Genomic DNA, 72,089 nt, shown 5'->3' on the forward strand with positions numbered 1-72,089 from the left:
CAGAGTCTGTGGGTGGCAGAGTGGGGAAGCTTCGGAGCCATGGAGGACAGCAGAGCAACAGGGGTGCAGAGGGCAAACCGGAGAGATTCCTGCACAGAGGACCAGTGCTGACCCACACTCACCGGCCCGAGAGGTTTGTCTGCACACTTGCTGGGGCAGGAGGGGCTGGAAGCTGAGGCTCGGGCTTTGGTCAGAGCACAGGGAGAGGACTGGTGTTGGCGGCATGAAAACAGCCTGCAGGGTGTTATTGCACCACGGCTAGCTGGGAGGGAGTTTGGGGAAAAGTCTGAACCTGCTGAAGAGGCAAGAGACGTTTTCTTCCCTCTATGTTTCCTGGTGCGCAAGGAGAGGGGATTAAAAATGCTACTTAAAGAGCTCCAGAGACAGACGCAAGCCGCGGCTAATAGCGCAGACCCCAGAGATGGGCATGAGACTCTAAGGCTGCTGCTGCCACCACCAAGAAGCCTGTGTGCAAGCACAGGTCACTATCCACCTCCCCTCCCAGGAAACTGTGCAAGCCTCCACTGCCAGGATCCAGGGTCAATTTCCCGGGAGAATTCATGGGGAGCCTCAGGCTGGTGCAACATCCTGCCGGCCTCTGCCACCACAGACCACCCCGCAACCACACCCTTCCCTCCCCCCAGCCTGAGTGAACCAGATCCCCTGAGTTAGCTGCTCCTTTAACCCCGTCCTGTCTGAGCAAAGAACAGACGCCCTCCAGCGACCTACATGAAGAGGCAGGGCCAAATCCAAAGCTGAGCCCCAGGAGATGTGCGAACAAAGAAGAGAAAAGGAAATCTCTCCCAGCAGCCTCAGGAGTAGATGATTAAATCTCCACAATCAACTTGATGTATCCTGCATCTATGGAATACATGAATAGACAACGAATCATCCCAAACTGAGGAGGTGGACTTTGAGAACAAGATTTATTATTTTTTCCCCTTTTCCTCTTTTTGTGAGTGTGTATGTGTATTTTTCTGAGTGAGATTTTGTCTGTATAGCTTTGCTTTCACCATTTGTCCTAGGGTTCTATCCGTCCATTTTGTTTGTTTGTTTGTTTTGTTTTGTTTTTGTTTTGTGTGTTTTACTTAATTTTTTTCTTAATAATTATTTTTATTGTAATTCTTTTATTTTATCTTATGTTATTTTGTTCTATCCTCTTTCTTTCTTTCTTTCTTTCTACATTTTCTCCCTTTTATTCTGAGCCGTGTGGATGAAAGGATCTTGGTGCTGCAGGCAGGAGTCAGTGCTGTGCCTCTGAGGTGGGAGAGCCAACTTCAGTACACTGGTCCACAAGAGACCTTCCAGCTCCACATAATATCAAATGGCGAAAATCACCCAGAGATCACCATCTCAACATCAGAACCCAGCTTCACCCCAAGAGCAGCAAGCTACAGTGCTGGACACCCTATGCCAAACAACTACCAAGACCAGAACACAAACCCACCCATTAGCAGAGAGGCTGCCTGAAATAATAATAAGTCCACAGAGGACCCAAAACACACCACCAGATGTGAATCTGCCCACCAGAAACACAAGATTCAGCCTTATCCACCAGAACACAGGCACTAGTCCCCTCCACCAGGAGGCATCAACAACCCAATGAACCAGCTTTAGCCACTGGGGATACACACCAAAAACAACAGGAACTACGAACCTGCAGCCTGCAAAATGGAGACCCCAAACAAAGTAAGATAAGCAAAATGAGAAGACAGAAAAACACACAGCAGGTGAAGGAGCAAGATAAAAACCCACCAGACCTAACAAATGAAGAGGAAATAGGCAGTCTACCTGAAAAAGAATTCAGAATAATGATAGTAAAGGTGATCCAAATCTTGGAAGTAGAATAGAGAAAATGCAAGAAACATTGAACAAGGAACTAGAAGAACTAAAGATGAAACAACCAATGATGAACAACAAAATAAAGGAAATGAAAAATACTCTAGATGGGATCAGTAGCAGAATAACTGAGGCAGAAGAACGGATAAGTGACCTGGAAGATAAAAGAGTGGAAATAACTATTGCAGAGCAGAATAAAGAAAAAAGAATGAAAAGGACTAAGGACAGTCTCAGAGACATCTGGGACAACGTTAAATGAATCAACATTCGAATTATAGGGGTGCCGGAAGAAGAAGAGAAAAAGAAAGGGACTGAGAAAACATTTGAAGAGATTATAGTCGAAAACTTCCCTAATATGGGAAAGGAAATAGTTAAGCAAGTCCAGGAAGCCCAGAGAGTCCCATGGAGGATAAATCTAAGGAGAAACACACCAGGACACATAGGAATCAAACTGTCAAAAATTAAATACAGGGCCTCCCTGGTGGCGAAGTGGTTGAGAGTCTGCATGCCGATGCAGGGGATATGGGTTTGTGCCCCGGTCCGGGAGGATCCCATATGCCGCAGAGCAGCTGGGCCTGTGAGCCATGGCCACTGAGCCTGTGCGTCCGGAGCCTGTGCTCCACAACAGGGGAGGCCACAACAGTGAGAGGCCCGTGTACCACAAAAAATATATATATATTAAATACAAAGTAAACATATTAAAAGCAGCAAGGGAAAAATAACACAAAAGGGAATCCTCATACGGTTAATAGCTGATCTTTCAGCAGAAACACTTCAAGCCAGAAGGGGCTGGCAGGACATATTTAAAGAGATGAAAGAAAAAAACCTACAACCAAGATTACTCTACCCAGAAAAGATGTTATTCAGATTTGATGGAGAAATTAAAACCATTACAGACAAGCAAAAGCTGAGAGAGGTTAACACCACCAAACTAGCTTTACAACAAATGCTAAAGGAACATCTCTATGCAAGAGATACAAGAGAAAGAAAAGACCTAAAATAACAAACACAAAACAATTAAGAAAATGGGAATAGGAATATATATATATCGATAATTACCTTAAATGTAAATGGATTAAATGCTCCCACCAAAAGACACAGACTGGCTGAATGGATACAAAAACAAGACACATATATATGCTGTCTACAAGAAACCTACTTCAGTCCTATGGAAACATACAGACTGAAAGTAAGGGGATGGGAAAAGATATTCCATGCAAATGGAAGCTAAAAGAAAGCTGGAGTAGCAATTCTCATATCAGACAAAAGAGAATTTAAAAGAAAGACTAATAGAGGAGACAAAGAAGGACACTAATTAATGATCAAAGGATCGATAAAAGAAGATATAACAATTGTAAACATTTATGCAACCAACATAAGAGCAGCTCAATATATAAGGCAAATACTAACAGCCATAAAATGGGAAATTGACAGTAACACAATCATAGTAGGAGACTTTAACACCCCACTTTCACCAATGGACAGATAATCCAAAATGAAAATAAAGAAGGAAACACAAGCTTTAAATGATGCATTAAAACAGATGGAATTAATTGATATTTATAGGGTATTCCATCCAAAAACAACAAAATACACATTTTTCTCAAGTGCTCATGGAACCTTCTCCATGATAGATTATATCTTGAGTCACATATCAAGCCTTGGTAAATTTAAGAAAATTGAAACTGTATCAAGTATCTTTTCCAATAAGAATCCTATGAGATGAGATATCAATTAGGAGAAAAGATCTGTAAACAATACAAACTCATGGAGTCTGAACAATACACTATTAATAATGAAGTGATCACTGAAGAAATCAAAGAGGAAATTAAAAAGTACCTAGAAATAAATAACACTGGAGACACGATGACCCAAAACCTATGGGATGCAGCAAAAGAAGTTCTAAGAGGGAAGATTATAGCAATACAATCCTATCTTAAGAAACAGGAAATGTCTCGAATAAACAACCTAACATTGCATCTAAAGCAATTAGAGAAAGAAGAACAACAACAACAAAAAAAAACCAAAGTTAGCAGAAGGAAAGAAATCGTAAAAATTAGATGAGAAAAAAATGAAAAAGAAATGAAGGAAACAATAGCAAAGATGGCAAAAACTAAAAGCTGGTCCTTTGACAAGGTAAACAAAATTGATACACCATTAGCCAGACACATCAAAAAAGTATAAAGACTCTAATCAATAGGATTAGAAATGAAAATGAGAAGTAACAACTGACACTTCAGAAATACAAAAGATCATGAGAGATTATTACAAGCAACTCTATGCCAATAAAATGGATAATCTGGAAGAAATGGACAAATTCTTAGAAATACACAACCTGCCAAGAATGAATCAGGAAGAAATAGAAAATATGAACAGACCAATCACAAGCACTGAAATTGAAACTGTGATTAAAAATCTTCCAACAAACAAAAGCCCAGGACTAGATGGCATCACAAGCGAATTGTACCAGATATTTAGAGAAGACCTAACACCAATCCTTCTCAAATTCTTCCAAATATGGCAGAGGGAGGAACACTCCCAAACTCATTTTACGAGGCCATGATCACCCTGATCCCAAAACCAGACAAGGATGTCCCAAAGAAAGAAATCTACAGGCCAGTATCACTGATGAACATAGATGCAAAAATCCTCAACCAAATACTAGGAAACAGAAACCAACAGCACATTAAAAGGATCATACACCATGGTCAATTGGGATTTATTCCAGGAATGCAAGGATTCTTCAATATATGTAAATCAATCAATGTGATACACCATATTAACAAACTGAAGGAAAAAACCATATGATCACCTCAATAGATGCAGAGAAAGCTTTCGACAAAATTCAACACCCATTTATGATAAAAACCTTTCAGAAAGTAGGAATAGAAGGAACTTTCCTCAACATAATAAAGGCCATCTGTTACAAACCGACAGCCAACATTGTCCTCAATGGTGAAAAAGTGAAAGCATTTCCACTAAGATCAGGAACAAGACAAGGTTGTCCACTCTCACCAATATTATTCAACATAATTTTGGAAGTTTTAGCCACAGCAGTCAGAGAAGAAAAGGAAATAAAAGGAATCCAAGTCGGAAAAGAAGAAGTAAAGCTGTCACTCTTTGCAGATAACATGATAATATACATAGAGTATCCTAAAGATGCTACCAGAAATCTACTAGAGCTAATCAATGAATTTGGTAAAGTAGCACGATACAAAATTGATGCACAGAAATCTCTGGCATTCCTATACACTAATGATGAAAATTCTGAAAGTGAAATTAAGAAAATACTCCCATTTACCACTGCAACAAAATGAATAAAATATCTAGGAATAAACCTACCTAAGGAGACAGAAGACCCGTATGCAGAAAATTATAAGACACTGATGAAAGAAATTTAAGATGATACAAATAGCTTGAGAGATATACAATGTCCTTTGATTGGAAGAATCAACATTGTGAAAATGACTCTACTACCCAAAGCAATCTACAGGTTCAATGCAATCACTATCAAACTACCACTGGCATTTTTCACAGAACTAGAACAAAAAAATTCAAAATTTGTATGGAAGCACAAAAGACCCCGAATAGCCAAAGCAATCTTGAGAAAGAAAATCAGAGCTGGAGGAATCATGTTCCCTGACTTCAGACTATAATACAAAGCTATAGTAATCAGGACAGTATGGTACTGGCACAAAAACAGAAATATAGATCAATGGAACAGGGTAGAAAGCCCAGAGATAAACCAAAGCACACATGGTCTCCTTATCTTTGATTAAAGAGGCAGGAACATACAGTGGAGAAAGGACAGTCTCTTCAATAAGTGGTGCTGGGAAAACTGGACAGGTATATATAAAAGTATGAGAATAGATCACTTCCTAACACTGTTCACAAAAATAAGATCAAAATGGACTAAATGCATAAATGTAAGGCCAGAAACTCTCAAACTCTTAGAGGAAAACATAGGCAGAACACTCTATGACATAAGTCACAGCAAAATCCTTTTTGACCCACCTCCTAGAGAAATCAAAATAAAAACAAATATAAACAAACGGGACCTAATGAAACTTCCAAGCTTTTGCACAGCAAAGGAAACCATAAACTAGACCAAAAGACAACCTTCAGAATTGGAGACTATATTTGCAAATGAAGCAACTGACAAAGGATAAATCTCCAAAATTTGCAAGTTGCTCTTGAAGCTCAATGACAAAAAAGGAAACAAACCAACCCAAAAATGGGCAAAATACATAAATAGACATTTCTCTAAAGAAGATATACAGAGTGCCAACAAACACATGAAAGAATGCTCAACATCATTAATAATTAAAGAAGTACAAATCAAAACTACAATGAGATATCATCTCACACCGGTCAAAATGGCCATCATCAAAAAATCTAGAAACAATAAATGCTGGAGAGGGTGTGGAGAAAAGGGAACACTCTTGCACTGCTGGTTGGAATGTGAATTGGTACAGCCACTATAGAGAACCATATGGAGGTTCCTTAAAAAAACTACAAATAGAACTACCATATGACTCAGCAATTCCACTACTGGGCATATACCCTGAGAAAGCCATAATTCTAAGATTCATGTACCAAAATGTTCATTGCAGCTCTATTTACAATAGCCAAGAGATGGAAACAACCTAAGTGTCCATCATAGGATGAATGGACAAAGAACATGTGGCACATATATACAATGAAATATTACTCAGCCATAAAAAGAAACGAAATTGAGTTATTTGTAGTGAGGTGGATGGACCTAGAGTCTGTCATACAGAGTGAAGTAAGTCAGAAAATGAAAGCCAAATACCGTATGCTAACACATATATATGGAATCTAAGAAAAAAATTGTCATGAAGAACCTGGTGTTAAGACGGGAATAAAGTCACAGACCTCCTAGAATATGGACTTGAGGATATGGGGAGGTGGAAGGGTAAGCTGTGACAAAGTGAGAGAGTGGCATGGACATATATACACTAGCAAACTTAAAAAAGATAGCTCGTGGGAAGCAGCCACATAGCACAGGTAGATCAGCTCGGTTCTTTGTGATCACCTGGGTGGGTGAGATAAAAAGGGTGGGAGGGAGGGAGACACAAGAGGGAGGAGGTATGGGAACATATGTATATGTATAACTTATTCACTTTGTTATAAAGCAGAAACTAACACACCTTTGTAAAGCAATTATACTACAATAAAGATGTAAAAAAAGAAAAAATGTAAATGATAAAGAAATGAAGGAAACAGTAGCAAAGATCAATAAAAATAAAAGCTGGTTATCTGAGAAGACAAACGAAATTTGTAAACATTTCGCCAGACTCATCAAGAAAAGACGTGAGAAGACTCAAATCAATAGAATTAGAAATGAAAAGAGAAGTAACAACTGACACTGCAGAAATACAAAGGATCATGAGAGATTACTACCAGTAAATATACACCAATAAAATGGAGCACCAGGAAGAAATGGACATATTCTTACAAAAGCACAACCTTCCTAGATTGAACCAGGAAGAAATAGAAAATATAAACATACCACTCACAAGCACTGAAATTGAGACTCTGATTAAAAATCTTCCAACATGTGGGGGATGCAGGAAGTTGGCAGAAGAGTACGACGCAGAGATCAACTTCCTCCCCACAGATACACCAGAAATACATCTACACGTGGAACAACTCCTACAGAACACCTACTGAACGCTGGCAGACGACCTCAGACTTCCCAAAATTTTGTTGGCAATCTGTATATCTTTTTTGGAGAAATGTCTATTTAGGTCTTCTGCCCATTTTTGGATTCGGTTTTCTGTTTTTTGATAATGAGCTGCATGAGCTCCTTGTGAATTCTGGAGATTAATCCTTTGTCAGTTGCTTCATTTGAAAATATTCTCTCCCATTCTGAGGGTTGTCTTTTCGTGTTGTTTATGGTCTCATTTGCTGTGCAAAACTTTTAAGTTTCATTATGTCCCACTTGTTTATTTTTCTCTTTGTTTCCATTGCTCTAGGAGTTGGGTTCAAAAGAATCTTGCTGGGCTTCCCTTGTGGCTCAGTGTTTGATAGTCCGCCTGCTGATGGAGGGGACAAGGGTTTGTGCCCCGGTCTGGGAAGATCCCACATGCTGCAGAACGGCTGGGCCCGTGAGCTATGGCCAATGAGCCTGTGCGTCCGGAGACTGTGCTCCACAACGGGAGAGGCCACAATGGCGAGAAGACTGCATACCACACACACACACAAAAAAATGGATCTTGCTGTGATTCATGTCAGAGTGTTCTGCCTATGTTATCCTCTAAGAGTTTGATAGTGTCTGGCCTTACATTTAGGTCTTTAATCCATTTTGCATTTACTTTTGCATATGGTGTGAGGGAGTGTTCTAATTTCATTGTTTTACATGTAGCTGTCCAGTTTTCCCAGCACCAGTTATTCAAGAGGCTGTCGCTTCTCCATTGTATATTCTTGCCTCTTTTATCAAAGATAAGGTGACCATATGTGCTTGGGTTTACCTCTGGGCTTTCTACACTGTTCCATTGATCTATATTTCTGTTTTTCTGTTATTACCATACTGTCTTGATTACTGTAGCTTTTAGTATAATTTGAAGTCAAGGAGCCTGATTCTTCCAGCACCCTTTTCCTTTCTCAAGATTGCTTTGGCTATTCGGTGTCTTTTCTGTTTCCATACAAACTGTGAAAGTTTTTGTTCTAGTTCTATGAAAACTGCCATTGGCAGTTTGATAGGGATTGCATTGAATCTGTATATTGCTTTGGGTAGTATAGTCATTTTCACAATGTTGATTCTTCCAATCCAAGAACATGCTATATCTCTCCATATATTTGTATCATATTTAATTTCTATTGTCACTGTCTTAGCATTTTCTGCATAAAGGTCTTTTGTCTCCTTAGGTAGGTTCATTCCTACGCATTATTCTTCTTGTTGCAATGAGAAATGGGAGTGTTTTCCTAATTTCACTTTCAGATTTATCATCATTAGTGTATAGGAATGCAAGAGATTTCTGTGCATTATTTTGTATCTGGCTACTTTACCAAATTCATTCATTAGCTCTAGTAGTTTTCTGGTACCATCTTTAGGATTCCCTGTATAGAGTATCATGTCATCTGCAAAGAGTGACAGCTTTAATTATTTTCCAATTTGGATTCCTTTTTTTTCATTTTCTTCTCTGACTGTTGTCACTAAAACTTCCAAAACTATGTTGAATAAGAGTGGTGAGAGTGGGCAATCTTGTCTTGTTCCTGATCTTAGTGGAAATGGTTTCAGTTTCTCACCATTGAGGATGATGTTGGCTGTGGGTTTGTCATATATGGCCTTTATTATGTTGAGGTAAGTTCCCTCTATGCTTTCTTTCTGGAGGGTTTTTATCATAAATGGGTGTTGAATTTTGTCAAAAGCTTTCTCTGCATCTATTGACCTGATCAAAGGCTTTTCTCCTTCAATTTTTTAATATGGTGTATCACATTGGTTGATTTGCATATATTGAAGAATCCTTGCATTCCTGGGATAAACCCCCCTTGGTCATGGTGTATGATCTTTTTAATGCACTGTTGGATTCCGTTTGCTAGTATTTTGTTGAGGATTTTTGCATCTATGTTCATCTCATATTGCCCTGTAGTTTTCTTTCTTTGTGACATCTTTGTCTGGTAGTGGTTTCAGGCTGATGGTGGCCTCGTAGAATAAGTGTGGGAGTGTTCCTTCTGTGCTACATCTTGGAAGAGTTTGAGAAGGATAGGTGTTACCTGTTCGCTAAATGTTTGATAGAATTAACCTGTGAAGCTATCTGGTCCTGGGCTTTTGTTGGAAGATTTTATATCACAGTTTCAATTTCAGTGCTTGTGATTGGTCTATTCATATTTTCTATTTCTTCCTGGTTCAGTCTTGAAAGGTTGTGCGTTTCTAAGAATTTGTCCATTTCTTCCAAAATTTGTTCATTTTATTGTCATATAGTTGCTTGTAATAATCTCTCATGATCCTTTGTGTTTCCACAGTGACGATTGTTACTTCTCCTTTTTCATTCCTAATTCTATTGATTTGAGTCTTCATCCTTTTTTTCTTGATGAGTCTGGCTAATGGTTTATCAATTTTGTTTATCTTCTTTTAGTTTTATTGATCTTTGCTATTGTTTCCTTCATTTCTTTTTCATTTATTTCCTTTTTTAAAAAAAACTAATTAATGAATGAATTAGTTAATTCATTCATTTATTTTTGGCTGTGTTGGGTCTTCGTTTCTGTACAAGGGCTTTCTCTCATTGCAGCAAGCAGGGACCATACTTCATAATGGTGCATGGGCCTTTCTCTCTCACAGCCTCTCTTGTTGCAGGGCAAAGGCTCCATAAGTGCAGGCTCAGTAGGTGTGGCTCACAGGCCTAGTTGCTATGTGGCAAGTGGGATCTTCCCTGACCCGGGCTTGAACCCGTGTCCTGTGCATTGGCAGGCAGATTCTCAACCACTGTGCCACCAGGAAAGCCCTTTCATTTATTTCTCACCTGATCTTCATGATATCTTTCCTTCTGCTAACTTTGGGGGTTTTTTGTTCTTCTTTCTCTAATTGTTTTAGGTGTAAGTTTAGGTTGTTTATTTGAGATGTTTCTTATTTCTTAAGATAGGGTGTTATTTCTATAAACTTCCCTCTTCGAACTGCGTTTGCTGCATCCCATAGATTATGGGTCATCGTGTTTTCATTGTCATTTGTTTCTAGGTATTTTATGAATTTCTCTTTGATTCCTTCAGTGATCTCTTGGTTATTAAGTAGTGTATTGTTTAGCATGCATGTGTTTGTATTTTTTACAGATTGTTTCCTGTAATTGATAGCTAGTCTCATAGCATTATGGTCAGAAGAGATACTTGATATGATTTGAAGTTTCTTAAATTTACCAAGGCTTCATTTGTGACCCAAGATATGATCTATCCTGGAGAATGTTCCATGGGCACTTGAGAAGAATATGTATTCTGTTGTTTTTGGATAGAATGTCCTATAAATATCAATTAAGTCCATCTTGTTTAATGTATCATTTAAAGCTTGTGTTCCCTTATTTATTTTCATTTTCGGTGATCTGTCCATTGGTAAAAGTGGGGTGTTAATGTCCCCTACTATGATTGTGTTACTGTTGATTTCTCCTTTTATGGCTGTTAGTATTTGCCTTATGTATTGAGGTGCTCCTATGTTGGGTGCATAAATATTGACAATTGTTATATCTTCTTCTTGGATTGATCCCTTGATCATTATGTAGTGTCCTCCTTTGTCTCTTGTAATAGTCTTTCTTTCAAGTTCTATTTTGTCTGATATGAGAATTGTTAAACCTGCTTTCTTTTGATTTCCATTTGCCTGGAATAATATTTTCCATCACATTACTTTCAGTTTGTTTGTGTCCCTAGGTCTGAAATGGGTCTCTTGTAGACAGCATATACATGTCTCTTGTTTTTCTTTCCATTCAGCCAGTCTCTGTCTTTTGGTTGGAACATTTAATCCATTTACATTTAAGGTAATTATCAATATGTATGTTCCTTTTACCATTTTCTTAATTGTTTTGGGTTTGTTATTGTAGGTCTTTTCTTTCTCTTCTTTTTCCTGCCTAGAGAAGTTCCTTTGGCATCTGTTGTAAAGCTGGTTTTGTGGTGTTGAATTCTCTTAGTTTGCTTGACTGTAAAGTTTTAATTTCTCTGTCAAATCTGAATGAGATCCTTGCTGGGCAGAGTAATCTTGGTTGTAGGTTTTTCACTTTCATCAGTTTAAATATGTCCTGCCACTCCCTTCTGACTTGCGGAAATTCTGCTAAAAGATAAGCTGTTAACTTTAGGGTGATTCCCTTGTATGTTATTTGTTGTTTTTTCCTTGTTGCTTTTAATATTTTTTCTTTGGATTTAATTTTTGACAGTTGGATTAATATGTGTCTTGGCGTGTTTCTCCTTGGATTTATCCTGTATGGGACACTCTGTGCTTCATGGGCTTGATTAACTATTTCCTTTCCCATATTAGGGAAGTTTTCAAGTATAATCTCTTCAAATATTTTTCAGTCCCTTTCCTTTTCTCTTCTTCTTCTGGGATCCCTATAATTCAAATGTTGGTGTGTTTAAAATTGTCCCAGTGGTCTCTGAGGCTGTCCTCAGTTCTTTTCATTCTTTATTCTTTATTCTGCTCTGCAGTAATTATTTCCACTATTCTATCTCCCAGGTCACTTAGCCGTCCTTCTGCCTCAGTTATTCTGCTATTGATCCCTTCTAGATAATTTTTAATTTCATTTATTGTGTTGTTCATCATTGTTTGTTTGCTGCTTAGTTCTTTTACGTCCTTGTTAAATGTGTATTTTCTCCGTTCTTTTCCAAGATTTTGGATCAACTTTACTATCATTATTCTGAATTATTTTTCAGGTAGACTGCCTATTTCCTCCTCATTTGTTAGGTCTGGTGGGTTTTTGCCTTGCTCTTTCATCTGCTGTTTGTTTCTCTGTGTGCTCATTTTGCTTAACTTATTGTGTTTGGAGTCTCCTTTTTTCAGGCTGCAGGTACGTAGTTCCCATTATTTTTGGCTTCTGCCCTCCATGTCTAAGTCCATTTGGTGGGTTGTGGAGGGGACTAGTGCCTGTGTTCTGGTGAATGAGGCTGGATCTTGTCTTTCTGGTTGGCATTTTCATGTCTGGTCGTGTGTTTTGGGGTGTCTGTGACTTTATTATGATTTTAGGCAGCCTCTCTGCTAATGGGTGCGTTTGTGTTCCTGTCTTGCTAGTTGTATGGCATAGCGTGTCCAGCACTGTAGCTTGCTGGTCATTGAGTGGAGCTGGGCCTTGTTGCTGAGATTGAGATCTCTGGGAGATGTTCACCATTAGATATTACGTGGAGCTGGGAGGTCTCTACTGGGCCACTGTCCTGAATTTGGCTCTCCCACCTCAGAGGCACAGCCCTGATGCCCCGGTGGAGCACCAAGAACCTGTCATCCACACAGCTAATAATAAAAGGATGAAAAAAAGAAAGAATGGAACAGGTAAAATAAAATAAAATAAAATAGTATGAAATAAAATAAAATAGTGATGCTTCAGGACCCCGGAGGAAGATGGCGGAAGAGTAAGACGCGGAGATCACCTTCCTCCCCACAGATACATCAGAAATTCATCTACACGTGGAACAACTCCTACAGAACACCTACTGAACGCTGACAGAAGACCTCAGACCCCCCAAAAGGCAAGAAGCTCCCCACATACCTGGGTAGGGCAAAAGAAAAAAAGAATAAACAGAGACAATAGGATAGGGACGGGACCTGCACCAGTGGGAGGGAGCCGTGAAGGGGGGAAGGTTTCTACACACTACAAGCCCCTTCGCGGGCGGAGACTGCAGGTGGCGGAGGGGGAAAGCTTCGGAGTAGCGGAGGAGAGCACAGCAACAGGGGTGCGGAGGGCAAAGCGGAGAGATTCTGGCACAGAGGACCGGTGCCCTCAGGCACACACCAGCCCGAGAGGCTTGTCTGCTCGGCCACCGCCGTGGCGGGCGGGGCTGGGAGCTGAGGCTCGGGTATCGGCTTTCAGTCGGAGTGCAGGGAGAGGACTGGGGCTGGCGGCAGGAAGAGAGCCTGAAGGGGTTAGTGCACCACGGCTAGCCCGGAGGGAGTCCGGGGAAAGGGTCTGGAGCTGCTGAAGAGGCAAGAGACTTTTTTCCCTTTTGTTTCCTGGTGCGCGAGGAGAGGGCATTAAGAGGGCTGCTTGGGGAAGCGCCGGAGACAGGCACGAGCCGCGCGTAAGGCACGGACCTCGGAGACGGGCGTGGGCTGCCGCCGCCGCCGCCACCGCCGCCCGCCGCGGCCCGCCGCCGCCGCCGCCGCCGCGGCCCGCCGCCGCTGTCGCCGCCGCCGCGGGGCCTGTGTGCGAGCGCGGGTCACTGTCCGCCCCGCCTTCCGGGGGGCCTGTGCACCCCGCCACTGCCGGGGTCCCCGAGACCCGGGGACGGCTTTCCCGGGAAAGCGCACGGAGCGCCACGGGCTGCTGCAACGTCACGCCGGCCTCTGCCGCCGCAGGCCCGCCCCACACTGCGCGCCCCTCCCTCCCCTCTGCCTGAGTGAGCCAGAGCCCCCGAATCAGCGGCTCCTTTAAACCCGTCCTGTCTGAGCGAAGAACGGACGCCCTCCGGCGACCTACGCGCAGAGGCGGGGCCAGGTCCAAGGCTGAGACCCGGGAGCTGAGAGAGCAGAGGCAGGGAAATCTCTCTGTGCAGCCTCGGAGGCAGCGGATTAAAGCTCCACGGTCCATTTGATGTGCCCTGCGTCTGTGGAGTGCATGAATGGACAGCGAATCATCCCAAATTGAGGAAGTGGACTTTGAGGACAAGATTTAAGACTTTCCCCCCTTTTCCTCTTTTTACAACGAATTATTCCAAATTAAGGAGGTGGACTTAGAGAGCAAGATTTCAGACTTCTCGCCCTTTTCCTCTTTTTACAACGAATTATCCCAAATTGAGGAGGTGGACTTGGAGAGCAAGATTTTTGATTTTTCCCCCTGCTCTCTTTTTGTGAATGTGTATGTGTAATCTTCTGTGTAAGATTCTCTCTGTATAGCTTTGATTCCACCATATGTCTCAGGGTTCTATCGGTCCGGTTTTTTTTTTTTTTCAATAATTACTTTCTAATTTTAATAACGCTACTATATTTCATACTTTATTCTATTTTACTTTACCTGCTCTTTCTTTTTTTCCTACTCTCCCTTCCTCCCTCCCTCCCTCCGCTCCTCCTTTCCTTCTTTCTTTTTCTTTCCTCCCTCCCACCCTTCTTCTTTCCACTTTCTTTTTCTTTCCTTCCTCCCTCCCTCCTGTCTTTCTTCCTTTCCTTCCTCCCTCCCTCCCTCCTTTCTTTCCTTCTTTCTTTCCATCCTTCCTCCCTCCCTCCCTCCTTTCTTTCTTCCTTCCTTCCTTCCTTCCTTTCTTCCCTTCTTCCTTTCTTTCCCTCTCTCTTTCTTTCTTCTACTAATTCTTTCTTTCTACTTTTTCTCCCTGTTACTCTGAGCCGGGTGGATGAAAGGCTCTTGGTGCTGCAGCCAGGAGCCAGTGCTGTGCCTCTGAAGTGGGAGAGCCAACTTCAGGACACGGGTCCACAAGAGACCTCCCAGCTCCACATAATATCAAGCAGCGAAAATCTCCCAGAGATCTCCATCCCAACACCAGCACCCAGCTTCAGTCAACGACCAGCAAGCTACAGTGCAGGTCACCCTATGCCAAGCAACTAGCAAGGCAGGAACACAACCCCACCCATTAGCAGAGAGGCTACCTAAAAACGTAATAAGGCCATAGGCACCCGAAAACACACCACCAGACGTGGACCTGTCCACCAGAAAGACAAGATCGAGCCTCAACCACCAGAGCACAGGAATTAGTCCCCCCCACCAGGAAGCCTACACAACCTACTGAAACAACCTTAGCCACTGGGGTCAGACACCAAAAACAACGGGAACTACGAATCTGCAGCCGGCAAAAAGGAGACCCCAAACACAGTAACATAAGCAAAATGAGAAGGCAGAAAAACACACAGCAGGTGAAGGAGCAAGATAAACACCTACCAGACCTAACAAATGAAGAGGTAATAGGCAGTCTACCTGAAAAAGAATTCAGAATAATGATAGTAAAGCTGATCCAAGATTCTATTTCCATGATCCATAATCTTGGAAATAGAATAGACAACATGCAAGAAACAGTTAACAAGGACCTAGAAGAACTAAAGATGAATCAAGCATCGATTAAAAACACAATAAATGAAATGAAAAATACTCTAGATGGGATCAATAGCAGAATAACTGAGGCAGAAGAACGGATAAGTGAGGTGGAAGATAAAATAGTGGAAATAACTGCTGCAGAGCAAAATAAAGAAAAAAGAATGAAAAGAACAGAGGACAGTCTCAGAGACCTCTGGGACAACATTAAACGCACCAACATTCGAATTATAGGGGTTCCAGAAGAAGAAGAGAAAAAGAAAGGGACTGAGAAAATATTTGAAGAGATTATAGTTGAAAACTTCCCCAATATGGGAAAGGAAATAGTTAATCAAGTCCAGGAGGCACAGAGAGTCCCATACAGAATAAATCCAAGGAGAAATACACCAAGACACATATTAATCAAACTGTCAAAAATTAAACACAAAGAAATCATATTAAAAGCAGCAAGGCAAAAACAACAAATAACACACAAGGGAATCCCCATCAGGTTAACAGCTGATCTCTCAGCAGAAACCCTACAAGCCAGAAGGGAGTGGCAGGATATAATTAAAGTGATGAAGGAGAGAAACCTGCAACCTAGATTACTCTACCCAGCAAGGATCTCATTCAGATTTGATGGAGAAATTAAAACGTTTACAGACAAGCAAAAGCTGAGAGAGTTCAGCACCACCAAACCAGCTTTACAACAAATGCTAAAGGAACTTCTCTAGGCAAGAAACACAACAGAAGGAATATACCTACAATAACGAACCCAAAGCAATTAAGGAAATGGGAATAGGAACATACATATCAATAATTACCTTAAATGTAAATGGACTAAATGCTCCCACCAAAAGACACAGAGTGGCTGAATGGATACAAAAACAAGACCCATATATATGCTGTCTACAAGAGACCCACTTCAGACCTAGAGACACATACAGATTGAAAGTAAAGGGATGGAAAAAGATATTCCATGCAAATGGAAATCAAAAGAAAGCTGGAGTAGCAATTCTTATATCAGACAAAATAGACTTTAAAATAAAGACTATTAGAAGAGACAAGGAAGGACACTACATAACGATAAAGGGATCGATCCAAGAAGAAGATATAACAATTGTAAATATTTATGCACCCAACATAGGAGCACCTCAATACATAAGGCAAATACTAACAGCCATAAAAGGGGAAATCGACAGTAACACAATCATAGTAGGGGACTTTAACACCCCACTTTCACCAATGGACAGATCATCCAAAATGAAAATAAATAAGGAAACACAAGCTTTAAATGATACATTAAACGAGATGGACTTAGTTGATATTTATAGGACATTCCATCCAAAAACAACAGAATACACATTTTTCTCAAGTGCTCATGGAACATTCTCCAGGATAGATCATATCTTGGGTCACAAATCAAGCCTCGGTAATTTTAAGAAAATTGAAATTGTATCAAGTATCTTCTCCGACCACAATGCTATGAGACTAGACATCAATTACAGGAAAAGATGTGTAAAAAATACAAACACATGGAGGCTAAACAATACACTACTCAATAACGAAGTGATCACTGAATAAATCAAAGAGGAAATTAAAAAATACCTAGAAACAAATGACAATGGAGACACGACGACCCAAAACCTATGGGACGCAGCAAAAGCAGTTCTAAGGGGGAAGTTTATAGCAATACAATCCCACCTTAAGAAACAGGAAGCATTTCGAGTAAACAACCTGACCCTGCACCTAAAGCAATTAGAGAAAGAAGAACAAAAATACCCCAAAGCTAGCAGAAGGAAAGAAATCATAAAGATCAGATCAGAAATAAATGAAAAAGAAATGAAGGAAACGATAGCAAAGATCAACCAAACTAAAAGCTGGTTCTTTGAGAAGATAAACAAAATTGACAAACCATTAGCCAGACTCATCAAGAAAAAAAGGGAGAAGACTCAAATCAATAGAATTAGAAATGAAAAAGGAGAAGTAACAACTGACACTGCAGAAATACAAAAGATTATGAGAGATTACTATAAGCAACTCTATTCCAATAAAATGGACAACCTGGAAGAAATGGACACATTCTTAGAAATGCACAACCTGCCAAGACTGACTCAGGAAGAAATAGAAAATATGAATAGACCAATCACAAGCACTGAAATTGAAACTGTGATTAAAAATCTTCCATCAAACAAAAGCCCAGGACCAGATGGCTTCACAGGTGAATTCTATCAAACATTTAGAGAAGAGCTAACACCTATCCTTCTCAAACTCTTCCAAAATATAGCAGAGGGAGGAACACTCCCAAACTCATTCTACGAGGCCGACATCACCTTGATACCAAAACCAGGCAAGGATGTCACAAAGAAAGAAAACTACAGGCCAATATCACTGATGAACATAGATGCAAAAATCCTCAACAAAATACTAGCAAACAGAATCCAACAGCACATTAAAAGGATCATACACCATGATCAAGTGGGGTTTATCCCAGGAATGCAAGGATTCTTCAATATACGCAAATCAATCAATGTAATACACCATATTAACAAGTTGAAGGAGAAAAACCATATGATCATCTCAATAGATGCAGAGAAAGCTTTCGACAAAATTCAACACCCATTTATGATAAAAACCCTGCAGAAAGTAGGTATAGAGGGATCTTTCCTCAACATAATAAAGGCCATATATGACAAACCCACAGCCAACATTGTCCTCAATGGTGAAAAACTGAAACCATTTCCACTAAGATCAGGAACAAGACAAGGCTGCCCACTCTCACCACTCTTATTCAACATAGTTTTGGAAGTTTTAGCCACAGCAATCAGAGAAGAAAAGGAAATAAAAGGAATCCAAATTGGAAAAGAAGAAGTAAAGCTGTCACTGTTTGCAGATGACATGATACTATACATAGAGAATCCTAAAGATGCTACCGAAAAACTACTAGAGCTAATCAATGAATTTGGTAAAGTAGCAGGATATAAAATTAATGTACAGAAATCTCTGGCATTCCTGTACACTAATGATGAAAAATCTGAAAATGAAATCAAGAAAACACTCCCATTTACCATCGCAACAAAAAGAATAAAATATCTAGGAATAAACCTACCTAAGGAGACAAAAGACCTGTATGCAGAAAACTATAAGACACTGATGAAAGAAATTAAAGATGATACAAATAGATGGAGAGATATACCATGCTCCTGGATTGGAAGAATCAATATTGTGAAAATGACTCTACTACCGAAAGCAATCTACAGATTCAATGCAATCCCTATCAAACTACCACTGGCATTTTTCACAGAACTAGAACAAAAAATTTCAAAATTTGTTTGGAAAAACAAAAGGCCCCGAATAGCTAAAGCAATCTTGAGAACGAAAAACGGAGCTGGAGGAATCAGGCTCCCTGACTTCAGACTATACTACAAAGCTACAGTAATTAAGACAGTCTGGTACTGGCATAAAAACAGAAAGATAGATCAGTGGATCAGGATAGAAAGCCCAGAGATAAACCCACGCACATATGGCCAACTTATCTTTGATAAAGGAGGCAGGAATGTACAGTGGAGAAAGGACAGCCTCTTCAATAAGTGGTGCTGGGAAAACTGGACAGGGACATGTAAAAGTTTGAGATTAGATCATTCCCTAGCACCATACACAAAAATAAGCTCAAAATGGATTAAAGACTTAAATGTAAGGCCAGAAACTATCAAACTCTTAGAGGAAAACATAGGTAGAACACTCTATGACATAAATCACAGCAAGATCCTTTTGGACCCACCTCCTAGAGAAATGGAAATAAAAACAAAGATAAACAAATGGGACCTAATGAAACTTCAAAGCTTTTGCACAGCAAAGGAAACCATAAAGAAGACCAAAAGACAACCCTCAGAATGGGAGAAAATATTTGCAAATGAAGCAACTGACAAAGGATTAATCTCCAAAATTTATAAACAGCTCATGCAGCTCAATAGCAAAAAAACAGACAACCCAATCCAAAAATGGGCAGAAGACTTAAATAGGCATTTCTCCAAAGAAGATATACAGACTGCCAACAAACACATGAAAGAATGCTCAACATCATTAATCATTAGAGAAATGCAAATCAAAACTACAATGAGATATCATCTCACACCAGTCAGAATGGCCATCATCAAGGAATCTAGAAACAATAAATGCTGGAGAGGGTGTGGAGAAAAGGGAACACTCTTGCACTGCTGGTGGGAATGTGAATTGGTACAGCCACTATGGAGAACGGTATGGAGGTTCCTTAAAAAACTACAAATAGAACTACCATATGACCCAGCAATCCCACTACTGGGCATATACCCTGAGAAAACCATAATTCCAAAAGAGACATGTACCAAAATGTTCATTGCAGCTCTATTCACAATAGCCCGGAGCTGGAAACAACCTAAGTGTCCATCATCGGATGAATGGATAAAGAAGATGTGGCACATATATACAATGGAATATTACTCAGCCATAAAAAGAAACGAAACTGAGCTATTTGTAATGAGGTGGATAGACCTAGAGTCTGTCATACAGAGTGAAGTTAGTCAGAAAGAGAAAGACAAATACCGTATGCTAACACATATATACGGAATTTAAAAAAAAAATGTCATGAAGAACCTAGGGGCAAAACGAGAATAAAGACACAGACCTACTTGAGAATGGACTTGAGGATATGGGGAGGGGGAAGGGTAAGCTGTGACAAAGCGAAAGAGAGGCATGGACATATATACACTACCAAACGTAAGGTAGATAGATAGTGGGAAGCAGCCGCAGAGCACAGGGAGATCAGCTCGGTGCTTTGTGACCGCCTGGAGGGGTGGGATGGGGAGGGTGGGAGGGAGGGAGATGCATGAGGGAAGGGATGTGGGAACAGATGTATATGTATGACTGATTCACTTTGTTATAAAGCAGAAACTAATTAAAAAAAAATCTAGAAACAATAAATGCTGGAGAGGGTGTGGAAAAAAAAATAAAATAGTTATTAAAATAAAAAATAATTATTAAAATAAATTTTTAAAATAGTAAAAAAAGAAAGAAAGAATAAAGAGAGCAACCAAACCAAAAAAAAAACAAATCCACCAATAATAACAAGGACTAAAAACTATACTAGAAAAAAGAAAAGAAAAGAAAAACAGAAAGACAGAACCCTAGGACAAATTGTAAAAGCAAAGCTATTGAGACAAAATCACACACAGAAGTATACACATACTGACTCACAAAAAGAGAAAAATGGGGGAAAATATATACGTCTTAGCTCCCAAAGTCCACCTCCTCAATTTGGGATGATTCTTTGCCTATTCAGTTATTCCACAGATACAGGGTACATCAAGTTGTCTGTGGAGATTTAATCCGCTGCTCGTGAGGCTGCTGGGAAAGATTTCCTTTTCTCTTCTTTGTTCACACAGCTCCCAGTGTTCAGCTTAGGATTTGGACCCACCTCTGCGTGTAGGTTGCCTGAGGGCGTCTGTTCTTCGCTCAGACTGAATGGGCTTAAGGAAGCAGCAGATTCGGGTCCTCTGGCTCATTCAGGCCTGGGAGAGGGAGGGGGATGGAGTGTGGGGCGAGCCTGCAGCTGCAGAGACCAGCATGACCTTGCACCAGCCTGAGGTGCACCGTGTGTTCTCCCGGGAAGTTGTCCCTGGATCACGGCACCCTGGCAGTGGTGGGAGGGGAGGTGTGGATAGTGACCTGTGCTTGCACACAGGCTTCTTGGTGGCTGCAGCAGCAGGCTTAGCGTCTCATGCCCATCTCTGTGGTCCACGCTGATAGCCGCCACTTGTGCCCATCTCTGGAGCTCCTTTCAGTGGCACTCTTAATCCCCTCTCCTTGCGCACCAGGAAACAAAGAGGCAAGAAAAATTATCTTGCCTCTTTGGAAGCTCCAGACATTTTCCTGGACTCCCTCCTCACTAGCTGTGGTGCACTAGCGCCCTTCAGGCTGTGTTTACACAGCCAACTCCAGTCTTCTCTCTGGGATCCGACCAAAGCCAGAACCTCAGCTCCCAGCCCCCAGCCATCTCAGCAGGTGAGCTGCCAAGACTCCCAGGCTGGTGAGTGCTAGTCAGCACCGATTCTCTGTGCAGAAATCTCTCTGCTTTGCCCTCTGCACCCCTGTACCTGCACTCTCCTCCGTGGATTTGAAGCTTCCCTCCCGGCACCTGCAGTCTCCGCCCATGAAGGGGCTTCCTAGTTTGTGGAAACCTTTCCTCCTTCACAGCTCCCTCCCACTGGTGCATGTTTCTACCCTAGTTTTTGCCTCTGTTTTTTCTTTTGCCCTCCCCAGGCGCATGGGGATTTTCTTGCCTTTTGGAGGTCTGAGGTCTTCTGCCAGCATTCAGTAAGTGTTTTGTAGGTGTTGTTCCACATGTAGATGTATTTCTGATGTATTTGTGGGGAGGAAGCTGATCTCCACATCTTACTCTTCCACCATCTTGAAGCTCCCCCTCTAGGTATTTTTTGACTTCCTCTTTGATATCTTCAGTGATCCATTGGTTGTTTAGTAACATATTGTTAGTTTCCACGTGTTTATGATTTTTACAGGATTTTTTCCCCTCTAATTGATTTCTGTTGTCATAGTCTTGTGGTGGCAAAACATGCTTGATATGATTTCAATTTTCTTAAATTTACTGAGGCTTGGATTTGTTGCCCAAGATGTGATCTATCCTGGAAAATGTTCCATGTGCATTTGAGAAGATAGTGTATTCTACTACTTTTGGATGGAATGTCTTATAGATATCCAAGTCTATCTGGTGTATTGTGTCATTTAAGGCTTGTGTTTCCTAATTAATTTTCTGTCTGGATGATTTCCATTGGTGTAAGTATGGTGATAAAGTCCCCCTCTATTATTGTATTACTGTCAATTTATCCTTCTATGGCCATTATCATTTGCCTTATATATTGTGGTTCCCCTATGTTGCATGCATAAATATTTACAGTTGTTTTATATCCTTCTTGGATTGATCCCTTGATCATTATGTAGTGTCCTTCCTTGCATCTTGTAACTGTATTTTATGTTTTTATTTTATTTTATTCTATTTTATTTTATTTACTGAAGGGTCAATAATTATTTTTTTTCCTCCAGGCCGATTTTTATCTGAAGAGCTGTAACAGAGGTAGTTTCTGAATAAATAGGAGCTTTTCTTTAGTAGCTGGCAAATTGAACAAAAAGTCAAGGCAGATTTCATTCCTCAGGACTTGTGTTGGGCAATCCAGAAATTCAACTGTGTTTAGAAAATATACTATGTTTTTTACCCGCCTTCTTTCTGGTAAGACTAGGAAACGGGGTCTTAGAGAGGGTGAACGGCCAGCCTGAGGTCATATATCCCATGAGAGGTGGGGCTGGGATTCAGACCCACACTAGCTTCATTTCAATATGCTGCTTTTGTTGAATCCAAAATCTGGTGATTATTTATCTTTTCTAGATAAGTACTATGAAAGTATTTATCAGAAGAATTCATGAATAATTGTTTTAAATGTTGAAAGACCAGGTCTGCTGAGTTGTTGTTATTAAATAGCTATAAACATGTTTCTGATCCAAATAATTATGAAAATAGCATTTATCTCTTTTTTGCTACCCATCTACAATTGAGAAGTTTCAGTCATTTAGTGACACAGCACTTTTAATTTTTTTAATTAATTTTTATTGGAGTAGAGTTGGTTTACAATGTTATGTTACCTTCTACTCCACAGCAAAATGAATCAGTCATACATATACATATATCTCTGCATTTTTGGAGTTCCCTCACATTTAGAGCACCACAGTGCATTAAATTGAGTTCCCTGTGCTATATAGTATGTTCCCCTAAGTTGTCCATCTTATATAGAGTATCAATAGTGTTTATGTGTCAATAGCAATCTCCCATTTTCTACCACCCCACCCCTCTCCCCACTGGTATCCACACATTTGTTATCTACATCCGCGTCTCCATTTTTGCTTTACAAGTAAGGTTATCTACACCATTTTTCTAGATTCCACCTATATGTGTTAATATATGATATTTCTTTTTCTCCCTCTGACCCACATCACTCTGCATGACACTCTCCATGTCCATCCACATCACTACATATGAACCAATTTTGTTCCTTTCTATGAGCGAGGAATACTGCACCGTATATATGTAGCAAATCCCCTCCATCCATTCCTCTGTCGATGGACACTTAAGGTGATTCTACGTCCTGAACACTCTAAATAGTGCTTCTGTGAACATTGGGGTGCATATGTCTTTTAGAAATATGGTTTTCTCAGGGTATATGCTCAGTAGTGGGATTGCTGGGTTGTATTGTAGTTCTAGTTAACCTTTAATCCAACCCCTCTCCAGCATTTATGGTTTGTACATTTTTTGATGATGGCCATCCTGCCCAGTGTGAGGTGATACCTCATTGTAGTTTTAATTTGCATTTCTCTAACATTTAGTGATGTTGAGCATCCATTCATGTGCTTATTGGCCCTCTGTATGTATTCTTTAGTGAATTATCTATTTAGGTCTTCCACCCATTTTTTTATTGGTTTTATTTTTTTCAATATTCAGCTGCCTAAGCTGCTTGTAAAACTTGAGACTAATACTCTGTCAGTTGTGTCAATTGCAAAAACTTTATCCCATTCTGAGGGTTGTTTTACATCTTGATTATGGTTTCTATTGCTGTGGAAAAGGTTTTAAGTTTCATTAGGTCCCATTTGTTTATTTCTGGTTTTGTTGCCATTGCTCTAGGAGCTAGGTCAAAAAGGATCTTGCTGTGATTCATGTCATAGGGTATTCTGCCTATGATTTACTCTAAGAGTTTGATAGTGTCTGGCCTTATATTTAGGTCTTTAATCCATTTTGAGTTTACTTTTGTGTATGATATTAGGGAGCCTTCTCATTTCATTCTATTCAATGTAGTTGTCCAGTTTTCCCAGCACCACTTATTTAAGAGGCTGTCATTTATCCATTGTATAGTCTTGCCTCGTTTATCAAAGATAAGGTGAGCATATGGGCATGGGTTTAACTCTGGGCTTTCTACCCTGATCCATTGATCTATATTTCTGTTTTTCTGCCAGTACCATACTGTCTTGATTACTGTAGCTTTGTAGTATAGTCTGAAGTCAGGGAGCCTGATTCCTCCAGCTCCCTTTTTCTTTCTCAAGATTGCTTTGGCTATTCAGAGTCTTTTCTTTTTCCATACAAATTGTGAATTTTTTTGTTCTACTTCTGTGAAAAATGCCATTGGCAGTTTGATAGGGATTGCACTGAATCTGTATATTGCTTTGGGTAGTATAGGCATTTTCACAACGTTGATTCTTCCAAGCCAAGAATATGGTATATCTCTCCATCTATTTGTATCATCTTTAAATTATATCATCAGTTTCTTATAATTTTCTGCATACAGGTATTTTGTCTCCTTACATAGGTTATTCCTAGGTATTTTATTATTTTTGTTACAATGAAAAATGGGAGTGTCTTCCTAATTTCAGATTTATCATCATTAGTGTATAGGATTGCAAGAGATTTCTGTGCATTAATTTTGTATCATGCTACTTTACCAACTTCATTCCTTAGCTCTAGTAGTTTTCTGATACCATTGTTATGATTCTCTATGTAGATCATCATGTCATCTGCAAACAGAGACAGCTTTACTTCATCTTTTCCAATTTGGATTCCTTTTATTTCCTTTTCTTCTCTGATTGCTGTGGCGAAAACTTCAAAAACTATGTTGAATAATGGGGATGAGAATGGGTAACCTTGTGTTGTTCCTGATCTTAGTGGAAATGGTTTCAGTTTTTCACCATTGAGGACAATGTTGGCTGTGGGTTTGTCATATATGGCCTTTATTATGTTGAAGTAAGTTCCCTCTATGCCTGCATTCTGGAGGGTTTTTATTATAAATGGGTGTTGAATTTTGTCGAAAGCTTTCTCTGCATCTTTTGACCTGATCACATGGCTTTTATCCTTCAATTTGTTAATATGGTGTATCACATTTATTGATTTGCGTGTATTGAAAAATCCTTGAATTCCTGGAATAAACCCCACTTGATCATGGTGTATGATCCTTTTAATGTGCTGTTGGATTCCGTTTGCTAGTATTTTGTTGAGGAGTTTTGCATCTATGTTCAACAGTGATATTGTCCTCTAGTCTTTTTCTTTTTCTTTGTGCCATCTTTGGTAGTTGTATCAGGCTGATGTTGGCCTTGTAGAATGAATATGTGAGTGTTCCTACCTCTGCTATATTTTGAAAGAGTTTGAGAAGGATAGGTGTTAGCTCTTCTCTAAATGTTTAGTAGAATTCGCCTGTGAAGCCATCTCATCCTGGGCTTTTGTTTGCTGCAAAAATTTTATTCACAGCCTCAATTTCAGTGCTTGTGATTGGTCTGTTCCTATTTTATATTTCTTCATGGTTCAGTCTTGAAAGGTTGTGCATTTCATTTTTTGGACTATTTATTTGATTTATTTACTTCTTTTTTTTTACATCTTTATTGGAGTATAATTGCTTTACAATGGTGTGTTAGTTTCTGCTTTGTAACAAAGTGAATCAGTTATACATATACATATGTTCCCATATCCCTTCCCTCTTGCGTATCCCTCCATATACCAACCCTCTAGGTGGTTACAAAGCACCAAGCTGATCTTCCTGTGCTATGCGGCTGTTTCCCACTAGCAATCTATTGTATGTTTGGTAGTGTATATATGTCCATGCCACTCTCTCACTTTGTCACAGCTTACCCTTCCCCCTCCCCATATCCTCAAGTCCATTCTCTAGTAGGTCTGTGTCTTTTTTCCCATTTTGCCCCTAGGTTCTTCATGATTTTTTTTTCTTAGATTCCTTATATATATGTAAGAATATGGTATTTGTCTTTCTCTTTCTGACATACTTCACTCTGTATGACAGACTTTAGGTGCATCCGCATAACTACAAATATCTCAATTTCGTTTCTTCTTTTTTACATCTTTATTGTAGTATAATTGCTTTACAATGGTGTGTTAGTTTCTGCTTAATAACAAAGTGAATCAGTTATACATATACATATGTTCCCATATCTCTTCCCTCTTGCATCTCCTTCCCTCACACCCTCCCTATTCCACACCTCTAGGTGGTCACAAAGCACCGAGTTGATCTCCCTATGCTATGCGGCTGCTTCCCACTAGCTATCTATTTTATATTTGGTACTGTATATAAGTCAATGCCATTCTCTCACTTTGTCACAGCTTACCCTTCCCCCTCACCATATCCTCAATTACATTCTCTAGTATGTCTGTGTCTGTATTCGTCTTACCCCTAGGTTCTTCATGACATTTTTTATTTCTTAGATTCCATATATATGTGTTAGCATACAGTATTTGTCTTTCTCTTACTGACTTACTTCACTCTGTATAACAGACTTTAGTTCCATCCACCTCACTGCAAGTAACTCAATTTTGTTTCTTTTTATGGCTGAGTTATATTCCACTATATATATGTGCCATATCTTCTTTGTCCATTCATCCGATGATGGAAACTTAGGTTATTTCCATCTCCTGGCTATTGTAAATAGAGCTGCAATGAACATTTTGGTATATAACACTTTTTGAAGTATGGTTTTCTCAGGGTACATGCCCAGTAAATGTATTGTTGGGTCATATGGTAGTTCTATTTGTCGTTTTTAAGGAACCTCCATACTGTTTTCCATAGTGGCTGTACCAAGTCACGTTCCCACCAGCAGTGCAAGAGTGTTCCCTTTTCTCCACACCCTCTCCAGCATTTATTGTTTCTAGATTTTTTGATGATGGCCATTCTGACTTGTGTGAGATGATATCTCATTGTAATTTTGACTTGCATTTGTCTAATGATTAATGCTGTTGAGCATTCTTTCATGTGTTTGTTGACAGTCTGTATATCTTCTTTGGAGAAATGTCTATTTAGGTCTTCTGCCCATTTTTGGATTGGGTTGTTTGGGTTTTTTTGTTATTGAGTTGCCTGAGCTGCTTGTAAATATTGGAGATTAATCCTTTGTCTCTTGCTTCATTTGCAAATATTTTCTCCCATTCTGAGGGTTGTCTTTTGGTCTTGTTTCCTTTGCTTTGCAAAAGCTTTGGAGTTTCATTAGGTCCCATTTGTTTATTATTGTTTTTATTTCCATTTCTCTAGGACATGGGTCAAAAATGATCTGGCTGTGATTTGTGTCATAGAGTGTTCTGCCTATGATTTCCTCTACGTGTTTGATAGTTTCTAGCCTTACATTTAGGTATTTAATCCATTTTGAGCTTATTTTTTCATACGGTGTTAGGGAGTGTTCTAATCTCGTACTTTTTCAACTACCTGTCCAGTTTTTCCACCACCACATATTGAAGAGGCTGTCCTTTCTCCACTGTATACTCCTGCCTCCTTTATCAAAGATAAGATTACCTTATGTGCGTGGGTTTATCTCTGGGCTTTCTCTCCTGTTCCATTGATCTATATTTCTGTTTTTGTGCCAGTACCATACTGTCTTTATTACTGTAGCTTTGCAGTATAGTCTGAAGTCAGGGAGCCTGATTCCTCCAGCTCTGTTTTTCGTTCTCAAGATTGCTTTGGCTATTCGGGGTCTTTTGTGTTTCCATACAAATTTTGAAAATTTTTGTTCTACTTCTATGAAAAATGCCAGTTGTAGTTTGATGGGGATTGCATTGAATCTGTACATTGCTTTGGGTAGTAGAGTCATTTTCACAATGTTGATTCTTCCAATCCAAGAACATGGTATATCTCTCCATCTATTTGTATCATATTTAATTTCTTTCATCAGTGTCTTATAATTTTCTGCATATATGTCTTTTGTCTCCTTAGGTAAGTTTATTCCTAGATATTTTATTTTTTTTGTTGCAATGGTAAATGGGAGTGTTTTCTTGATTCCACTTTCAGATTTTTCATCATTAGTCTGTAAGAATGCCAGAGATTTCTGTGCATTAATTTTGTATCCTGCTACTTTACCAAATTCATTGATTAGCTCTAGTAGTTTTCTGGTAGCATCTTTAGGATTCTCTACGTATAGTATCACATCATCTGTAAACAGTGAGAGCTTTAATTCTTCTTTTCCAATTTGGATTCCTTTTATTTCCTTTTCTTCTCTGATTGCTGTGGCTAAAACTTCCAAAACTATGTTGAATAAGAATGGTGAGAGTGAGTAACCTTGTCTTGTTCCTGATCTTAGTGGAAATGCTTTCACTTTTTCACCACTGAGGAGGATGTTGGCTGTGGGTTTGTTATATAGGGCCTTTATTATGTTGAGGAAAGTTCCCTCTATGCCTACTTTCTGCAGGGTTTTTATCATAAATGCGTGTTGAATTTTGTCAAAAGCTTTCTCTGCATCTACTGAGATGATCAGATGGTTTTTCTCCTTCAATTTTTAATTATGGTGTATCACGTTGATTCAGTTGCCTATATTGAAGAATCCTTTCATTCCTGGAATAACCCCCACTTGATCATGGTGTATGATCCTTTTAATGTGCTCTTGGATTCTGTTTGCTAGTATTTTGTTGAGGATTTTTGCATCTATGTTCATCAGTGATTTTGGCCTGTAGTTTTCTTTCTTTGTGACATCCTTGTCTGGTTTTGGTATCAGGGTGATGGTGGCCTTGTAGAATGAGTTTGGAAGTGTTCCTCCCTCTTCTACATTTTGGAAGAGTTTCAGAAGGATAGGTGTTAGCTCTTCTCTAAATGATTGGTAGAATTCACCGATGAAGCCATCTGGTCCTGGACTTTTGTTTGTTGGAAGATTTTTAATTGCAGTTTCAATTTCAGTGCTTTTGTTTGGTCTGTTCATATTTTCTATTTCTTCCTGATTCTGTTTTTGCAGGTTATGCAATACTGAGAATTTGTCCATTTCTTCCAGGTTGTCCATTTTATTGGCATAGAGTTGCTTGTAGTAATCTCTCATGATCTTTTGTATTTCTGCAGTGTCAGTTGTTACTTCTCCTTTTTCATTTCTAGTTCTATTGATTTGAGTCTTCTCCCTTTTTTTCTTGATGAGTCTGGCTAATGGTTTATCAAGTTTGTTTATCTTTGCAAAGAGCCAGCTTTTAATTTTATTGATCTTTGCTCTCGTTTCCTTTATTTCTTTTTCATTTATTTCTGATCTGATCATAATGAATACTTTCCCTTTGCTAACTTTGCAGTGTTTATGTTCTTCTTTCTCTAATTGTTTTACATGTAAGGTTAGGTTGTTTATTTGAGATGTTTCCTGTTACTTAAGGTAGGATTGTATTGCTATAAACTTCCCTCTTTGAACTGCTTTTGCTACATGCCATAGGATTTTGGTCATCTTGCTGTCATTGTCATTTGTTTCCAGGTGTTTCTTTATTTCATCTTTGATTTCTTCAGTGATCTCTTGGTTACTAAGTAGTGAATTGTTTAGCCTGCATGTGTTTGTATTCTTTAAAGATTGCTTCCTGTAATTGATATCTAGTCTCATAGCATTGTGGTCAGAAAATATACTTCATACGAGTTGAATTTTCTTAAATAAACCAAGGCTATATTTGTGACCCAAGATATGATCTATCCTGGAGAATATTCCATGAGCACTTGAGATGAATATGTATTCTGTTGGTTTTGTATGGAATGTCCTATAAATTTCTATTACGTCCATCTTGTTTAATGTAATTTAAAGCTTGTGTTTCCTTCTTTATTTTCATTTTGGGTGATCTGTCCATTGGTGAAAGTGGTGCATTGAAGTCCCCTACTATGATTGTGTTATTGTTGATTTCTCCTTTTATGGCTGTTACTATTTGCCTTATGTATTGAGGTTCTCCTATGTTGGGTGCATAAATGTTTACAATTGTTATATCTTCTTCTTGGATTGGTCCCTTTATCATTACGTAGTGTCCTTCTTTGTCTCTTGTAAGAGTCTTTGTTTTAAAATCTATTTTTTCTGATATTAGAATTGCTACTCTAGCTTTCTTTTGATTTCCATTTGCATGGAATATCTTTTTCCATCCCCCACTTTCAGTGTGTATGTGTCTCTAGGTCTGATCCCTGTCACTATATGCTGTCTCTTGTAGACAGCATATATATGTCTTTTGTTTTTGTATTCATTCAGCCAGTCTATGTCTTTTAATTGGAGCATTTAATCCGTTTATATTTAAGGTAATTATCCATAGGTATGTTCCTTTTTACTATTTTCTTAATATTGGGGTGTTTGTTATTGTTGATCTTTTCTTCCTCTTCTTTTGCCTGCCTAGAGAAGTTCCTTTGGCATTTATTGTAAAGCTGGTATATCGTGCCGAATTCTCTTAATTTTTGCTTGACTGTAAAAATTTTAATTTCTCTTTCAAATCTGAATGAGATTGTTGGTTGTAGGTTTTTCACTTTCATCCCTTTAAATATGTCCTGCCACTCCCTTCTGGCTTGCCAAGTTTCTGCTCGACAATCAGCTGTTAATCTTATGGTGATTCTCTTGTATGTTATTTGTTGTTTTTCCTTTGCTGCTTTTAATATTTTTTCTTGTGTTTAATTTTTGACAGTTTGATTAATATGTGTCTTTACATGTTTCTCCTTGGATTTATCCTGTATGGGACACTCTGTGCTTCATGGGCCTGATTAACTATTTCCTTTCCCATTTTAGGGAATTTTTCAACTATAATCTCTTCAAATAGTTTTTCAGTCTCTTTCCTTTTCTCTTCTTCTTCTGGGATCCCTATATTTCTAATGTCGGTGTGTTTAATGTTTTCTCAGAAGTCTCTGAGACTGTCCTAAATTCTTTTCATTCTTTTTTCTTTATTCTGCTCTGCAGTAGTTATTTCCACTCTTTTATCTTCCAGATCACTTAGCCGTTCTTCTGCCTCAGTTATTCTCCTATTGATCCCTTCTAGAGTGTTTTTAATTCCATTTATTGTGTTGTTCATCATTGTTTGTTTGCTCCTTAGTTCTTCTAGGTCCTTGTTAAATGTTTCTTCTATTTTCTCCATTCCATTTTGAAGATTTTGAATCATCTTTACTATCATTATTCTGAATTCTTTTTCAGGTAGACTCCCTATTTCCTCTTCATTTGTTAGGTCTAGTGGGTTTTCACCTTGCTCCTTCATCTGCTGTGTGTTTCTCTCTGTTCTCATTTTGCTTAACTTACTGTGTTTGTGGTATCCTTTTCGTACCCTGCATGTTCTTTGTTTCTGTTGTTTTTGGCGTCTGTCCCCAGTGGCTAAATTTGTTTCTCTGTGTTGGGTCTGCTTCCTGGTGGAGGGGACTAGTTCCTGTCCTGTGGTGGATGAGGCTGGGTCTTGTCTTCCTGGTGGTCATGCCTACGTCTGGTAGTGTGTTTTGGGGTGTCTGTGGCCTTATTATGATTTTAGGCAGCCTCTATGCTAATGGGTGTGGTTGTGTTCCTCTCTTGCTAGTTGTTTGGCATAGGGTGTCGTGCACTGTAGCTTGCTGCTCATTACATGGAGCTGGGTCTTGGCGTTGAGATGGAGATCTCTGGTAGATTTTCACTGTTTTATATTACATGGACCTGAGAGGTCTCTTGTGGTCCAGTGTCCCAAACTTACCTCTGCCACCTCAGTGGCACAGCCCTGACGCCTGGCTGGAGACCCAAGAGCCTGTCCTCTACACGGCTCAGAATAAAAGGGAGAAAAATAGAAAGAAAGAAAAAGAATATAAAATAAAATAAAATAAAATAAAATAAAATAAAATAAAATTACTGAAATAAAAAATGAAAAGTAGTTATTAAGAAAAAAATTAACAAATAATAAAAAAAAAGGACAGACAGGACCCTAGGACAAATGGTAAAAGCAAAGCTATACAGTTAAAATTACACACAGAAGCTTACACATACACACTCAGATAAAGAGAAGATGGGAAAAATGTATATATATAATTGCTCCCAAACTCCACCTCCTCAATTTTGGATAATTCATTGTCTATTAAGTTATTACATAGATGCAGTTTACATCAATTTGATTGTAGGGATTTAATCCACTGCTCCTGAGGCTTCTGGGACAAATTTCCATTTCTCTTCTGCATTCGAACTACTCTGGTGATTCAGCTTTGGATTTGGACCTGCCTTTGTTTGTCGGTCGCCAGAGAGTGTCTGTTCCTTCCTCAGACATGATGGGGTTAAAGGAGCAGCTGATTCAGGGGCTCTGGCTCACTCAGGCCGGGGGGAGGCAGAAGTTCGAATGTGGGGTGAGCCTGCATTGGCAGAGGCTGGCGTGACATTTCACCAGCCTGAGGCACACCATACATTCTCCCTGGGAAGTTTTCCTTGGATCACTGGACCCTAGCAGTGGTGGGCTGCCCAGGCTCCTGGGAAGGTAAGTGTTGATATTGACCTGTGCTTGCACACAGGCCTCTTGATGGCTGCAGCAGCAGCCTTAGAGTCTCATGCCTGTCTCTGCGGTCAGTGCTGATAGCCACAGCTCACGCCCATTTCTGTAGCTCCTTTAAGCAGCGCTCTTAATCCCAGCTGCTCACGCACCAGGAAACAAAGAGGCAAGAAAAAGTCTCTTGTCTCTTTGGCAGCTCCAAACATTTTCCCAGACTCCCTCCCGGCCAGCTGTTGTGCAGTTGCCCCCTTCAGGCTGTGTTCATGCAGCCAATCCCAGTCCTTTCCCTGGTATCTGACTGAAGCCCGAGCCTCAGCTCCTAGCCCTCACCCATCAAGGCTGGTGACCACACAAGCCTCTCAGGCTGGTGAGTGCTGTTCAGCAACGATCTTCTGTGTGGGAATCTCGCCACTTTGTCCTCTGCTCCCTTGTTGCTGTGCTCTCCTCCATGACTCTGAAGCTCTCCCCTTCTCCCACCCACAGTCTCTGCCTGTGAAGGGGCTTCCTAGTGTGTGGAAACATTTCCTCCTTCACAGCTCCCTCCCACTGGTGCAGGTCCCGTCGCTATTCTTTGTCTCTATTTTTTTCTTTTACCCTACCCATGTACATGGGACGTTCCTTGCCTTTTGGGAGGTCTGAGGTCTTTTGCCAGCGTTCAGTAAGTGTTCTGTAGGAGTTGTTCCACATGTAGATGTATTTCTGATGTATATGTGGGGAGGAAGGTGATCTCTGTGCCTTACTCTTCTGCCATCTTGAAGCTCCTCCTGGATTCTTATTTTTGACTTGAGTTTATTTTACTTTATTTTATTTTATTTTGCTGCACCACATGTGGGATCTTTGTTTCCTGACCAGGAATCGAACCTGCACGCCCTGCAATGGCAGCATGGAGTCTTAAACTCTGGACCACCAGGAAAGTCCTTATTTTACTTTTATTTTTCAACCTTGGTTTCACTTTGCTAGGTAATTAACCTGAGTTTGTTTCAACAACCTGTTGATTTCAGAAAGTTCTATTCCAGTGAGCTAAAGTGGAAACAGAGGTGAATTTGGGTCAAGTCAGTATGTGTTTATTGAGTAGCCTCTCTGAACCCAGCTGTGTTAGGCACCAGGAGGCTGTGAAATGAACATTCCTTAGAATGTCATAGATGTCCTCATGTCCCCTCCACTGCACACCTGCACCTCTTTATCTGGGTCTTAAACTCTGACCCTGATAATCTGTTATATCTTCATCCTCTATATCTAGCTCCTCCTGGACATCTCTCCGTGTGGCCTCTGAAATTCTTATGGTCAGTGTGTCCCAAACTGTGTTCATCCCTTTCCCACTAATGCGTCCTCTCCATGAAGTCCCTCTGGTGAAGGAAGCCACCACTACCTAGATCCTTTAGCCCAGAGGCTTGGCCCCTTCCCTACCGCATCACTCTGATGCATCCCAGTCAATTCTCCCACCAGTATAGGGCTCCCTGCCATCTTCTTCCTGACTCTTCAGCTTTTTGCTGATGACCAACTTCCTCTTCTTCACCAGCCCCCAAAGGTAGGTACAGTCATGGGGCCATGAATGTGATACATGCAGGTGTTGCTGAGAACAACAAGCAGTATCCTGGAGCAGAAGACAGACAAGGGCTCCCAACTGGCTAGAGAAGAGTCTACTGTTGTGACAAGGTTGCCATTAAGGGGGTGAGGCAGACACCACACTGCTGCCTCTCCCATCTGTGCCCCCAGGATGTCCTGTATTTCATGCCTCAGGATGGGTAGGCTGTCCCTCTTTGCTCTCTGTTACAGGAGTGCCCATTCATTCACTCATCATGATTTGAGTCCTGCTAAGTGCGAGCCTCTGGCTAGATGATGGTTCATCCTTGGAGATCCAGCTCAGAAGTCGCCTCCTCCATGAACCTGTTCTTGATCACATCCACTCCTGCAGCCACCTCTGGCCTCACCTTGGACCCTCCGGTGCTGTGATCACTCTGATTACCTCTCCAACCTGGGAGCTCTGTGAGGGCTCTGGGCCAAATACAGAAAGGAGCTCAGAAAAAAATGTGATGATTGATAAAACATTAAATAGATGAAATGACTAAACACGGACCACTTGTCAATCAAGTTCACCTCCTCTCTCCCTCCCTTGCAAGACCAAAACTGCACCATTTACAGGAGCCTGAGTAAATTTTCCCATGCTTGTGCTCACTTAGACTATTAACAGTCTGGATTATTTTTTCAATTTTATTTTGTTTTTAAATCACATTGATGGTTTTTATTTCCCTCATCCTAAAAGCACCATGGAAAACTTGGGAAAAATACAAACACAGAAAGAAATATGAAAATCAAACTTTCCAATAATCCAGTAACTCAGAGATACCCACAACTAATATTTTAGACAGCGGGGGTTAACAAACTTTCTGTAACAGCAAAATAATAAATATTTTAGTCTCTGTATAGGTAGAGCTGATCCAGTTTGCTGTACAGTATAAAGTAACACAACATAGTAAAGCAACTATACTCCAATTAAAAAAAAGTTTTGTTAAAAACAAAATAAAACAAAATGCAAAACTGATAGGGATCTTTTGTGGCTCAATTTTAATTTTTTTTTGGCAGTAAAATACTTTATTTTGATTTACCAAAAGTATCAATGAGAGGAAAGTTCTACTGAAGTTTGCCAAACCATTAGGAAATAAATAGGATATATCCTGTGGTCACTATCTTTTTGTGATTTAATCAACTACTGTTTTCTCCCTCTTTCTTTTCTTTTTTTTTATTTTTTAAATTTTTTAATTAGTTTCTGCTTTATAACAAAGTGAATCAGTCATACATATACATCTGTTCCCACATCCCTTCCCTCATGCATCTCCCTCCCTCCCACCCTCCCCATCCCACCCCTCCAGGTGGTCACAAAGCACCGAGCTGATCTCCCTGTGCTCTGTGGCTGCTTCCCACTATCTATCTACCTTACGTTTGGTAGTGTATATATATCCATGCCTCTCTTTCGCTTTGTCACAGCTTACCCTTCCCCCTCCCCATATCCTCAAGTCCATTCTCAAGTAGGTCTGTGTCTTTATTCCCGTTTTGCCCCTAGGTCCTTCATGACTTTTTTTTTTTTTTAATTCCATATATATGTGTTAGCATACGGTATTTGTCTTTCTCTTTCTGACTTACTTCACTCTGTATGACAGACTCTAGGTCTATCCACCTCATTACAAATAGCTCAGTTTCGTTTCTTTTTATGGCTGAGTAATATTCCATTGTATATATGTGCCACATCTTCTTTATCCATTCATCCGATGATGGACACTTAGATTGTTTCCAGCTCCGGGCTATTGTGAATAGAGCTGCAATGAACATTTTGGTACATGTCTCTTTTGGAATTATGGTTTTCTCAGGGTATATGCCTAGTAGTGGGATTGCTGGGTCATATGGTAGTTCTATTTTTAGTTTTTTAAGGAACCTCCATACTGTTCTCCATAGTGGCTGTACCAATTCACATTCCCACCAGCAGTGCAAGAGTGTTCCCTTTTTTCCACACCCTCTCCAGCATTTATTGTTTCTAGATTTCTTGATGATGGCCATTCTGACTGGTGTGAGATGATATCTCATTGTAGTTTTGATTTGCATTTCTCTAATGATTAATGATGTTGAGCATTCTTTCATGTGTTTGTTGGCAGTCTGTATATCTTCTTTGGAGAAATGCCTATTTAAGTCTTCTGCCCATTTTTGGATTGGGTTGTTTCTTTTTTTGCTATTGAGCTGCATGAGCTGTTTATAAATTTTGGAGATTAATCCTTTGTCAGTTGCTTCATTTGCAAATATTTTCTCCCATTCTGAGGGTTGTCTTTTGGTCTTCTTTATGGTTTCCTTTGCTGTGCAAAAGCTTTGAAGTTTCATTAAGTCCCATTTGTTTATCTTTGTTTTTATTTCCATTTCTCTAGGAGGTGGGTCCAAAAGGATCTTGCTGTGATTTATGTCATAGAGTGTTCTACCTATGTTTTCCTCTAAGAGTTTGATAGTTTCTGGCCTTACATTTAAGTCTTTAATCCATTTTGAGCTTATTTTTGTGTATGGTGTTAGGGAATGATCTAATCTCAAACTTTTACATGTCCCTGTCCAGTTTTCCCAGCACCACTTATTGAAGAGGCTGTCCGTTCTCCACTGTACATTCCTGCCTCCTTTATCAAAGATAAGTTGGCCATATGTGCGTGGGTTTATCTCTGGGCTTTCTATCCTGATCCACTGATCTATCTTTCTGTTTTTATGCCAGTACCACACTGTCTTGATTACTGTAGCTTTGTAGTATAGTCTGAAGTCAGGGAGCCTGATTCCTCCAGCTCCGTTTTTCGTTCTCAAGATTGCTTTGGCTATTCGGGGTCTTTTGTTTTTCCAAACAAATTTTGAAATTTTTTGTTCTAGTTCTGTGAAAAATGCCAGTGGTAGTTTGATAGGGATTGCATTGAATCTGTAGATTGCTTTGGGTAGTAGAGTCATTTTCACAATATTGATTCTTCCAATCCAGGAGCATGGTATATCTCTCCATCTATTTGTATCATCTTTAATTTCTTTCATCAGTGTCTTATAATTTTCTGCATACAGGTCTTTTGTCTCCTTAGGTAGGTTTATTCCTAGATATTTTATTCTTTTTGTTGCAATGGTAAATGGGAGTGTTTTCTTGATTTCATTTTCAGATTTTTCATCATTAGTGTACAGGAATGCCAGAGATTTCTGTACATTAATTTTGTATCCTGCTACTTTACCAAATTCATTGATTAGTTCTAGTAGTTTTTCGGTAGCATCTTTAGGATTCTCTATGTATAGTATCATGTCATCTGCAAACAGTGACAGCTTTACTTCTTCTTTTCCAATTTGGATTCCTTTTATTTCCTTTTCTTTTCTGATTGCTGTGGCTAAAACTTCCAAAACTATGTTGAATAAGAGTGGTGAGAGTGGGCAGCCTTGTCTTGTTCCTGATCTTAGTGGAAATGGTTTCAGTTTTTCACCATTGAGGACAATATTGGCTGTGGGTTTGTCATATATGGCCTTTATGATGTTGAGGAAAGTTCCCTCTATGCCTACTTTCTGCAAGGTTTTTATCATAAATGGGTGTTGAATTTTGTCGAAAGCTTTCTCTGCATCTATTGAGATGATCATATGGTTTTTCTCCTTCAACTTGTTAATATGGTGTATCACATTGATTGATTTGCGTATATTGAAGAATCCTTGCATTCCTGGAATAAACCCCACTTGATCATGGTGTATGATCCTTTTAATGTGCTGTTGGATTCTGTTTGCTAGTATTTTTTTGAGGATTTTTGCATCTATGTTCATCAGTGATATTGGCCTGTAGTTTTCTTTCTTTGTGACATCCTTGCCTGGTTTTGGTATCAAGGTGATGGTGGCTTCGTAGAATGAGTTTGGGAGTGTTCCTTCCTCTGATATTGTTTGGAAGAGTTTGAGAAGGATGGGTGTTAGCTCTTCTCTAAATGTTTGATAGAATTCACCTGTGAAGCCATCTGGTCCTGGGCTTTTGTTTGATGGAAGATTTTTAATCACAGTTTCAATTTCAGTGCTTGTGATTGGTCTATTCATATTTTCTATTTCTTCCTGAGTCAGTCTTGGCAGGTTGTGCATTTCTAAGAATTTGTCCATCTCTTCCAGGTTGTCCATTTTATGGGCATAGAGTTGCTTGTAGTAATCTCTCATGATCTTTTGTATTTCTGCAGTGTCAGTTGTTACTTCTCCTTTTTCATTTCTAATTCTATTGATTTGAGTCTTCTCCCTTCTTTTCTTGATGAGTCTGGCTAATGGTTTATCAATTTTGTTTATCTTCTCAAAGAACCAGCTTTTAGTTTTATTGATCTTTGCTATCGTTTCCTTCATTTCTTTTTCATTTATTTCTGATCTGATTTTTATGATTTCTTTCCTTCTGCTAACTTTGGGGTGTTTTTGTTCTTCTTTCTCTCATTGCTTTAGGTGCAAGGTTAGGTTGTTTATTCGAGATGTTTCCTGTTTCTTAAGGTAGGATTGTATTGCTATAAACTTCCCTCTTAGAACTGCTTTTGCTGCATCCCATAGGTTTTGGGTCGTCGTGTCTCCATTGTCATTTGTTTATAGGTATTTTTTAATTTCCTCTTTGATTTCTTCAGTGATCACTTCGTTATTAAGTAGTGTATTGTTTAGCCTCCATGTGTTTGTATTTTTTACAGCTCTTTTCCTGTAATTGATATCTAGTCTCATAGCATTGTGGTCAGAAAAGACACTTGATACAATTTCAATTTTCTTAAATTTACCAAGGCTTGATCTGTGACCCAAGATATGATCTATCCTGGAGAATGTTCCATGAGCACTTGAGAAAAATGTGTATTCTGTTGTTTTTGGATGGAATGTCCTATAAATATCAATTAAGTCCATTTTGTTTAATGTATCATTTAAAGCTTGTGTTTCCTTATTTATTTTCATTTTGGAAGATCTGTCCATTGGTGAAAGTGGGGTGTTAAAGTCCCCTACTATGATTGTGTTACTGTCGATTTCTCCTTTTATGGCTGTTAGTATTTGCCTTATGTATTGAGGTGCTCCTATGTTTGGTGCATAAATATTTACAATTGTTATATCTTCTTCTTGGATCGATCCCTTGATCATTACGTAGTGTCCTTCTTTGTCTCTTCTAGTAGTCTTTATTTTAAAGTCTATTTTGTCTGATATGAGAATTGCTACTCCAGCTTTCTTTTGGTTTCCATTTGCATGGAATATCTTTTTCCATCCCCTTACTTTCAGTCTGTATGTGTCTCTAGGTCTGAAGTGGGTCTCTTGTAGACAGCATATATATGGGTTTGTTTTTGTATCCATTCAGCCAATCTTTGTCTTTTGGTGGGAGCATTTAGTCCATTTACATTTAAGGTAATTATTGATATGTATGTTCCTATTCCCATTTTCTTAATTGTTTTGGGTTCGTTATTGTAGGTCTTTTCCTTCTGTTGTGTTTCTTGCCTAGAGAAGTTCCTTTAGCATTTGTTGTAAAGCTGGTTTGGTGGTGCTGAACTCTCTCAGCTTTTGCTTGTCTGTAAACGTTTTAATTTCTCCATCAAATCTGAATGAGATCCTTGCTGGGTAGAGTAATCTTGGTTGCAGGTCTTTCTCCTTCATCACTTTAATTATGTCCTGCCACTCCCTTCTGGCTTGTAGAGTTTCTGCTGATAGATCAGCTGTTATCCTGATGGGGATTCCCTTGTGTGTTATTTGTTGTTTTTCCCTTGCTGCTTTTAATATGATTTCTTTGTGTTTAATTTTTGACAGTTTGATTAATATGTGTCTTGGCGTATTTCTCCTTGGATTTATCCTGTATGAGACTCTCTGTGCTTCCTGGACTTGATTAACTATTTCCTTTCCCATATTAGGGAAGTTTTCAACTATAATCTCTTCAAATATTTTCTCAGTCCCTTTCTTTTTCTCTTCTTCTTCTGGAACCCCTATAATTCGAATGTTGGTGCCTTTAATGTTGTCCCAGAAGTCTCTGAGACTGTCCTCTGTTCTTTTCATTCTTTTTTCTTTATTTTGCTCTGCAGCAGTTATTTCCACTATTTTATCTTCCACCTCACTTATCCGTTCTTCTGCCTCAGTTATTCTGCTATTGATCCCATCTAGAGTATTTTTTATTTCATGTATTGTGTTTTTAATCGATGCTTGATTCATCTTTAGTTCTTCTAGGTCCTTGTTAACTGTTTCTTGCATTTTGTCTATTCTATTTCCAAGATTTTGGATCTGGGAAATAGAATCTTGGATCATCTTTACCATCATTATTCTGAATTCTTTTTCAGGTAGACTTCCTATTACATCTTCATTTGTTAGGTCTGGTGGGTTTTTATCTTGTTCCTTCTCCTGCTGTGTGTTTTTCTGTCTTCTCATTTTGCTTATGTTACTGTGTTTGGGGTCTCCTTTTTGCAGGCTGCAGGTTCGTAGTTCCCGTTGTTTTTGGTGTCTGTCCCTAGTGGCTAAGGTTGGTTTAGTGGGTTGTGTAGGCTTCCTGGTGGAAGGTACTAGTGCCTGTGTTCTGGTGAATGAGGCTGGATCTTGTCTTTCTGGTGGGCAGGTCCACGTCTGGTGGTGTGTTTTGGGGTGTCTGCGGACTTTTTATGATTTTAGGCCACCTCTCTGCTAATGGGTGGCGTTGTGTTTCTGTCTTGCTAGTTGTTTGGCATAGGGTGTCCAGCACTGTAGCTTGCTGGTCGTTGAGTGAAGCTGGGTGCTGGTGTTGAGATGGAGATCTCTGGAAGATTTTCGCCGTTTGATATTATGTGGAGCTGGGAGGTCTCTTGTGGACCAGTGTCCTGAAGTTGGCTCTCCCACCTCAGAGGCACAGCACTGACTCCTGGCTCCTCAATTTGGGATGATTTGTTGTCTATTCATGTATTCCACAGATGCAGGGTACATCAAGTTGATTGTGGAGCTTTAATCCGCTGCTTCTGAGGCTGCTGGGAGAGGTTTCCCTTTCTCTTCTTTGTTCTCACAGCTCCTGGGTCTCAGCTTTGGATTTGGCCCCGCCTCTGCGTGTAGGTCGCCGGAGGGCGTCTGTTCTTTGCTCAGACAGGACAGGGTTAAAGGAGCAGCCTCCTCGGGGACCCTGGCTCACTCAGGCCGGGCGGGAGGGAGGGGCACGGAGTGCGGGGCGAGCCTGCAGCGGCAGAGTTCGGCGTGACGTTGCACCAGCCCGAGGCGCGCCGTGCGTTCTCCCAGGGAAGCCGCCCCTGGATCCTGGGACCCCGGCAGTGGCGGGCTGCACAGGCTCCCGGAAGGGCGGTGTGGACAGTGATCTGCGCTCGCACACAGGCTTCCCGGCGGCGGCAGCAGCAGCCCCAGCATCCCACGCCCGTCACCGGGCTCCGCGCTTTCAGTCGCGACCCGCGCCCGTCTGTGGAGCCCCTTCAAGCAGCGCTCTCAATCCCTTCTCCTCGCGCACCAGGAAACCAAGAGGGAAGAACAAGTCTCTTGCCTCTCCGGCAGCTCCAGAGTTTTCCCGGACTCCCTGCCGGCTAGCCGTGGCACACTAACCCCCCCTCAGGCTGAGTTCTCGCCGCCAGCCCCAGTCCTTTCCCTGCGGTCTGACCGAAGCCCGAGCCTCAGCTTCCAGCGCCGCCCGCCCTGGCGGGTGAGCAGACAAGCCTCTCGGGCGGGTGAGTGCCGCTCGGCACCAATCCTCTGTGCGGGAATCTCTCCGCTTTGCCCTACCCAGGTATGTGGGGAGTTTCTTGCCTTTTGGGAGGTCTGGGGTCTTCTGCCAGCATTCAGTAGGTGTTCTGTAGGAGTTGTTCCACGTGTAGCTGTATTTCTGGTGTATCCGTGGGGAGGAAGGCGATCTCCGCGTCTTACTCTTCCGCCATCTTACCCGGAAGTCTCTATTTTAATTTTTTAAAACCTTGAAGCCATGTCATGATCTTACCCCTCAGTAATGAAAAACTTAATTATCACTTGAAGGGTAGGAATCCATCTGTCATGTTGAGCCAAGATACGGCAATACAGAGGTACAGGATGTTGAGGAGAAGATGGCTCGGGGTTTGGGCCTCAGGGCAGCAGAAAGAAGGGAGACAGAAAGATAGATGTAGGCAGAGCAACAAGGGCCTGGATCAAGCCAGGTAGAAGGAAAATCCAGGGGCTTCTACTCATGGGGGCAGGGACTTCCAATGTCACCTTCTGTCACATCTTGCTGCTCCTGCCTCAACTTATGAGCCATGTTTCCCACACTGCATCACACCTCCAGACCTTTGCATGAGCTGGGTCCTCCACCAGGAATCCCTTTCCTCTACTCACCAGCTAGCTACACCCCTTAGCCTTTAAGACTGCTCTTCTGGAGAATTTGTTCCTGACCCTGCCTGCCCAGTGCACCCTGCCCCACCATGACACACTCACCTCACTCTGTACTTTGCTTAACTAATTGTAGTTGCCTGATAATAACACATCTTTTTGGGAGGTGGTCTCCTCTTCAGGACTGGCTTCAGAGACCAGCAGACCTAAGTTATAAGTCCTCTAAATCTGCATGATCTTGGGCAAGTACCTTTTATTCCTTTGGAGCCTCAGTTTCTCACTGTGACACTGTGCTAGTTGAGCTGCCAGAGGTGGGGATTGGGCCAGGTGCCTGTTGTTGTGTGCCCTTAGTGCTGACCCCTGGATTGTGGAGTCCAGCATGGCCAAGTTTTGTGAAGTGTTTGGATGCAGTAATGCATTAGGGAGTGGGAAAGAGGAAGGAGGTTAGGGTGCAGATTTAGAAGTCAGAAGACATAGCATTCCTTGGGGTCACTTCCCAGAGCCTCTGGTCCCAGGCCTTGTCACACTTTCTTGGCTGACTTCAGAGGGCATGCAATGAACCCTTCCTTTGAGGGCTGCATTCTCAGCCCATTTGACCTGCCTACCCAGGGTTCAGGGCAGACTCCATACTGCTGTGTGTCCTCATGTCCCTTGTAAAGAAGTGGGCTAAAGAGAGGATTGCAAACTCAGATGCCTCCAGGGGCCAGGCATGGAGATGGGGGGATAGCCTGTGCCCAGGGAAAGCTTAGGGAGTGATGGGGACTGTGGTAAGCTGGGGACACAAGCTCTGTCTAGAGGACAGCTTGAATTCACCTCCAGAAGAGCATTGCCTTAAGGGAATGTCACCCAGGAGACCAGATCTTCTAATTTCATTCCAAAACAAACAATTTTCAATAAAAAGAGAAACTTGCTTTTTAAATGTTAGAATTACTCAAAAGCTATAGATTTGCCCCTGGGCCCTAGTTCAAGGTCCATAGTTTAAGAAACTTGACCAAGAATTGGCTCCGGAGTGGCTGCCTTAAAGCAGAGTCAACTCTGGATGCTCTGTCACTACACAAACCCCATGATCCCGCCCAGTGCCTCCTTGTGGATGTTCAGGGGATAGCTTCATCTCCCCAGGATCCAGCCCCCTAGGACAGGGTATGAAGCAGGACAGCTCTCTTCTGGGAGCTGCTCTTTCCTTCATTGCAGCTTTGGGACCCTCCTATGCCTCCTCCCCCACACCCACCACATGGATTCAGCCCTCTACAAGCCGAACTAAGCTGCTCTGCACACTAACATTTATTAGGGACCTGGTGAAGAGCTGGAATTGACCTCCCCTAAAGGAGCATCCATGGGAAGGAGAGCAAGTATGCTTTCCCTGCAGCCTTAAAAGTGTATTGAGCACCTGCCATATATTTGTCCTAGGTTGGGAGCTTGGGGACTATGAGGAGGAAGGAGCCTGGGCCTCTGTCCACATGAGACAAAATAACATCAGATGAGATGGCAGTGAAGGAGAAGTGAGGATACATATGATGGGGGAGAAGGGCAAGTATCTGGGCTGGCCTCAGAACATTGCCACAATTTGGTCTGGTGGGGTTAGGGATATGGCATGTGTGTGCTTCGTAGAATAGCATGCACAGTGGCTCAGAAGGTATGGGGAATGGAGCAGATGTGACTGGGTTTCCCCAGTTTCACCCTGTCCCTGTAGCAGGGCTCCTTTCTCCCTCTGTGATAATAGGAATGGTGATGAGAGCAAGTGCCCTTAGTGAGCACTCTTGGGGGACCCTGTTATTAAACATGAGGACACTGAGGCACAGAGAGCGAAGTGGCTTGCCCAAGGCCTCAGAGCAAGGAAACCTGCTACAACCCAGGCCCCATAGCCCATATCTTTTACTATCGCCTCTATGCTGCCAGCAGGGGTGCAAGTCTGGAATGGACTTTGAAAGCAGTCTGATTCTGATCCCTTGAGAAAGCACCCCTCAACTTATTGAAGTTGTTAGGCTCCCCAGGGATAAGGAGCTCATTGTCATTCCTGGAAGCTAGCTAGACCTCCCTGACAATTGGTTTAGGACAGCCCAGGGTAGACTTGGGGCAGCCACAGGTCCCCCTGAGGCTCCCTGTCCCTGGCCAAGCAACTATGGTCCCCTTGACTGTCCCTGGCAATGGGCCTGATGGAGGTGGCAGCCATGCAGCCAGGTGTGCTATGGAGATGTGGAAACCATAGGCAAGATGCATGCTATAAAGCAGGTGTTTAGGCATTCCCTCAACAAACAACAATTTAGGCTTTGCAGTGTGGCCAGCCTGGGCCTGGGTCTGGGTGAGCAGCAGTGAATACAACACAGCCCTCCAAGCTGCGAGCCTTGAATGAAACAGTGCGCCAAGTAATGCCCGCACCCCACACACCAGGAATAATCACACTGATGTGAAGCTACAGCTGTGAGTCCCAGTGAAAGGCAAAAGGAGGCACTCAGCTTGGGCACTGACTAAGAGCCCAGACACTGGAGCTGGAAGGCCTGGGCTCCATGATCTAAGGTGGTTATCTCACCTCTCCATGCCTCAGATTGCTTATCTGCAAAAGGGATGATAATAGGATACCTACCTTATAGATTTTCATGAGGATTAAGTGATCTCATATTTTTAAGGCACTTTTAGGACATTGTTTGGCAGTGGATCAGGCTATCACTCACCTCAACGGCCCTGTGAGTTAGGTTTTCCTGTCTCCATTTTAAATATGGGAAAACTAAGGCTGAGAAAGGGGATGAGATCAGCTCAGGCTCACTCCTTCCTCAGACTCATCGATGTCCCCTTTCTACCAAGCTCTCCTGTGTTCACCTCATGTCTTTGTCTCCAGTGACCACCCAGCAAAGTCAATGCTAAGAATTTTTGAGAAAATTAGTGCATGAAAGAAGACTCAATAATTGCTCCTCACCTGGGGCTCTCAGAGCCGTGGACTAGACTGGAATATCGAGCCCCCCAGACTGTCCAGGATACGCTGTCCTTGTTCATTGCCTCAATCACACCCAACACAAACAGGGTGTGCTGTGGGGCAGTGGAATAACCCTCGGTGCAGGGAGATGTTGGGAAGGCAACGGAGAGACACAGAGAGGCCTCTGGAAGACAGCACACATGTAGCTGAGTCTCTAAGGCAATCAAGATTTGGGGAATGATGATGCCCAGAAAGGGCAGAGGACAGAATTCAGCCTGGGAGCCACCACAAGTTGGGCACCAGGTGGCAGTGAGAATCCATAGAAGCTCTGCCCCTGCTGGATCTCCTCCTCATCCAGCAAAGGGGAGAGGAAAAGTTAAGAACAGTAGTACCGCTGACCCCCACATCTCTCCCTGTGTGAGTGGCACTGCTTCAAGGGTTTCGTAGGTATTAGCACATTTAATCTTCCTCAAAACCTTGTGAAATGGTTACTGACTCCAGCCCCATGAGGACAGGAGCATGGAAGCACAGAGGATTTAGTGACTTGCCTAAAATCAGAGCCAGGATTCAAACCCAGACTGGAGCCCAAGTTTGCACTCTAGGCCCTTTGCCTAGAACACCCTTACCCTAGGGCTTCATGGACTCACAAAAAATGTCACTGTCATCCCTTTTATGGAGTCCCGATTTGTTAGGCAAAGAAGGCGCCCAGTGCCGATACCCAGTAACTCTCTGAGGGACACTGACATGAGGGAACATGATGGCTCCTGGAAGAGTAGAGATAGTGTGGGCCTGGGCATCAAGCCTGCATTAGATCTCAGCCCTACCCCTACCAGCTATGTGATCTGAAAACTTTCCCCAACCTCTCTGTGCCCGGCTTTCCAAACTTGACTCATAGGGTTCCTGTGCTTGGCCCACTGTAGGCCCTCAATCAAAGGGAAAAAGCTAGGCCTTCCAAAAAAAAAAACTTTCTTACATGCCCCAAAGGAAAGCACATGTGCCACATGTCCCACAGAGCTCTTCCTTGACAAGCAAAGCGAGTGCAACTCAGCAGTTCTTCCAGTTCCTGCCTGGGGACTTTCCCACTTCAGTGACAGTGACTTGGAGTAGGTCACACCATCTCAGGAAGTCTGAACTAAGCTTTTGTGAATTGGGGGAATTCTTTGTTCCACACAAATTTTCATTTATGTTGCTCTAACAAGGACAAAAGTACACACTCAGTGTTTTAGCTTCAATGTCCTCCCAGGGGCAAGATTCTACAAATTGTCCAACCACGTTTGGACTGGGAGATGTGAATTCCAGAACACATGACCATTTGCCCGATGACTTCAAGGGAATCATGCTGACACACCACCTCTGGTTCTTAGTCTCCTTAGCACTCCTCCTCTTAGTCAGCTTCCCAGAAGAAAGGTTAGTGATCTATGGCCAAGTAAAATTTTATCAGAACACAGCCCCACCTACTATTGGAAACACAAGTGTGAAAAACAGGATCCCAAGTGCCTGGAACCCTGCCATCCAGAAAGCAGAGTTTGAGACAATAAAAGGAATGGGAGAAAATATTTGCAATCATACACATGATGAAGGGTTAATACTGAAAATATAAAAAGAATTCATACAACTCAATGGAAAAAAAATCTTATTAAAAATATGCAGAGGACCTGAATAGATATTTTCCAAAAGAAGATATACAGATAGTCCAACAGGTACATGAAAAGATGGTCAACATCACTAACCAGCAGGGAAATACAAATCAAAACCACATCTGTTAGAATGGCTGTCATCAAAAATACAAGAAATAATAAGTGTTGGTGAGGAAAAGAGAATCCTTGTGCACTGTTGATGGAAATGTAAATTGCTGCAGTCACTATGGAAAACAGTATGGAGTTTCCTCAAAAAAATTAAGAATAGAACTACCATATGATCCAGCAATTCCACTTCTGTGTATGTATCCAAAGGAAATGAAATCACTATGTTGAAGAGATATTTGCACCCCTGTATTCATTGCACCATTATTTACAATAACCAAGATATGGAAACAACCTAAGTGTCCATCAACGAATCAATGGATAATGAAAATATTATATATACATGTACATATATGTATAATTCAGCCATAAAAAAGAAGAAAATCCTGCCATTTGTGACAACATGGATAGACCTTGCCGGCACCATGCTAAGTGAAATAAATCAGACAGAGAAAAACAAATACCATATGATTTCACTTATATGTGGAAGCTTAAAAAAAAGTGAACTCTTGTAAACGGAGAACAGAATGGTGGTTGTCACAAGCAGGGGTAGGAGGAAGGAGAAATGGGTGAAGGGGCTCAAAAGATACAAACCTCCAATTTTAAAATGAATAAGTCCTAGGGATGTATCATACAGCATGGTGACTATAGTTAAAAATACTCTATTGTGTATTTGGAACTTGCTAAGAGAGTAGATCTTAAAAGTTCTCATCGACCCACCACCTAGAGTAATGAAAATAAAAACAAAAATAAACAAATGAGACCTCATTAAACTTAAAAGCTTTTGCATAGCAAATAAAACCATAAATGAGATGAAAAGATAACCATCAGACTGGGAGGAAATATTGGAAAATGAAGCAACTGACAAGGGATTAATCTCCAAAATATGCAAACAGCTCATGCAGCTCAATATCAAAAAAAAATTTAAAAAAACCCAATCAAAAAATGGGCGGAAGACCTACATAGACATTTCTCCAAAGAAGACATACAGATGTCCAAGGGGCACATGAGAAGATGTCCAACATCACTAATTATTAGAGAAATGCAGATCAAAACTACAATGCGTTATCACCTCACACCAGTCAGAATGACCATCATCAAAAATCTACAAACAATAAATGCTGGAGAAGGTGTGGAGAAAAGGGAACACTCTTGCACTGTTAGTGGGAATGTAAACTGATACAGCCACTATGGAGAACAGTATGGAGGTTCTGTAAAAACTAAAAATAGAACTGCCATATGGCCCAGCAATCCCACTACCCTGAGAAAACCATAATTCAAAAAGACACATGCACCCCAATGTTCACTGCAGCACTATTTACAATAACCAGGACATGGAAGCAACCTAAATATCCACCAACAGATGAATGGATAAAGAAGATGTGCTGCATACAAAAAATGGAATATTACTCAGCCATAAAAAATATGAAACTGGGTCATTTGTAGAGACATGGATGGACCTAGGGTCTGTCATACAGAGTGAAGTAAGTCAGAAAGAGAAAAAATATATCATATAATAATGCACTTATGTGGAAGCTAGAAAAATGACACAAATGAACTTACTTGCAGGGCAGGAATAGAGTCACAGACGTAGAGAATAGACGTGTGGATATGGGGGGATGGGGTGAATTGGGAGATTGGGATAGACATATATACGCTATCATGTGTAAAATAGATAGCTAGTGGGAACCTGCTGTATAATGCACAGAGCTCATCTTAGTGCTCTGTGGTGACCAAGATGGGTGGGATGGGTGGGAGGAGGGAGGTCCAAGAGAGCGGGGATATATGCATACATATAGCTGATTCACTTCTTTGTACAGCAGAAACTAACACAACATTGTAAAGGAAGTATACCCCAATAATAATAAAAAATAAATGTTCTCATCACAAGAAAAATATTGTAATTATGTGAGGTGATGGATGCTAACTAAACTTATTGTGATGCTCATTTCATAATATATACATATATCAAATCATTATGCTGTACACTTAAAACTAATACAATGTTATCTCAACAGAAAGAACTAGTACAATTATATCTCAGTTAATAAAAGAGAGTGAGCAGGGGTTCAGAGATTGGACTACCTATTGCTAATGCTGCTTTTGCACTAGAGCAGCAGAATGCAGTAGTTGTAACAGAGACCATAGGTCCCTCAAAGCCTAAAATATTTTCTCTCTGAACCTTCATGGGAAAAGTGTGGCTATCCTGCCATAGAAGACAGTAATCATAACAGCAACAACAGCATGCCTAGGTGTACTGCTCAGCCCAAGCCAGAGTCTGTGCTCTGTTACCTCATTTAATCTTCCTCTCCACACACACACACACAGAGAGAGAGAGAGTGAGGGAGACAGACAGAGGTAGATAGAGAGAGAGAGAGAGATACTTCAATATTCCTATTTTACAGATGAGAAAACTGAGGCTTTTTTTGTGGTACTTGGGCCTCTCACTGTTGTGGCCTCTCCCATTGCAGATCACAGGCTCCAGACGCGCAGGCTCAGCAGCCATGGCTCATGGGCCTAGCCGCTCCGCGGCATGTGGGATATTCCCGGATTGGGGCACAAACCCGTGTCCCCTTCATCGGCAGGTGGACTCTCAACCACTGCGCCACCAGGGAAGCCCCTCGTTTTGTTTTTAATGACTAAAACAATCAGCTGGTAGAGCCAGCTTCGAACCCCATTATTCTGATTTCAAAGCCATATCTCAATCCCTGCTTTCTAGAAATCGGGGTCCAGGCACTGGGGACTCTGTCTTTCACATTCACAGCCACATTCCTCTGGGAGGACCTATCATCCCAGAGGCTGCTGGGTTAAACACATTTAATCCACTTATTCTGAACCTGCTCAGCCCTTGGCTACAGCTCTTCTTGCTGCTGCCTGACACTTCAGCCAGCTGAGGTTTTGTAAGTGAATCATCTGCACCACCCACCCTGCCATGTGGGGCAGGCCCCTCCTAGCCTAATTATTCTAAATTTTTAATTACTAAATCTTCAGAACTGCATTAAAGAACCTTGCTTTCCTGTGTGGAAGCAATGACAAGGGGAAGGGAGGGGGGATTTGGGATGGCCTCTTATGCTGAAGCTGACACATGAAAAGGACATTATTTATGTCCATAATGGGACTCAGTTTGAAGTTGGGAAGTTGGTCCCAGAGGGAAATGAAAGCTGAGGCTGAGGGCTACAGGATTGCTGAGAAATGGGATTGACTATTGGGTTGTAAATGTGTAAATTAATTTAAAATAAGCAGCTCCCTGGATGATAACAGTTTACTCTTTAAGGCCAGAGTTGGCCAACCTGACCCCTGGACACTCAACTCCAGGATGTCATTGTCTGGGCTTTAACTGGGGCTGCTGCACTCTCTGTCATGGGCCTGACTGTGAAGACCTCACCCACTGTATACCTGTCCACATGTGCACCCATAGACTGTGGTCCCCATGGGTCAGGGTGCACTTCATGGTCAGCCCAGGAGTCCCCAGGTCATGATGAACAAATGATACTTCTATGCGGTCACATGTGTGCTCCTCTGCATGGCTGAGCATCACATAAAGAAGAGCCCTCCTCCCTCCCCCTTCCCCCACCCACCCCCAGGTGTAGTGCTGGAGTGAGTAGGAGTTGTGAGTTTTGTCAGATTTAGTAAGCATACTGGCTGGGGGTTGGGAGGCGTATTTTCCTCTGAATTTATAAAGCAGCATGGTACATTGGGAAAGACAGAGGCTCTTGTTCAAATCCCACCCCCACAACTCATCATCAAACCCCTTACACACCTCTAGCCTCTTTTTCTCCTCTGTAAACTAGGATGCAGTCACCCTAACTCTCAGAGGTTGGGGCACCCTGTGTAAATTACAACAGAAAGCACTGTGTGACCCTGAGTGGGCTCTTCCCCCTCTCTGGGCTTCTTTCTCATCTGAAAAAAGAGGCACTGGAACACCCTCAGCTCTGACATACTGTGGTTCAATCTTGTAACGTATCTCTCCAGCTGTGAGTCAACCTATTAGCACCATGGACAGTGACTACAACACGCCCTGGGCAGGGCTGGACTGAGATGAGTCCACAATCACACAACTGTGCATCTAAATTCTTCCCCTTCATGGCTACTAAGGGCACCCAGAGAAGAGAAGGCTCTGAGGCTTTCTGTACCTGTGAAGACTTCAGGCTCTAAGTTCTGTGAGGTTGCCCCATGATGCTGCCACTAGAGAAAATCTCTTTTGGAGTGTTTGTGAATCCCAAACCCTCATACCACTCAAAGCAAGTTTGTTCTGAGGAACGGTTATTGCTCCTGATGGCATTATTATTTTCTTGCCAGTTGTGGGGTTCCTTGAGGTGTTACCTGAACTGTGGGGACAGACACTCGAAGTAACTGGACCCAGAACCAATACACAAATTCTCTATGAGAAAGCTGAATTCTGGGTCCTGGACATCTAGAGTAGGGAAAACGGACTCCCACTGCGGAGGAAAAAGCTGGGGAAATGCAACTAAAAAAGTTTCTTGTGAGGCCCATGAGGGGAAGAATGATGGGAGCCCACCAGGCAGGGGAAAAACAAGAACAAAGGCCTGCAGGCCAGAGCAGGCAAAGGTGGTGAAAGTAATGTCGTCCGTCTGCTTGGGGGAGACTGGCTGGATAAGGCACAGTGAGGCCATTTCTAGTCATGTCCTCTGGATTAGAGGGTGATGAACTTCTGCCTGGCCATCTGTGCCGGTGGAGCTGTTTTCAAGACCAACAAAGCGCATCAGCATAAGGTAGAAATGAGCCTGCCTACCTGATAAGTGTTAGAATGGAGGCCCAGAAAGATCATGGGTAGGCAATGAGTGACTCCAGGTGACTGGAGGCCACAGAGGTGGCTTCTGTAGAAGCTGAGGTTCCATGTTGGAACCTCAGAGTCTGGCCAGGGTCAGCAACAAAGACACTGGGCTGCTCCCTGAGAGGCACTGCCTTTCAGAGTAGCTAGTGCCTGAGAACCAGGCTTCAAAACTCTCAGGCCAGAGCTAGATGGACTCTCCAGGTCAGCAAGTAGGTATCATTTAGTTTGCCATCTCTGAAAACCATATTTGGCAGGCCGCGGTGCCCAGCTGAGGAGTCCAAAGCTCTATATGTGCTTAGTGTGAAAGAGTTCTGCAATCTATTAGTAATGTCTGCAGTGGGCGAGGAAGGAGAGACTTGTGATATGCATACCAGCCATTTGTCATTCCTCATACACCCCCTTATTTTGCTTATGGAGAAACTGAGGCCTAGGAAGAGGAATGGCCTCATCCAGTTTCCAGTTTTTCTACTTCTTGGTTTGGCCTCCCCACAGACATCTGGGTACCCATTGTGACACAAGTTGAAAACAGTGAACTGTTTTATAGGGACACCACAATGGATTTGTTTGGATCCACACCCTGTTCCTCTTTTTTTTTTTTATCTCTTTCGCCTATATGTTTTAATATATAATGTGTTTTGTACATTATAAAGGATGATAAAATAATGAGCATCTGTGAACCCACCACTCAACTCCAGGACTACCACCTTCACAATAATATGAATCTCTGTGTTTGCATCTTGCCCTATTCTGGAGGTCACCACTATCATAAATTTTGTGTTTATCTGTTGTTCTCTTGCTAATAGGCTTATACATGTGTCTAGAAAATATATTGTTTTGTTTGTTCTTGAGATTTATAAATATGGTAAGACTTGGACTTGTAAGATTTGAATTTTTTATTCAACATTTTGCTGTTTCTAAGCTTTATCCATGCCATTGTGCGTAGTTGTAGTTTTCACTGGTGTGAAAATAAATTCTATGACTATACCACAACTTATTTTTGCATGCTCCTGTCAATGAATATTTGGGTCATTTCTGGATTTCTTTTTCTACTGATAATAATACTTCTACAAGAATTTTTTACATCTTTATTGGAGTATAATTGCTTTACATTGCTGTGTTAGTTTCTGCTGTATAACAAAGTGAATCAGCTATACGTATACTTATGTCCCCATAATCACACCCTCTTGTGTCTACCTCCCACCCTCCTTATCCCACCACCTAGGTGGTCACAAGCACCAAGCTGATCTCCCTGTACTATGCAGCTGCTTCCCACTAGCTATCTATTTTATATTTGGTAGTGTATATATGTCACTGCCAATCTCTCACTTCATCCCAGCTTACACTTCCCTCTCCCCTTGTCCTTAAGTCCATTTTCTACATCTGCATCTTTATTCCTGTCCTGCCCCTAGGTTTTTCAGAAATATATATAATTTTTAGATTCCATGTTATGGAACATGGCATATATATGTGTTAGCCGTATTTGTTTTTCTCTTTCTGACTTACTTCACTCTGTATGACAGACTCCAGCTCCATCAACCTCACTACAAATAACTCAATTTCGTTTCTTTTTGTAATGCTGAGTAATATTCCACTGTATGTATGTGTCACATCTTTTTCATTTATATCTGATCTGATCTTTCTGATTTCTTTCCTTCTGCTAACTTTGGGGTTTTTTTGTTCTTCTTTTTCTAATTGTCTTAGGTGTAAGGTTAGGTTGTTTATTTGAGATTTTTCTGGTTTCTTGAGGTAGGATTGTATGGCTATAAACTTCCTTATTAGAACTGCTTTTGGGGCTTTCCTGGTGGCGCAGTGGTTGAGAGTCTGCCTGTCGATGCAGGGGACATGGGTTCGTGCCCTGGTCCAGGAGGATCTCACATGTCACGGAGCGGCTGGGCCCGCGAGCCATGGCCGCTGAGCCTGCACGTCTGGAACCTGTGCTCCGCAATGGGAGAGGCCACAACACTGAGAGGCCCGCGTACTGTAAAAAAAAAAAAAAAAAAAAAAAAAGAACTGCTTTTGCTGCATCCAATAGGTTTTAGGTCGTCGTGTTTTCATTGTCATTTGTTTCTAGGTATTTTTTGATTTCCTCTTTGATTTCTTCACTGATCTCTTGGTTATTTAGTACGTGTGTTTGTATTTTCTACAGGTTTTTCTTCCTGTAATTGATATCTAGTCTCATAGTGTTGTGGTCAGAAAAGATACTTGATACGAGTTCAATTTTCTTAAATTTACTAAGGCTTGATTTTTGACCCAAAATATGATCTATCCTGGAGAATGTTCCATGAGCACTTGAGAAGAAATTGTATTCTGTTGTTTTGGATGGAATGTCCTATATATATATAAATTAATTCCATCTTGTTTAATGTGTCAGTTAAAGTTTGTGTTTCCTTATTTATTTTCATTTCGGTTGATCTGTCCTTTGGTGAAAGTGAGGTGTTAATGTTCCCTACTATGATTGTGTTACTGTCGAATTCCCGTTTTATGGCTATTAGCATTTGCCTTATGTATTGAGGTGCTCCTATGCTGGGTGCATAAATATTTAAAATTGTTATATCTTCTTCTTGGATGGATCCCTTTCTCATTATGTAGTATCCTTCTTTGTCTCTTGTAATAGTCTTTATTTTAAAGTCTATTTTGTCTGATAAGAGAATTGCTACACCAGCTTTGTTTTGATTTCCATTCACATGGAATATCTTTTTTCCATCCCCTCACTTTCAGACTGTATGCGTCCCTAGGTCTGAAGTGGGTCTCTTGTAGACAGCATATACAGGGGCCTTGCTTTTGTATCCATTCAGCCAGTCTATGTCATTTGGTTGGAGCATTTAATCTATATACATTTAAGGTAATTATCTATCTATCTATATATATATATATATGTTCCTATTACCATTTTGTTAATTGTTATGGGTTTGTTATTGCAGGTATTTTCCTCCTCTTGTGTTTCCTTCCTAGAGAAATTCCTCTAGAATTTGTTGTAAAGCTGGTTGGGTGGTGCTGAATTCTCTTAGCTTTTGCTTGTGTGTAAAGTTTTTAATTTCTCCATCAAATCTGAATGAGATCCTTGCTGGTTAGAGTAATCTTGGTTTTAGGTTTTTCCCTTTCATCACTTTAAATAAGTCCTGCCACTCCCTTCTGGCTTGCAGCATTTCTCCTGAAAGATCATGTGTTAACTTTATGGGGATTCCTTTTCATGTTATTTGTTGCTTTTCCCTTGCTGCTTTCAATATTTTTTCTTTGTATTTAATTTTTGACAGTTTGATTAGTATTTATTTTGCATGTTTCTCCTTGAATTTATCCACTGCTGGACTCTCTGAGCTTCCTGGACTTGACTGACATTTCCTTTCCCATATTAAGGATGTTTTCAACTATAATCTCTTCAAATATTTTCTCAGTCATTTTCTTTTCTTCTTTTGGGACCCCTATATTTCAAATGTTGGTGCATTTAATGTTGTCCTAGAGGTCTCTGAGACTGTCCTCAATTCTTTTCATTCTTTTTTGTTTATTCTGCACTGTGGTAGTTACTTCCACTATTTTATCTTCCAGGTCACTTAACCATTATTCTGCTTCAGTTACACTGCTATTGATTCTTTCCAGAGAATTTTTAATTTCATTTATTGTGTTGTGCATCCTTGTTAGTTTGCTCTTTAGTTCTTCTGGTCCTTCTTAAATGTTTCTTGTATTTTCTCCATTCTATTTCCAAGATTTGGATCATCTTTACAATCATTACTCTGAATTCTTTTTCAGGTAGACTGCCTATATCCTTTTCCTTTGTTTGGCCTGGTGAGTTTTTACCTTGCTTGTTCATCTGCTGCGGATTTCTCTCCCTTCTCATTTAGCTTAACTTACAGTGTTTGAGGTCTCCTTTTCACAGGCTGCAGGTCCGTAGTTCCCATATTTTTGGTGTCTGCCCCCTGTGGGTAAGGTGGGTTCAGTGGGGTGTGTAGGCTTCCTGGTGGAGGGGACTGGTGCGTGTGTTCTAGTGGATGAGTCTGGATCTTGTCTTTCTTGTGGGCATGACTGCATCCGGTGGTTGTTTCAGGGTGTCTTTGAAATTATTATGATATTAGGCAGCCTCTCTGCTAATGGGTGGGGTTTTATTCCTGTCCTGCTAATTGTTTGGCATGGGGTGCCCAGCACTGGAGTTTGCTGGTTGTTCAGTGGAGCTGTGTCTTAGCGTTGAGATGCAGATTTCTGGGAGAGCTCTTGCCAGTTGATATTATGTGAGGCTGGGAGGTCTCTGGTGGTCCAGTGTCCTGAACCCAGTTCTCTCACCTAAGAAGCTCAGGCCTGACACCCGCACAGAACACCAAGAATCTTTCAGTCAGCCACACAGCTCAGAAGAAAAGGGAGAAAAAAAAAGAAAGAAAAATAAAATAATGTTATTAAAATAAAAAATTTTTAAAACATTATTAAAATAAAAAGGTAATAAAGGAAAAAGAGACCAACCAAAACAATAACCAAATCCACCAATGATATCAAGCACTAAAATGTAAAATAAGATAAACATAAAAATTAGAAACTGGTCAGTCTCATAGAGCAAACTTCAATTCTATAGTTGCTCCCAAAGTCCACTGACTAAATTTCGGGATGATCCATTGTCTATAAAGGTATTCCAAAGATGCAAGGTACATCAAGTTGATTGTGGAGATTTAATCTGCTGCTCCTGAGGCTGCACAGAGAAATTTACCTTTCTTTTCTTTGTTCGCACAGCTCCTGGGATTCTGCTTTGTATTTAGCTCCACGTCTGAATTAGGTCACCCTCTGGCGTCTGTTCTTCGCCCAGAGAGGAAGGGGTTAAAGGAGCGTCTGATTAGGGAGCTATGGATCACTCAGGCCAGGGGTGGTAGGGGCATGGAGTGTGGGGCGAGCCTGTGGCAGCAGAGGCCAGCGTGATGTTGCAACAGCCTGAGGCGTGCCATGTATTCTCCAGGGGAAATTGTCCCTGAATTGTGGGACCCTGGCAGTGGCAGGCTGCACAGGCTCCTGGGAGAGGAGGTGTGGATAGTGACCTGTGCTTGCACACAGGATTCATGGTGACTGCAGCAGTAGCCTTAGCGTTTCATACGTGTCTCTTGTTTCCCTGCTAATAGCTCTGGCTCTCACCCAACTCTGAAGTTCGTTTAGGATGTGCTCTGAATCTCCTCTTCTCGCACACCCCGCAACAATGTTCTCTTGACTCTTAGGCAAATCCAGACATTTTCCTGGACTCCCTCCTTGTTAGCTGTGGTGCACGAGCCCCCTTCTGGCTGTGTTCACACAGCCAACCCAAGTCCTGTCCCTGGGATCTGAACTCCGAAGTCCGAGCTTCAGCTCCCAGCCCCCACCTGCCCTGGTGGGTGAGCAGACAAGCCTCTCAAGCTGGTAAGTTCTGTCAGAACCAATCCCCTTTGCGGGATTCTCTCTGCATTGGCCTCTGCAATGCTGTTGCTGCACTCTCCTCCGTGGATCTGAAGCTTCACTCCCACCCCCGGGCACTGCCTGTCTCTGCCAGAGAAGGGGCTTCATAGTGTGTGAAAACTTTTCCTCCTTCACAGTTCCCTCCCTAAGGTGGAAGTCCATTCCTTTCTTTTGTCTCTGTTTTTTTCTTTTTCTTTTTGCCCTACGCAGCTACATGCGGAGTTTCTTGCCTTTTGGGAAGTCTGAGGGCTTCTGCCAGCATTTAGTAGGTGTTCCGTAAGAGTTCTCCCACAAGTAGATGTATTTCTGATGTATTTGTGGGGAGGAAGCTGATCTCCATGTCTTATTCCTCCACCATCTTAAAGGTCTCTCTATAAGATATTTGTTGTTTTGGGAATTTTTGAATTTCATTTTATTTATTTTTTATACAGCAGGTTCTTATTAGTTATCTATTTTATACATATTAGTGTATATATGCCAATCCCAATATCCCAACACACCCCATCACCCCCTACGCCACTTTCCCTGCTTGGTGTGCATATGTTTGTTCTCAAAATCTGTGTCTCTACTTCTGCACTGCAAACCAGTTCATCTCTACTATTTTTCTAGGTTCCACATATATGTGTTAATATACTATATTTATTTTCCTCTTTCTGACTTACTTCACTCTGCATGACACTCTTTAGATGCAACCACCTCTCTACAAATGACCCAATTTCGTTCCCTTTTATGACTAATATTCCATTGTATATATGTACTACATCTTCTTTATTTTATTTTATTTTTTCCAGGGAATTTTCTTTTCTACATCTTTATTGGAGTATAATTGCTTTACAATGGTGTGTTAGTTTCTGGTTTATAACAAAGTGAAACAGTTATACATATACATATGTTCCCATATCTCTTCCCTCTTGCATCTCCCTCCCTCGGACCCTCTCTATCCCACCTCTCTAGGTGGTCACAAAGCACTGAGTTGATCTCCCTGTGCTATGCAGCTGCTTCCCACTAGCTATCTACTATAGGTTTGGTAGTGAATATATGTCCATGCCACTCTCTCACTTTGTAACAGCTCACCCTTTCCCTTCCCCATATCATCAAGTCCATTCTCTAGTAGGTTTGTGTCTTTATTCCTGTCTTACACCTAGGTTCTTCATGATATTATTCTTTTCCTTAGATTCCATATAGATGTGTGAGCATACGGTATTTGTCTTTCTCTTTCTGACTTACTTCACTCTGTACGACAGATTCTAGGTCCATCCACCTCAATACAAATAATTCAATTTCGTTTCATTTTATGGCTGAGTAATATCCCATTGTATATATGTGCCACATCTTCTTTATCCATTCATCCGATGATGGACACTTAGGTTATTTCCATCTCCTGGCTATTGTAAATAGACCTGCAATGAACATTTTGGTACATGAATTTTTTGAATTATGGTTTTCTCAGGGTATATGCCCAGTAGTGGGATTGCTGGGTCATATGGTAGTTCTATTTGTAGTTTTTTAAGAAAGCTCTATACAGTTCTCTATAGTGGCTGTACCAATTCACATTCCCACCATCAGTGCAAGAGTGTTCCCTTTTCTCCACACCCTCTCCAGCATTCATTGTTTCTAGATTTTTTGATGATGGCCATTCTGAATGCTGTGAGGTGATATCTCATTGTAGTTTTGATTTGCCTTTCTCTGATGATTAATGATGTTGAGCATTCTTTCAAGTGTCTATTGGTGCTTGGTATATCTTCTTTGGAGAAATGGCTACGTAGGTCTTTGGCCCATTTTTGGATTGAGATGTTTGTTTTTTTGTTATTGAGCTGCATGAGCTGCTTGTAAATTTTGGAGATTAATCCCTTGTCAGTTGCTTCAATTGCAAATATTTTCTCCCATTCTGAGGGTTGTCTTTTGGTCTTGTTTATGGTTTCGTTAGCTGTGCAAAAGCTTTGAAGTTTCATTAGGTCCCATTTCTTATTTTTGTTTTTATTTCCATTTCTCTAGGAGGTGGGTCCAAAAGGACCTTGCTGTGATTTATATCATAGAGTGTTCTGCCTATGTTTTCCTCTAAGAATTTGATATTTTCTGGCTTTACATTTAAGTCTTTAATCCATTTTGAGCTTATTTTTGTGTATGGTGTTAGGGAGTGTTCTAATCTCATACTTTTACATGTACCTGTCCAGTTTTCCCAGCACCATTTACTGAAGAGGCTGTCCTTTCTCCACTGTACATTCCTTCCTCCTTTATCAAAGATAAGGAGACCATATGTGCATGGGTTTATCTCTGGGGTTTCTATCCTTTTCCATTGATCAATATTTCTATTTTTGTGCCAGTACCATATTGTCTTGATTACTGTAGCTTTGTAGAATAGTCAGAAGTCAGGGAGACTGATTCCTCCAGCTCCGTTTTTCATTCTCAAGATTGCTTTGGCTATTCGGGGTCTTTTGTTTTTCCATACAAATTGTGAATATTTTGTTCTATTTCTGTGAAAAATGCCAGTGATAATTTGATAGGGATTGCATTAAATCTGTAGATTGCTTTGGGTAGTAGAGTCATTTTCACAATATTGATTCCCCCAATCCAAGAACATGGTATATCTCTCCATCTATTTGTATAAACTTTAAGTCCTTTCACCAGTGTCTTATAATTTTCTGCATACAGGTCTTTTGTCTCCTTAGGTAGGTTTATTCCTAGATATTATATTCTCTTTTTTGCAGTGGTAAATGGGAGTGTTTTCTTGATTTCATTTTCAGATTTTTCATCATTAGTGTATAGGAATGCCAGAGATGACTGTGCATTCATTTTGTATTCTGCTACTTTACCAAATTCATTGATTAGCTCTAGTAGTTTTCTAGTAGCATCTTTAGGATTCTCTATGTATAGTATCATGTCATCTGCAAACAGTGACAGCTTTACTTCTTCTTTTCTGATTTGGATTCATTTTATTTCCTTTTCTTCTCTGATTGCTGTGGCTATAACTTTCAAAACTGTGTTGAATAAGAGGGATGAGTGTGGGCAACCTTGTTTTGTTCATGATCTTTGTGGAAATATTTGCAGTTTTTCACCATTGAGGATGATGTTGGTTGTGGGTTTGTCATATATGGCCTTTATTATGTTCAGAGAAGTTCCCTGTATGCCTACTTTCTGGAGGGTTTTTATAATAAATCTGTATTGAATTCTGTCGAAATGTTTCTCTGCATCTCTTGAGATGACCATATGGTTTTTTTTCCTTCAATTTGTTAATAAGGTGTATCACATTGATTGATTTGCATATATTGAAGAATCCTTGCATTCCTGGAATAAACCCCACATGATCATGGTGTATGACCCTCTTAATGTGCTGTTGGATTCTGTTTGCTAGGATTTTGTTGAGGATTTTTGCATCTAAGTTTAACAGAGATATTGGTCTGTAGTTTTCTTTCTTTCTGACATCCTTGTCTGGTTTGGGTATCAGGGTGATCATGGCCTTGTAGAATGTGTTTGGGAGTGTTCCTCCCTCTGCTGTATTCTGGAAGAGTTTGAGAAGGATAGGTGTTAGCTCTTCACTAAATGTTTGACAGAATTCGCCTGTGAAGCCATCTGGTCCTGGGCTTTTGTTTGTTAGAAGGTTTTTAACCACAGTTTCAATAGCAGTGCTTGTGATTGGTCTGTTCATATTTTCTATTTCTTCCTGTTTCAGCCTTGGCAGTTTGTGCATTTTTAAGTATTTGACCATTTCTTCCAGGTTTTCCATTTTATTGGCATAGAGTTGTTTGTAGTAATCTCTCATGATCTTTTGTATTTCTGCAGTGTCAGTTGTTACTTGTCCTTTTTCATTTCTAATTCTATTGATTTGAGTGTTCTCCCTTTTTTTTCTTGGTGAATCTCGTTAATGGTTTATGAATTTTGTTTATCTTCTCAAAGAAACAGCTTTTAGTTTTATGGATCTTTGCTATTGTTTCCTTCATTACCTTTTCATTTATTTCTGATCTGATCTTTATGATTTCTTTCCTTCTGCAAACTTTGGGGTCTTTTTGTTCTTCTTTCTCTACTTGCATTAGGTGCAAGGTTTGGTTGTTTATTCGAGATGTTTCCTGTTTTGTAAGGTAGGATTGTATTTCTTTAAACTTCCCTCTTAGAACTACTTTTGCCGCAACCCATAATTTTTGGGTCGTCGTGTCTCCATTGCCATTTTTTTCTAGGTATTTTTTATTTCCTCTTTGATTTGTTCAGTGATCACTTTGTTATTAAGTAGTGTATAGTTTAGCCTCCATGTGTTTGTATTTTTTACAGATCTTTCCCTATAACTGATATCTAGTCTTATAGCATTGTGGTCAGAAAAGATACTTGATACAATTTCAAATATCTTAAATTTACCAAATCCTGATTTGTGATCCAATATATGATCTATCCTGGAGAATGTTCCATGAGCACTTGAGAAAAATGTGTATTCTGGGTTTTTTGGATAGAATATCCTATAAATATCAATTAAGTCCATCTTATTTTATATATAATTTAAAGCTTGTGTTCCCTTATTTATTTTCATTATGGATGATTTGTCCATTGGTGAAAGTGGGGTATTAAAGTCCCCTACTATGAATGTTTTACTTTAGATTTCCCCTTTTATGGCTGTTAGTATTTGCCTTATGTATTGAGGTGCTCCTATGTTGGGTGCATAAATATTTACAATTGTTATACCTTCTTCTTGGTTTGGTCTCTTTGTCATTATGTAGTGTCCTTGTTTGTCTTTTCTAATAGTCTTTATTTTAAAGTCTATTTTATCGGATATGAGAATTGCTACTCCAGCTTTCTTTTGGTTTCCATTTCCATGGAATGTCTTTTTCTATCCCCTCACTTTTAGTCTGTATGTGTCTCTAGGTCTGAAATGGGTCTCTTGTAGATGGCATATATATATATGGGTCATGTTTCTGTATCCATTCAGCCAATATGTGTCTTTTGATGGGAGCATTTAATCCATTTACATTTAAGGTAATTATCAACATGTATACTTCTATTCCCATTTTCTTCATTGTTTTAGGTTTGTTCTTGTAGGTCTTTTCCTTCTCTTGTGTTTCTTGCCTAGAGAAGATCCTTTAGCATTTGTTGTAAAGCTGGTTTCATGGTCCTGAACTCTCTCAGCTTTTGCTTGTCTGTAAATCTTTTAATTTCCCCATCAAATCTGAATGAGATCCTTACTTTTTAGAGTAATCTTGGCTGTAGGATTTTCTCCTTCGTCACTTTAAATATATCCTTCCAGCCCATCCTGGCTTGCAGAGTTTCTGCTGCAAGGTCAGCTGTTAACCTTATGGTGATTCTGTTGTGTGTTATTTGTTAATTTTCCCTTGCTGCTTTTAATATGGTTTCTTTGTGTTTAATTTTTGACAGTTTGATTAATATGTGTCTTGACGTGTTTGTCCTTGGATTTATCCTGTATGGGACACTCTGTGCTTCCTGAATTTTATTAACTATTTCCTTTCCCATATTAAGGAAGTTTTCAACTATAATCTCTTCAAATATTTTCTCAGTCCCTTTCTTTTTCTCTTCTTCTTCTGGAACCCCTATAATTCGAATGTTGCTGTGTTTAATGTTGTCCCAGAGGTCTCTGAGACTGTCCTCAGTTCTTTTCATTCTTTTTTCTTTATTCTGCTCTGCAGTAGTTATTTCCACTATTTTGTTTTCCAGGTCACTTATCCATTCTTCTGCCTCAGTTGTTCTGCTATTGATCCCTTCTAGAGTATTTTTAATTTCATTGATTGTGTTGTTCAAAATTGCTTATTTCATCTTTAGTTCTTCTAGGTCCTTGTTAAAAGTTTTTTTGTTTTTTTCTATTGTATTTCCAAGATTTTGGGTCAACTTTACTATCATTATTCTGAATTCTTTTTCAGGTAGACTGCCTATTTCCTCTTCGTTAGTTAGGTCTGGTGGGTTTTTATGTTGTTCCTTCATTTGCCGTGTGTTTTTCTGTCTTCTCAGTTTGTTCATCTTACTGTGTTTGGGATCTCTGTTTTTCAGGTTGCAGGTTCTTAGTTCCCATTGTTTTTGGTGTCTGTCCCCAGTGGCTAATGTTGGTTCAGTGTGTTGTATAGGCTTCCTCATGGAGGGGACTAGAGACTGTGTTCTGGTGGATAAGACCTGATCCTGTCTTTCTGGTGGGCAAGTCCATGTCTTGTGGTGTGTTTTGGGGTGTCTGTGGACTTATTATCATTTTAGGCAGCCTCTCTGCTAATGGGTGGTGTTGTGTTTCTCTATTGCTAGCTGTTTGACATAGGGTGTCCAGCAATGTAGCTTGCTGGTCGTTAAGTGAAGTTGGGTGTTGGTGTTGAGATGGAGATCTCTGGGAGATTTTCACCATTTGATATTACTTGGAGCTAGGAGGTCTCTTGTGGACAAGTGTCCTGAAGTTGGCTTTCCCACCTCAGAGGCACAGGACTGACACGACTCTGAATAAAAGGGAGAAAATGTAGAAAGAGAAAAAGAAATAAAGGGGACAAAATAAAATAAAATAAAATAAGATAAAATAAAATAAAGTTATTAAAATAAAAAATAATTATTTAGAAAAAAAGGTTTTTTAAAAATGTAAAAAAAGAAAAAGACTGATAGAACCCTAGGACAAATGGTGAAAGCAAAGCTATACAGACAAAATCTCACTCAGAAGCATACACATACACACTCACAAAAAGAGGAAAAGGGGAAAAAATAATAAATCTTGCTCACAAATTCCACTTCCTCAATTTCGGATTATTCGTTGTCTATTCATGTATTCCACAGATGCAGGGTACATCAAGTTCATTGTGGAGATTTAATCCACTGCTCCTTAGGCTGCTGGGAGAGATTTCCCTTTCTCTTCTTTGTTCGCACTGCTACCAAGGCTCTGCATTGGATTTGGCCCTGTCTCTGTGTGTAGGCCGCCGGAGGGCATCTGTTCTTCGCTCAGACAGGATGCCGTTAAAGGAGCCACTGATTTGGCAGCTCTGGCTCACTCAGGCCGGCAAAAGGGAGGGGTACGGAGTGCAGGTTGAGCTTGCGGTGGCAGAGGCCTGTGTGACATTACTCCAGCCTGAGGTGCACTGTGCATTCTCCTGGGGAAGTTGTCCCTGTATCCCGGAACCCTGGCAGTGGTGGGCTGCACAGGCTCCTGGGTGGGGCGGTGGGGATTGTGACCTGTGCTTGCACACAGGGTTTTTTTTTTTTTTTTTTTTTTTTTTTTTGCTGTACGCGGGCCTCTCACTGCTGTGGCCTCTCCCGTTGCGGAGCACAGGCTCCGGACACACAGGCTCCGCGGCCATGGCTCGCGGGCCCAGCCGCTGCGCGGCATGTGGGATCTTCCGGGATAGGGGCACGAACCCGTGTCCCCTGCATCGGCAGGCGGACTCTCAACCACTGCACCACCAGGGAAGCCCACACACACACAGGGTTTTTTAGTGGCAGCAGCAGCAGCCTTAGCATCTCATGCCCGTCTCTGGGGTCTGCACTGTTAGGCACAGCTTGCACCTGTCTCTGGAGCTCCTTTAAGCAGCACTCTTAATCCCCTCTCCTTGCACACCAGGAAACAAATAGGGAAGAAAAAGTCTCTTGCCTCTTCAGCAGGTCCAGACTTTCCCCCTGACTCCCTGCCGGCGAGCCCTGGTGCACTAACCACTTCAGGCTGTGTTCCTGCTGCCAGTCCTCTCCCTGCGCTCCTACCGAAGCCCAAGCCTCAGCTCCCAGCCCTGCCCACCCCAGCGGGTGAGCAGGAAAGCCTCTCGGGCTAGTGAGTGCTGGTCGGCACCTATCCTCTGTGAGGGAATCTCTCTGCTTTGCCCTCTGCACCCTGTTGCTCTGCTCTCCTCCAAAGCTTCCCCCCTCCGCCACCCACAATCTTCCCCCCGTGAAGGGGCTACCTAGTGTGTGGAAGCGTTTCCTCCTTCACAGCTCCCTCCCACTGGTGCAGGTCCCGTCCCTATTATTTTGTCTCTGCTTATTATTTTTTTCTTTTGCCCTATCCAGGTACGTGGGGAGTTTCTTGCCTTTTGAGAGGTCTGAGGTCTTCTGCCAGCGTTCAGTAGGTGTTCTGTAGGAGTTGTTCCACATGTAGATGTATTTCTGATGTATTTGCGGGGAGGAAGGTGATCTCTGCATCTTACTCTTCCTCCATCTTCCCCCGGCCTCCACATCTTCTTTATCCATTCATCAGTTTCTGGGCATTTACATTGCTTCCATGACATGACTATTGTAAATAGGGCTACAATGAACATTGGCATGCATGTGTCTTTTTGAATTATAATTTTCTCTGGGTATATGCTCAGTAGTGGGATTGCTGGGTCATATGGTAATTCTATTTTTAGATTTATAAGTAACCTCCATTCTGTTGTCCATAGTGGCTGTATCAATTTATATCCCCACAAAGAGTGCAAGAGGGTCCCCTTTTCTCCACACCCTCTGCCATGTTTGTTGTTTGTAGATTTTCTGATAATGCCCATTCTAACAGGTGGTAGGTGATACCTCATTGTACCTTTCATTTGCATTTCTCTAATAATTAGTGATATTCGGCAGCTTTTTATGTACTTCTTGACCATCTATATGTGTTCTTTGGAGAAATGTCTATTTAGGTATTCTGCTCATTTACTGATTGGTTTGTTTGTTTATTTAATACTGAGCTGCTTGAGCTCTTTATATAATTTGGAGATTATTCCTTTGTCCATTGATTCATTAGCAAATATTTGCTCCCATTTTGAGGGTTGTCTTTTCGTCTAGTTTGTAGTTTCCTTTCCTTTGCAAAAGCTTTTAAGTTTCATTAGGTCCTGTTTGTTTATATTTGTTTTTATTTCCTTTACTCTAGGAGGTGATTCATAAAAGATCTTGCTGTGATTTATGTCAAAATTTGTTCTTCCTATGTTTTCCTGTAAGAATTTTATAGTGTCCGGTGTTACATTTAGTTGTCTAGCCCATTTTGAGTTTATTTCTCTGTATGTTGTTAGGGAGTGTTCTAATTTCATTCTTTTACATGTAGGTGTCCAGTTTTCCCACCACCACTTATTGAAGAGCCTGCCCTTTATCCATTGTATATCCTTGCCTCCTTTGACATAGATGAGTTGAGCATATGTGTGTGGGTTTATTTCTGGGCTTTCTATCCTGTTCCATTGATCTATACTTTTGTTTTTGTGCCAGTCACATACTGCTTTGATCACTTTAGCTTTCTAGTATAGTCTGAACTCCGTGAACCTGACTCTTCCAGCTCCGTTTTTATTTCTCAGGATTGCTTTGGCTATTCGGGGTCTTTTGTGTTTCCATACAAACTGTGAAAATTTTTGTTCTTGTTCTGTGAAATATGCCATTGGTAGTTTGATAGGGATTGCAATGAACCTGTAGATTGGTTTGGGTAGTATAGTAATTTTCACAATGTTAATTCTTCCAATCCAAGAACATGGTATATCTCTCCATCTGTTTGTATCATCTTTAATTTCTTTCATCAGTGTCTGATAGTTTTCTGCATAGAGGTTTTTGTCTCCTTAGGTAGGTTTATTCCTAGGTATTTTATTATTTTGTTGCCATGGTAAATGGGAGTGTTTCTTTAATTTCTCTCTCAGATTTTTCATAATTATAGGTATAGGAATATACTTTCATAAGTATAAGAATGCAAGAGATTTTTCTGCCTTAATTTTGTATCCTGCTACTTTACCAAATTCATTGATTAGCTCTAGTAGTTTTCTGGTAGCATCTTTTGGATTCTCTGTGTATAGTATCATGTCATCTGCAAACAGTGACAGTTTTACTTTTCCTTTTCCAATTTGGATTCCATTTATTTCTTTTTCCTCTCGATTTCTGTGGCTGAAACTTCCAAAACTATTTTGAATACTAATGATGAGAGTCGACAGCCTTGTCTTGTCCCTGATCTTAGAGGAAATGGTTTCAGTTTTTCACCATTGAGAATGATGTTGGCTTTGGGTTTGTCATATATGGCCTTTATTAGGTTGAGGTAAGTTTGCTCTATGCCTACATTCCGGAGGGTTTTTTTCATAAATGAATGTTGAATTTTGTCAGAAGCTTTTACTGCATTTATTGAGAGGATCATATGTTTTTTCTCCTTCAATTTGTTAATATGGTATAACACATTGACTAATTTGCATATATTGAAGAATAGCTGCATTCCTGAGGTAAACCCCACTTGTACATGGTATATGATCTTTTTAATGTGCTGTTGGATTCTGTTTGCTCGTATTTTGTTGAGGATATTTGCATCTATGTTCACCAGTGGTTTTGGCCTGTAGTTTTCTTTCTTTGTGACATTTTTTCTGGTTTTAGTATCAGGGAGATTGTGGCCTCATAGAATGAGTTTGTGACTGTTCTTCCTTTGCTATATTTTAGAAGAATTTGAGAAGGATAGGTGTTAGCTCTTCTCTCAGTGTTTGATAGAATTCGCCTGTGAAGCCATCTGGTCCTGGGCTTTTGTTTGTTGGAAGATTTTTAATCACAGTCTCAATTTCAGTGCTTGTGATATGTCTGTTTATAGTTTCTATTTCCTCCTATTTCAGTCTTGGTAGGTTGTGCTTTTCTCAGAATTTGTCCATTTCTTCCAAGTTGTACATTTTATTGGTGTATAGTTGCTTGTAATTCTCTCTCTTGATCCTTTGTATTTCTGCAGTGTCAGTTGTTACTTCTCCTTTCTCATTTCTTATTCTATTGATTTGAGTCTTCTCCCTTTTTTTTCCTGATGGGTCTGGCTAATGGTGTATCAATTTTTTTTATCTTCACAAAAACCTGCTTTTAGTTTTATTGATCTTCGTTATTGTTTCATTCATTTCCTTTTCACTTATTTCCAATCTGATCTTTATGATTTCTTTCCTTCTGCTATCTTTGGTGTTTTTTGTTCTTCTTTCTCTAATTGTTTTAGGTGTAAGGTTAGGTTGTTTATTTGAGATGTTTCTTGTTTCTTGAGGTAGGATTGTATTTCTATAAACTTCCGTCTTAGAACTGCTTTTGCTGCATCCTATAGGTTTTACTCATAGTGATTTCATTGTCATTTTCTTCTAGGTATACTTTGATTTCCTCTCTGATTTCTTCAGTGATCTCTTGGGTATTAAGTAGTGTATCATTCAGCCTCCATGTATTTGAACTTTTTACATATTTATCCTGTAATTGATATCTAGTCTCATAGCATTGTGGTCGGAAAAGCTACTTGATATGATTTCACTTTTCTTAAATTTACCAAGGCTTGATTTGTGACCCAAGGTATGATCTATCATGGAAGATGTCCCATGAGCACTTGAGAAGAAAGCGTATTCTGTTGTTTTTGGATGGAATGTCCAATAAATGTCAATTCAGTCCATCTCGTTTAATGTGTCAATTAAATCTTGTGTTTCCTTATTTATTTTCATTTTGGTAGATCTGTCCATTGGTAAAAGTGGGATGTTAACATCCCCTACTATGATTGTGTTACTCTTGAATTCCCCTTTTATGGCTGTTAGTGTCAGCCTTATGTATTGAGATGCTCCTATGTTGGGTGCATAAATATTTACAATTGTCATATCTCCTTGGATCAATCCCTTGATCATTATGTAGTGTCCTTCTTTGTTTCTTGTAATAGTGTTTATTTTAAAGTTTATTTTTTTCTGATATGAGAATTGCTACTACACCTTTCTTTTGATTTCCATTTGCATGGAATATCCTTTTCCATCCCCTCACTTTCAGTCTGTTTGTGTCCCCAGGTCTGAAGTTGGTCTCTTGTAGACAGCTTATATTTGAGTCTTGTTTTTGTATCTATTCAGCCAGTCTATGTCTATTGGTTGGAGCATGTAATCCACTTATATTTAAGGTAATTATCAATATGTATGTTCCTATTACCATTTTGTTAATGGTAGGTCTTTTCCTTCTCTTTTGTTTCCTGCCTAGAGAAGTTACTTTAGCATTGTTGTAAAGCTGATTTGGTGGTGATGAATTCTCTTTGCTTTTGCTTGTCTGTAAAGATTTTAATTTCTCTCCAGAATCTGAATGAGATCCTTGCCGTATAGAGAAAACTTGTTTTTACTTTTTTCTCTTTCATCACTTGAAATATGTCTTGCCACTCCTTTCTGGCTTGCAGAATTTCTGCTGAAAGTTCAGCTGTTAACCTTATGGGGATTCCCATGTATGTTATTTGTTGTTTTCCCTTGCTGCTTTTAATATTTTTCTTTGTTTTTAATTTTTGATATCTTGATTAATATGTTTCTTGGTATGTTTCCCCTTGGATTTATCCTGTATGTGATTCTCTGTGCTTCCTGAACATTGATTGATAGATTGATTGATTTCGTTTCCCATATTAGGGAAATTTTCAACTATAATGTCTTCAGGGGTTCCCTGGTGGTGCAGTGGTTGAGAGTCCACCTGCCAATGCAGGGGACACGGGTTCATACCCCGGTTCAGGAAGATCCCACATGCCACGGAGTGGCTGGGCCTGTGAGCCATGGCCACTCAGCCTGTGCATCCAGAGCCTATGCTCCACCATGGGAGAGGCCACAACCCTGAGAGGCCCATGTACCACAAGGAGAGAAAAAAAAAGAAGCAAATGTGACCTAATTAAACTTAAAACCATTTGCAGAGCAAAGAAAACCATGAACGAGACAAAAAGACAGCCCTCAGAATGAAAGAAAATACTTCCATCAGAGCAACTGACAAGGGATTAATCTCCAAAATATACAAAATCTCTTGGAGTTCAATATCCAAAAAAGAAAGAAACAACCCAGTCAAAAAATGTGTGGAAGATCTAAATAGATATTTCTCCATAGAAAACATACAGATGGCCAAGAGGCCCAGAAAAGATTCTCAACTTCACTAATTATTAGAGAAATGCAGATCAAAACTACAAAGAGGTATCACCTCACACTTGCCAGGATGGTCATCATCAAAAAGCCTACAAATAGGGCTTCCCTGGTGGTGCAGTGGTTGAGAGTCCGCCTGCCGATGCAGGGGACATGGGTTCGTGTCCCAGTCCGGGAAGATCCACATGACGTGGAGTGGCTGGGCCCGTGAGCCATGGCCACTGAGCCTGCATGTCCGGAGCCTGTGCTCTGCAATGGGAGATGCCACAACAGTGAGAGGCCCGAGGCCTGCGCACAGAAAAAAAAAATCCTACAAATAATAAATGCTGGTGAGGGTGTGGAGAAAAGGGAACCCTCTTGCACCTTTGGTGGGAATGTAATTTGGTACAGCCACTATGGAGAACAGCATGGAGTTTCCTTAAAAAGCTAAAAATAAAACTACCATATGACTCAGCAATCCCACTACTGAGACTATACCCTGAGAAAACCATAATTCAAACAGACACATGCACCCCAATGTTCACTGCAGAATGATTTACAATAGCCAGGATATGTAATCAACTTAAATGTCCATTGAGAGATGCAAGGATAAAGAAGATGTGGTACATATATACAGTGGAATAGTAGCCATTAAAAGGAATTAAATTGGGTCATTTTCAGAGATGTGGATGGACCTAGAGTCTGTCATACAGAGTGAAGTAAGTCAGAAAGAGAAAACTAAATATCATATATTAATGCATATATGTGGAATCAAAAAAAAATGGTACAGATGAACCTACTTTTTAGAGCAGAAGTAGAAACACAAAAGTAGAGAATGGACGTGTGGACAGGAGGGGGTAGTGGTGTTGGATGAATTGGGATTGACGTCTGTGTGCACTGCCATGTGTAAAACAGAAAGCTGGTGTAAACCTGCTCTATAGTGCAGGGAGCTCAGCTCGGTGCTCTGTGTTGAAGTAGATGGGTGGGATGCGGTAGGCGGTAGGAGGAAGGTCGAGAGAGAGGGGATATATGTATACATATAGCTGATTCACTTCATTGTACAGCAGAAACTAACAGAACAATGTAACTATAACCTCAATTTAAAAAAATTGTGTAACATCTTTTGAGTTTTACAATCTAGACCAGCATAGATTCTCAGCTAAATGATCAAATAAAGAGCAGAAAACATACATCTTCAAGTACAAAGATGCAGAAATTACATCCCATACACCATTTCTTTTGAATTTATAAGGGATTTGCCTTAGCAAAACATGGCAATAAACCAAGAAAAAGAGTGAGATCCAAGAACAACAGCTTCAACCCAGGAGAGAAACAAAAGTAAGCATCCTTGTGTTGACAGTGGGGCAGCCAGAGTGGAGAGTGTGTAGTCCTCATTGAAGCATTGAAGATTTTGAAACAGAGGTCTCCAAGAAAAATGCACAACTTACCGGATCAGTGAGTCTTTGGTTTAACACAAAACTATAAACATATGCACATAAAATCAAAGTAAAGAATGGATGGAAAAAAACTAGAAATTGCTCTGTTGGCAGAGAGGCAGAAGGTTTTTAAGAAAGTAAAGATGAATTAACTGAAACCAGAGCTAACTTTTTATTGGGAGGTTAGTCAGCAAGTCAATAGGTAAGGCCTACACTGGATAAAACAAGAAATATCAGGATTAATTTAATTTAATTTTATATTTTTAGTATAGTTGATTTACAATATTGTGTTATTTTCTGCTGTACAGCAAAGTGTATCAGTTATACCTAAATTTATATCCACACATTTTAAGATTCTTTTCCCATAAGAGTCATTACAAAGTATTGAGAAGAGTTCCCTGTGCTATACAGTAGGTCTTACTAGTTATCTATTTTATATATAGTAGAAAAAATTTAAAATTTTTTCTTTTATATTGGACTATAGTTGGGTAACAATGATGTGTTAGTTACAGGTGTACAGCAAAGTGGTTCGGTTATACATATACATAGATCTATTATTTTTCA

The sequence above is a fragment of the Mesoplodon bidens genome (assembly GCF_964165515.1).
Source record: "Mesoplodon bidens genome assembly, chromosome: X".
Lineage (NCBI taxonomy): Eukaryota > Metazoa > Chordata > Mammalia > Artiodactyla > Ziphiidae > Mesoplodon > Mesoplodon bidens.